This window comes from Spinacia oleracea, chromosome 2 (assembly GCF_020520425.1).
Source record: "Spinacia oleracea cultivar Varoflay chromosome 2, BTI_SOV_V1, whole genome shotgun sequence".
Classification (NCBI taxonomy): Eukaryota; Viridiplantae; Streptophyta; class Magnoliopsida; order Caryophyllales; family Amaranthaceae; genus Spinacia; species Spinacia oleracea.
Window position 1 is genome coordinate 60,076,334 of NC_079488.1, and position 72,089 is coordinate 60,148,422.

The window sequence follows — 72,089 nt, forward strand, 5'->3', positions numbered from 1 at the left end:
GGCCCGACACTTGAGATAGGTAAATATCTTCAGCATCATCATCCCACACACCGCACACTTCTCTCTCGATTCGATCCATAGGGACCACAGCGAGTGGTGCACCTTGAGGCGTGATGTACACCGTGGGATCGAAGTTCTCTGGTTGGTCGAGAGAGATGTGACAAGAGCCGAGTGGGCTCTTGTTGTTGTTGGGTTTGCCAACGTTAGGGAGAGGTATCACTTCATCCTCTATCATGTCCTGGATCGTATGTTTTAGATTCCAGCAGTTTTCAGTGTGATGCCCATTTCCTTGATGGAATTTGCAGTAAGTACCTTCGACCCAATATTTGCCCTTGACAGGAGGGTCACGGGTGGGGCCTATAGGTCTCAACTTTCCTTGATTGGTTAGTCTTTCAAAGGCTTGTACCAAAGTCGACCCGAGTGGGGCAAACTTTCGGTCTCGGACCCATCTTTTAGGGCTTCTTCGGGCGGGAGTCTCTTCTACAGCATGGACTTCTTGGGCTTGGGATGTGTTACCCCGATTATAGGTGTGGTTTTTATATGTGGGTTTGCTTTGTATGGTTTTGGCGAGGTCGTCCTCGATCTTTATTCCCACATCATAAACTCTTTTGAAAGTGTCAAGTCCCAGGTACCTAAGGTGTTGTCTGTAAGCCGGGTCAAGGTTGTCAATGAATTTTTGGACCAATTCTGTTTCGGGAGGCCTATTGATTAGCTGGGCCGCCTGGTCCCTCCATCTAGCAAAGTAGGTTGTGAAACCCTCATTTTTCTTTTGGAAGAGAACTTTCAGCTCGCGCATGGTGACTTGGAAATCCATGTTCGACGAGTATTGCTTGATGAAGATATTGACAAAGTCTTCCCAAGTGGGGAAGAGCTTAGGGTCCTGGTGATAGTACCATTTGAGCGGCACAGGTTCCAAGGACAAAGGAAAGGCAGGTAAATACATGGACTTGTCCACGCCTTTCAAGTTCATGGCATTCACAAAGCTCAGTAGATGATCACGGGGATTGTCCGTGGCCTTGAACTTTGGTAAGTCAGATGAACTGAACTTTTCTGGTAGTTTGCCAGGAAAAGGTTCAGGATCGAGGGAGAAGTATTTGCTCCCCATGGTTTGCTGTAGGACCATTTTTTCAATCCTCTTCTCGTTATCGAGGTCATTTTTGGCTTGTGCATCCGTTAAAGCTTCATTTTCCATTTTCAATTGGCCCATAAGTTGGGTCATTTGGACCATCTGGTCTCGCAAATCTTCGATGGACATGTTTGAAGGTGCGAATCGAGGTTGGGGAAGCGGAGATCCTTGAAATGAGGGATGACGGACGGAGCTTGGAGTCACTAAACCTGATGTTGGCGATATATCATCGAGACGCACTAACCGTTGATTCCCTGATCGGCACCAAGTGGCAGGACCAGTCCTAGGCATAAGATAAGCTAAAGTTTAGGTTCCCAAAGTTTCAAGCATTACTTAGTCTAGACTTCGACTCTCTCTATTGGTTTTTCACTCTTTCTTTTGTTGGTACACTTTTTAGTTTTTTTCTTTTGGTCATTCTTTGGATTTTCGAAACACTTGCCCATGTGACATTCATAATTGTTAGCATGTTCGGTTTTTTAGTGCCGAGCATTGTCGTCGTAGGAGGCCTAACAACGACGCAAAGAGTTATTAATTTTTTTTTTTTTACGAGTCGCTTTTGAAATCGAGTGCTTTTCTTACTCCCTCGTAGCAATTCTTTTTACGAACATTTTTTGTGCTACGTATTTTCCTTTTGCGCGGGCACCGAGGCTGCTGCGCCTGACCAGAAGGCCAAGCAGCAACTTCAGCGCCCAGCGTGGGGCGTGAGAAATTCTGGCGCCCAGTCAGGGGCGTTGAAAATGCGTCCCTGGCTGGTTCTCGTTTTCTGTTTGCGTCTACTTCTGTTTATGCGACTTCGATTTGCGTGCTTGCCTAATAACGTCCTTTACGCGTTGCAGCGTTTGTGGGATTCGTTACAGGCCATCCCGAGCGTCGCTTATTTTTGTGGTGATCATTCGGGTTTGCGGAACACGTATTTCGGTATAACTCTTTGGCAAATTAGTCTATGAATGTTTGGGCAATTTTTAAGGTCGTTGGTTTTCTAGGATTGTTTGTCACACACAATCACATATTTCGCTACACATAACTAATATTCATCATGAGGCGATAATAACATGTCATGTAGTTTATGATAGGCTTCTATAGGTAGTTATTTGCGCCTGGCTTGGTACCGCTTCTATCGTAGATCCAACACATGCCCCGGTTGAGGTAGTGTCTTCAACAGACGAATTTCGCTCAAGAGGCCAACCCGCAAGTGCAAGCCAAGGGGGCATGCAGGCGAAAGGGACCTAATGAGCGAGCGATTGGGTTCGGGATAGGTGTACTACCTGCACACGTACCGAGTGGGCAACATGCGCGGCGTATGCACCCCCCTATTGGCGAAGAAAGGTATCCTTAGTCCCAACTCCCGAGGGAGCCGAGATTCGTTCTGCGGTTCTGTCCGTTCACATTAATATGCTGATTTTCAGGTCGTCCCAACTTGATGGGGAAATAAACGCGGGGTAGGATCGTTTCACCCTTCGGCTATTTTGATTACCTACAAGCTCGAGTATTTCCTTCACTATCCCCGGTGGAGTCGCCACTGTGAGGGGGTCGAAAAAGCACGAGTCTAATGCGTGACCTCGTCCCTCGTGGGTGTGACGATTCTTTTTATTCAATCAAGTGTAATTGGATTTCCTGTGAGTTTACACCCAATCGACTAGTAATATAGGAGTCGCCATTCAGTTTTTAACGACAATGAGAAAAACTGACAAAACCCGGTTATCGTGACATAAAGGGAGTGCAATTATGTTTGACCACGACGGCCGTAGGTTCCCTTGTGATCCCTGGTGTGGGGATCTCTCAACATACACCCGCAAGGTAGAGATTAAGGGTTCGGGGGACTGTAACTACCGAGAGGAGTACTCGCTCTTCGATAACTCCAGAGGCAGGATATCCTTACTAGCTCAACATAAATAATTGAAGGGACATGCGTTAACTATTAAACTAATCTGAGTTGATTTTAGCAATATGCAACATATAATACTAGATCGATCGCGATTATCTGATTTAAATAGCATTAAGGGACCTAGCATGATAATCCAATTTCCCAAAGATATTATATTTGTTAGGCGTGGAAGAACAATCAGATTTAGTTAGTTTAACAGTTCATAAAAAGGGCGAGGAAAGCAATTAAATCATCGAGAAGGGACACATTACGACGCACCCTTGAGAGGTGCGTCACGGTTCTCAGAAAACTAACCACTTTGACTTTGCTATTTCTCCTTTTTATTTAACGAATCTCAAATTATGGGACAGGATACGTTCTGTTCGATTTATGGATCGCTTGCGACAGAACGCGTGAACAATGTCGCAGCGTGAGGCTTAGGCTAAGGGTTGGAGTCAATACTCAGAATATGAATTGTGTGTTTTTCTTCACGTCAAATTTGGGGCTGTATTTATAGGGAAGAGTTCGTGGAAAGATAGAATTGCAGAGTTCTAATCCACAAAGAATTAGGAAAAAACACGTACCCAGGTAATTCCAGCGCCCAGGCCTGGGCGCCGAAGATTTCGGCGCCCAGAGCCAGGCGTTGAAAATAGGGTCTGGGCTGTTTTCTTGGTCATATTCGGATTCCTGAAATCCGTAGTGTTTAAGACTTAATCGAGTCTTTTAGTGCGTATCAATTTCATGACGGAATGCGTCTGGGCCCGTTACGAACTCTAGGCTCGTTAGGATTTTAATTAATACGTAACTCTTATTTCCGAATCATATTAGGAATAGGATTCTCGCAGTTTTCTATCTCATTTAGGATTTATGTTGGAGTGCAACACCTAATTCTGACAGGTTTCTATCTTTTATGACTTACCACTTTTAATAACTGCCCATTACGGCAGTTACTATTTTTAGCAGGTTTCCATAAATAGCAGGTTTCTATTGAAATGAAAAGGGGAATTGAGATTCGTTATTTTATAGGAGATGCGTTGTCAAGTGGAGATTTATGCTTTCATCATCGAACCTTTCCCTTTCGGGAATGGGGACAAAAGTAGGTGTCTACACTCACCCATTTTTTTGTGGTATACCGACACAAGAAGAGAAAAACAAATTTCCGGTTGCGGAAAAAGTATCACGTAAACAACTAAATTATGTGTCGTTATCACTTTGGACAATTTAAATTTTTTGAGAAAAATTGTCTATCAACCATGGCGATAAAATTCATAAAAATGCAAAAAACCTATGTTTATTATCTAGTAAATTGACCAACACAACATGAGTGAAATCGTCAACTATAGTTAAGAAATAATGAGCTCCACATGAAAAAGAATGTCTATATAAATCCCATAAATCACAATGAACTTTCTCAAAATACTACTAGCTTTATAATCACTAATAGGAAATTTACCTCTAAGATGCTCAGCACGAAAGCAAACTTCAAGTGACCCACCATGTTTTTCGGAAAAAAATACTGAATATAAAAAAAATCACTCGATTCAACTCTAAATCGCCTGACTCTGACTCAATGTGTTACATCTTGCATATTTATAGACATTTTTGAGAATTTTTGTTTGATTCATCGAAGGACACCATTCTGTTTTTTCACCTACATGGATGATTGGAGAAGGATCATGAAGAAAGAGAGAGACAAAGAAAGAAAAGTATGTGGGTTTTGCTTTTATTTTTAAAATGACTAGTGGGGCAGGTGTGATGTCCAACAAGCCCGCAAGTTGCATTTATTTAATTATAATTGAGAAACATGAAGTATCCAACTCTATCATGTGACCGTGGGAAAAAATTCAAATAACATAAGTATACAAATACTACTCTATTCTTTTAGAAAAAATTTAACTACGAGAATATTTTCTTGAAAAGTTATTTAACGAAAATATGGTATGTACTCTGTAATTAGTATGTTGTATAACTATTAAAAACTCTTAACTACTCATAGTTTTTTATTATATTTTTTTTATAACCATTTAGTTGTAATGTGGATATTTACTCCGCCATATTGTTGAATGAAACTTTTCCTAAAGTACTTCGTATAATATTGTATTATTGGTTATTTTATTTTATTTTGGCAATTAAAGTGATTTTATTACCAAAAGGGAAGAAATAAGGCAAAGCCTTACAGGACTGAACTCAAAGCCAAGAAAACCAAAACAGCTAAAGCTAACCAGCAACCCCTGCCTACAGCTTAACTTAGTTAACAGATCACTAAGGTCAGTAGGAGCTCTAGCAGCAACTCTAAAAACAACCTCTCTAAACAAGACAGCAGCATCTTTACAATGATTGTTGAACAATTTATCATTTCTATTAAGCCACATAGTGTAAGTACATTCTCAGAAGAACATGAGCAGCAGTTTATGTCTTCCACTTCCCTTCTTGTTGCTTTTGATCATCCACTGTATCTCTTCTGTAAAACCAGCAGGAGGCCTACTAAAATGAAGAAGAGCTAGCACCTTCTGCCACACTTGACTAGAAACAGAACATTTAAGGAAAAGGTGATCTACAGTTTCCTCAGTTGAACCACACATCAGACAAGAGTTAACATGAACCATTTTCCACTGCAGCAACCTGTCAAGAGTGGGCATTCTATTCCACAAAGCCAGCCAAAGCACAAATAAACTCTTAGGTGTAGCTTTGTTATTGCACACAATTATTCTCCAGGCAACCTTGTTATGAACACCATTCAGTCTCTGATACATGAGCTTAATGGAGAAAGCTCCATTCTTGACAACTGCCTGCCATCCCCCAACCGACTCAATAAGGTGCCAACAGCCAAAGATTTTCTTAAGGGACCAAGACATGGTACTTGGACATTTGAAATCAGCAACTTCCCTTCCTTTCATATAATAGCTATCCACCCACCTCACCCATAGTTTGTCTTTTTTATTGGTGATGGCCCACAGCAACTTGCACACTGCTGCTTTATTCAACAATTCCATATTCTTAATGTTCCAACCACCAGCACACCTAGGGAGACACATATTATGCCAAGAAACAAGAGCTTTCTTGGAGGGTGAGATATCACCAGTCCAAAGGAAGATTCTGCAGTAAACCTGAATCTCTTTGATCACCCTTTTAGGCAACACAAACAACTGACACCAATAAGATTGCAAACTAAGCAAAATAGTCTTCACTAACTGCAGCCTGCCAGCATAAGAAAGGTATCTAGATGTCCAGGATTTAGCTCTAGCAAGCACCCTTTCAACAAGAGGCTTACATTGAGCATATGACAGCTTCTGTGTAGCCAAGGGCAACCCCAAGTATCTAAAAGGGAAACCACCAGCAGGAATACCCAGAGCATTAAGAATTTGCATATGAACTTCACTAGCAACACCCCCCATATAAATGTTGCTCTTATCTAAATTGGCCTCAAGACCAGAAGCTTTAGAAAAGAGTTGGAATTTTTGAAACATCATGGTTGCTGAAATTGTATCACCTCTGCAGAATAACAGAAGATCATCTGCAAACATCAGATGAGTTACATTTAGCCTCTCACACTTGGGATGGAAATTAAAATCTGGATCAAGCTTTAACTGTTACATATGTCTAGTCAGATATTCCATTCCAAGGGCAAATAAGAAAGGAGATAGAGGATCACCCTGTCTTAAGCCCTTTTTAGCAAGAAAAGGAGCACAAGGCTTGCCATTAAGTAGAACACTATAAGAGACAGAAGAGAGGCAAGCAAAGATCCAATCAAGGAACAAGGTAGGGAATCCCATTTCTGCCATAACACTTCTTAAAAAACTCCATTCAATGGAGTCATAAGCCTTCTTCAAGTCAACTTTAATCATGCATCTAGGAGAAAGGGATTTCCTAGTGTAACCTTTAATTAGCTCTGTAGCAAACAAAATATTATTAGTAATATGCCTTCCAGGGATAAACCTAGCCTGGCACTCATGGACCACACTACCAACCACTTTCTGAAGTCTGGCAGTTAAGAGCTTTGAAATAATCTTATACAGTACAGTGCAACAGGCAATAGGCCTAAAATCCTTGACCTTGGAGGGGTTAGGAATCTTAGGAACAAGAGTAATTGCTGTGCAGTTTACCTGTTTAAGCAAATTCTTCTGATTAAAAAACTCCTGAATAGCATGATAGATATCATGCTTTACCACTGACCAAGTTGACTTGAAAAATACAGAATTTAGCCCATCAATGCCAGGTGCCTTACTATCATCAATGCTGTGTAGGGCTAAATCAATTTCCTGAGTAGTGACTGGTTTGCAAAGGAAAGCTCTCTCTTCATAGCTAAGAACAGAACCACTTCTCATGACTGGTACATCAATCACTGGAAGTTGATCAGCACAAGAGCCAAGGAGCTCAGAGTAGAACCTAAGAACTTCATTCTGAATATCACTGGGTTTTACCAGTTTATTATCATTAACATCATACAGAACTGAAATTCTATTAATCCTGTACCTTTCTTTCACTGCTGCAAAAAAGAATTTGTTGTTGGAATCACCATTGTGCAACCACTGTAACCTTGCCTTCTGCTTCAGAGCTGTTTCTTCAATTGCTAACCATTTTCGAAGCTTAATAGAACAAGTCTGTTCCATAATCAAGAGAGGACCATCAGATGGTGACAACTTGAGCTGATCTTGTATACCAGAAAGCTCCAGTCTACTTTGTTCAATCTTCTCCTGTATACCCTTAAACTCCTTACAATGAAGGAGCTTAAGCTTGTGTCTAATCAGTTTGAGTCTATGCCAAACTGAGAACATGGCATTACCAGGGGGTTTCCTTCCAACACTGATCCACTATACCCATGAAATCTGGATGATCAACTAAGTAGTTGAAAAATTTAAAAGGCCTGCCACCCTTGTTATCATCAGCAAGACAATTAATGAGAACAGGACAATGATCAGAAATACCAGCATTCAAATATTCAGTGCAAACCATGTTCTTTTTATCCATCCACTCCACATTTCCAAGACATCTATCTATTCTACTTGCTGTCTTAGTGCCATCTCCACCTTTGTGCCAAGAGAAAACATGACCAGTGCTCCTTAGTTCAGTGAGAGCATACTTATCCACAAAATCCCCAAAATCCTTAATCTCAGCCAAAGTGACAGCTATCCCGTTAATTCTATCCTGAACTGCTAGGATAGTGTTAAAATCACCAGATAACAACCAAGGCCAACTACCAACTTTAGAGTTTACATTCCCCAATTCCCTCCAAAGAGCTCTCCTAGTATCTATGGTGTGAAGCCCATAGATTGCAGTAAAAAAGAACTCAAAGTCCCCATGAATATTATAAACTGAACAATGAATGAATTGCTCATCCACTTGCTCAATGGTAAGAGATACAGAGTCAGGATTCCACCCTAGCCAAATTCTTCCTTTGTCACTACAGTTGTAATTGTTAGCCCAACACCACTTCCTACCAAACTTATTCATTATTACTTGAGACTTCCTACTGTTAACCCTATTTTCCAGAATTGCCATAACTTTAATATTGTAAACATGAAGGAGTTTTTTTACCTCAGTGACTTTAGAGGGGTCATTGAGCAGGCACTACACCAGAAGGAGGTATACCAGAAGCATTAGATCCTCCCAATCCAGAATTCCTTCCTGCAACTTTTTCCTCCAATCTCCTAGATAGATCCTGAACCCTTGCATCCACATTCGCATTCGCAGATCTCATCCCAACTCCTTCAGTATTTGAGGATTGCTGCACCAGCAAACCCTCATTGTCATTTCTCTGAGTTTGGGGGATAGAGAGACCCAACACTCTATGATATTCGTCAATAGTGTTGTGAAGCTCCACTGAGATGGGGGCTGCACTATGATGGACTAATGGAGACTGAATCATCACCATTGACGGTTCCTGTAAGTTTGGAGTTGCCAACAAACCCTGAGCCTGAGATCTTGAATTCCCCTCTTTTATGCTATTAGAAGTACTACTAGTATTATTATCGTGCTTGGGAGTGTTTCCGCCACCAGCTGCCGGCGAAGTCGCCGCCGTTTTCTTCTTCCTGCCCATCAATGGAGGTGCCGTACGAAAGAAGCAACCCTAAACGTACGACATGGCCATGAGAGAGAAAGTTTTTTCCGAACGCAAAAGTTTGTTTTAAATTCATTATTGGTTATTTTTTTATGGTGTGAATATTACATTAGATATTAATTGGTATTGGCGTTTATGGATGGTCGTGACACACCATCGATAACATCCTGGCTCCGCCACTGTTCGGCGAGTTGGTTGGGCTAAGAAGAGAGGAAGAAGAAATGAGTTTTGATATTTAAAAAAAAAATTAACTTTTCATTTTTTATAAAATGATTTAAGGAAATTTTGGTATTTACTACCTTTAAAATACACCACTTTTGTATTTACTACCTTATGAAATTTTTATTTTAAATTACTACCTTAAACTTCCAATTTTTATTTATTTACTACCACTTTATAGTTTTCTCATTTTAAAATTAAGATATCTCTTTCATTTCTTAATCGTTTAAAGTGATTCAAAGTTCATTATTTTCCTTTTTCTATAGGGAATTCATTGAGAACGTCATTTCAAAAAAAAATTATTTCATAATTCATAAGTAGTTTAATATTTTACAAATAATATTAATTTATTTTACCTTTTACAAAATGTTAAATGAAAGATCCCTATGGAATCCTTACACATAAATAAGAAGAATGGGTTTTGAATCACTTAAAATGATTAAGAAACGAAAGAGATATCTCAATTTTAAAATGAGAAAACTGTAAAATGGTAGTGAATACAAAAAAAATGAAACTTTAAGGTAGTAATTTAAAATAAAATTTTCATAAGGTAGTAAATACAAAAGTGGTGTATTTTGAAGGTAGTAAATACCAAAAAATCCATGATTTAATTAAGTACAAATTGTTTTTTACCACCTAAAAGAATCAAAAAATTATTTTTTACCACCTAAAAAACTAAAACTTGTATTTTACCACCTAAAAAGAATTTTAAACTTGTTTTTTACCACCTAAAAATGGAAATAACAGATGAAACCGCTATGTGGAGGGTCACAATAAAGGTAATGTATGTAATATTTTCTCTTTTTCCACGATTTCATGTATTTAACTCTTCTCTTCTCGTACTTCATTCTTTTTATGAATTCACATGATTTTTCTCTCATTAATTCACAAAATTAACAAAAATCAATGCAAATGAAGAGAGGAGGGTGAAAGATTTAAAGAAGATCACAGAGGGAGTGTATAAACTTGGAGGGAAATTGAATTAGTAAGCCCCACATAACAATTTTATCTTTTTTCCGTTTCATGTGGTAAAAAACAAATTTTAATTTTTTTAGGTGGTAAAATACAAGTTTTAGTTTTGGTTAAATAGTTTTTTACCACCGAAAAAAATTGACAAATTATTTTTTACCACTTAAAAAAATAAACATTGTTTTTTACCACCTAAAAATAAAAATAAAAATTGTCTCTTATCACCTCTTAACTACAAAATGGATGAAAACATTATGTGAATTAATGGGAAGTAAGGGAACATGGTAGCTTGTATGCATGAAACTCGTGGGAGAAGAGAAGGAAACAAAAGATATAGTCGGTGAAATGGATCTGTATAATGTTTCCTTGCATTTTTTCGGTTTAGAGGTGGTAAAAAAACAATTTTTATTTCATTTTTAGGTAGTAAAAGACAACTTTTATTTTTTAAGGTTGTAAAAAATAATTTAACCTTTAGTTATTGGTGGTAAATTTTATTTTTTCGTTTTTTAGGTGGTAAAAAGTAATTTATCGTGTAATTAATTTTGGAATAAAAAATAAAGATAAAATAAACTATATATGATGATGAACAGAATTTTCACCGAGTAAAGAGAAGGTTAGAGTATGGCTAGCAATCAGTTGTTGCGTGGTGTGAGGAGTGAGAAAACAACAAAATATTATAAATAATAAATTTTGAGCTGAAATAGTGAGAGGGAGCTTGGTGACCAGGTCATCCCCACGACCCAATTAAATTTCATGGCATACTCTCTCAGTATGACACGTGGAAAGGAAGTGGGAATATAAAGCCAAAATTTTGATACATTCTGATATTTACTTTTGTTTTAGTGAATTAAAAAAGGTATTATTTGGTCATTTTCAAACCAAAACCAACATATCATCAAACCTAATCCAACGGCCAATATTTATGCAAATTATTAACGTTGCAATTATTTCCAACGGCAATATCTCAAAAACTACAAAGTAAGAAATTACAAAATTTATACCAACGGCTTTATTTTTTCTTCCTCTATAAAGTGAGACCAATATTGAGTTATTTTTATAAATTTTTTTTTACCCAAATCTTCCAATCTTTATAATTAAGTCTATTCCAATTCAAATAAGCAAAAAAAGTTGAAGATGAATCTAGTAGGAAAAAAATCCCCCAATCCAAAAATTCTTCACAAGTCCCAAATAATCCAAATTTTACACCTAGTTTGTCATGTTATCCAATTGATCTAAACTCTCAAGAGGTCTCAAACTCACAAAATTTTCCACAGTTTCCAAATTATGGATCACTATATCTCAATTTCTCCAATCCGAGCTCTTTCTCACCAATTGCTCCAAGATCACAACAAGAATTTTCAACTTATGGGAATTATCAAATTTCACAACATCAAGCAACATTTCCCATAACCACAGGAATATTACAGAACGATCTAAAGAGTCACAACATTTTCACATGTGACAAGGTGAAAATTAACATTCTTCCGAATTTCAATAATTCATACAGAGAAACCGCGATATCGGAAGACGACAATGACGACGATGATGATGATGATGATGATGATGATGATGATGATGATGATGAAGGAGGAGCCAATTCATCGTCCAGAAGATTTTGGTCGCATTCTGAAGACGAGGGCCTTGTGAACGCTTAGCTTGAGGTTGGTTGTAATAAGAAAACTAACACCAAAAGGGGGATGTATTTTGTGGTAAAATAGATAAAATGTTTGATAATGTTAGATTATATAAATAAAATTTATATAATAAAGGTGTTGAAGGGGTTACAAAGAGTGATTTGTTGAAGGTAAGAAATTTAGAGCAACTTAGAAGTTGATGGAAAAGGGTAGCAACTCCATGCACCAAATTTTCTAGAGCATATGCAAGTGCGGTACAAAGGAGGGCAAGTGGTGAATGTGATGATGATGAAATGAAGCTAGCACATAAACTATATAGGGAAGACAATACAAAAAAAATACCTCTAAGGTTTTCATGACAAGCATGCTTGGGATATTTTGAAAAATGCTTCAGGATGGGAGCTGGTGAATGTGATGATGATGAAATGAAGCTAGCACATAAAATATATAAGGGCTGACAATACAAAAAAAATACCTCTAAGGTTTTCATGACAAGCATGCTTGGGATATTTTGAAAAATGCTTCAAGGTGGGAGCCAGTTGAAAATATTGTCGATACATGTAAGAAAAATACATCAAACCAAGGAAACAACTTAAAGAGACAACGGATCAATGAAGCTGGTAACTACTCGTCTTCAACAAACCCAGATACACCAAACAGTGGTGATATTTGGTGTTTTGGGTTCCCCTTAAGTGACGGATCTAGCAAAAATAAAGGTAAGAACAAAGTGATGAATGTGCCTTCAGAGTCATTTCAACAACGGTTGGATGTTGTGCAAAACATGAACATTAAAAGACAATCTGAAACTAAGATGGAAAGAGAAAAATCGAAATATGAAAGAGAAAGAGAGGTTGAAAAGGCTCAATTGGAAAGAGAGAGAGAAGCACGAAAGCAACCAAAATTCAATATGGAGTTATTCAAGATACTTGAAGCCAAACCGTACTTGTCGGAAGAAGATCAAGAACGCCGTAACAATTTAGTGAGAATATTATTCCCATGAAATTAGTGTAATATTTACTTAAGGCTTAAGTTATTTATTCTTAACGTTTTAATGGTAGTTAGTTATTTATGTTTAATATTCTAATGTTATTCTCTAAATCCTGATGTTTAAATTAAATTATTATTAGTATTTGTTTTGAAATTCATAACATTCCAATAATGTAATTGTTTTTTGTTTGAAAAATTATTTCATAGCTCCATTATTGTTCCTGATAAAATTACTCCATTATTCTGAGTGACAAGACTTATCACTATGACTTATTGCTATGACAATGTTGGGTAATAATGACATTGATGAAGTGAAGTATCACTACACCTTCATTACATGACCCATATGAAGTGAAGTATCATTGCTACCATTTATCACATCAATCAATTTTGCAAGTAAATTGTTGTATTCATAATTCTCATTGTTGAATTAGATACCTTCAATATTGTTCTATAAATTGAGTGAAAACATTTCAGTTTCACTCCACTCATCCTTAGTATCTTTTTATATCTTCAATCTCCTACGTAGTATCCTTTAATTTGAATCTAAAATTTTTCACTTCAATTGGCTTGCTTGAAGTGAAAGATGTCCTCAAACTAAAGTACCAATTCTTCAAATTCTTCTTCCACCTCTTCCAATAATTCTGATAATAGTAACCAACAATCTATTAATGATCATAACCGACGCTATGAAAGACGCAGACAAGCGAATCGTGTAGTTGATCGGATGATGGATGAGTTCATGGTGGCGAATAATTCATTTGAATTTTTTCAAATGGCTAATCAAGTTCCAAGAGAACCAAGGGTCCTTGTCCAGAGGAATCGTGGTGATGAAAATGACCATTTGTGAAATGACTACTTAGCTGACCAACCGGTATTCCCCCCATCTTTATTTCGTCGGATATTTCGCATGAAAAAACATGTGTTTCTCCGTATAACGTAAACTTTGGAAGAACACCATGAGTTCTTTCAACAACGTCCTGATGCTACCGGTAGACCCTGTGCATCATCATTGCAAAAATGCACTGCGGTTATGAGGTTGCTAGCGTATGGTACCGCTGCTGATAGTGTTGAAGACTACTTACGGATCAGCGCATCTCTTGCGCAAGATTCCTTACAACATTTTGTTGAAGGGATTGTGTCTTACTTTAGTGATGAATATCACAGAAGGCCAACGGAAGCGGATATAGCAAGACTTTTACAAATTGGAGAAGCAAGAGGATTTCCAGGCATGATGGGTTCCATTGATTGTATGCATTGACGATGGAAAAATTATCCTCTTAGATTGAAAGGGTTGTTCTCTGGAAGAGCTAATAAGCCAACATTGATTTTAGAAGATGTAGCATCGCAAGACGTTTGGATCTAACATGCTTTCTTTGGAACTCCAGGTAAGTGTAATGATATCAATTTTCTTGATAGATCTCCATTATTTACAGATTTTTTGAAGGTCGTGCACCACCTATTAACTATGTCGTGAATGGCCACCAATATAGTATGGGATATTATCTCATTGATGGTATATACCCAAATGGGAAGCATTCATTCCCACAATATCCCTCCCCCAAAATGAAAAGAAAGGCCTTTTTGCCAAATTACAAGAAAATCGACGAAAGGATGTGGAACGTGCATTTGGGGTACTTCAAGCTCGTTTTGCAATAATTCGTCAACCTGCTCTAGCTCGTAATACATCAATGCTTGGAAAAATTTTGATAGCTTGTGTTCTTATACATAACATGATTGTTAAGGATGAATGAGATACATACTTAAATTATAAGGACCCAAGTGAGTATGACCAAGCCATGGAACAACCTTCATCCTCGAATAGAAGAAATAATGGAGAACCATTTTAATTTCACAACGGTGCTGAGAAGATAGCAAATTTGGATACTTACATGTCTAATAGAGTTCGAGTTCGTGACGAAGTTATGCATAGATCCTCAAGTCAGTTCTGGTAGAACATTTGTGGCTCAAATATGGGGGTAATAATGAAGGAATTATGTCCTTAGACATTTCCGGCAATTACTAAATATAAATAGGAATTAATTATGAAGATAATAAATTAATTATTTTAGTAATCATATTTGCTTGCTAGAGAATAAATGTGATTAGTAGGAAAATATTGATTGGACCTACAACTAAAATATATTAATCCTATAAGGTCACACATATAAGCACTAATTGGAATGGGCCCAAAAGGTCTTGTGGCAACCGGCCTTCTAAGAGAAATAAGGTTGGGCTTTGTGTTAACTTAAAAGCCCTAAACATTATAATAGTTATAATGTCAGGGATTCAGGAACTACGTTGATTGAATATCTGACACAAAAAACAAACACAAAAACCCTAACTGTCATTCTCTAAACGCCGTACATCCCAAACAAAGCAAGAGACAGATTGTGATCGTTCTCTTCCGTACTAGCATACGTGGGATTCAATTCGTGCTTGTGGACTGAGTAGAGGAGCAACAAGTGGGGCTCTAAGATCTTCGAAGCTTGCATACGAACGGGAGAACACGCTTCAAAGGTGATTAATCTTTCGACTTAATCTGATCTATACTATTGTTATGCATGAGATCCTGTGATAGATGTTAGGAAATTGTTTCCTGAAATTCCGCTTTATGCATCTATATGTTCCTACAGTGGTATCAGTTTTAGCCTCTTGCATAATATTTTATGATCATGATTGTATGCAACATTATTATTTTTGATTCAATTAAGGGAAGATTTATTTATGGCTTGAATTTGCAAAATTAATATATGATATTAATTGATTGGAATCATTAAATCGTGATTTAATTAATTTTTGCTCAAAATAAATTTATAAAATTCCGAAATTTTTATCACAGGGTCGAAATTAACAGTTAATATCACATAAAAATTTTCGGATTATCACACCTAATTAAAATTTGTTAATCATTAAACAAAAGTTGGATAAAGATTAATTAAATTTGGGTAATTGTTGCACAAATTTACAAATAAAACAACCCACCATGGCTGGGTGGCCCCACCTGCAACGGTGAAGCCACGATGGAGGGCTATTAAGGTGGCAGAAGGGGCGGCGTTCCCGGAGTCAGGGGTGGTGTGGCAGTCGCAGCACAGGAGGCTGCTGTCTCGCTGCAACCACCACCGCGACTGGCGCTGGTTGGCCTTGCTGCCGGCTTCGTCTGGTGGCTGGGTAGACCAGCGTGGCTGGGATTATTGGTGGCTGGCCGGCGGTCCTGGTGGCTGCTGGCCGGCGTGTGGGTTCGGTTTTCTGTGCTTCACGGCGAGGCAGGGGGTTGGTATGGGTGCCTGCTGCTTGTTCTCATTATTTTAAAAAAAAAAAAAAAAAAAAAAGGAAATTATCATACCTCTGTTTCACGTGCACTTAAAAGGAGAAACTGATTTCCTAAACAAGTCCAAATTGGAAGAGTTTATTTTAATTTAGTTTTTCTAAAGTTAAAATAATTTTATTTTGGTAATTTTGGAAAATAAGATTTTCTAAGTTGAGCATTATTAATAAGTTTCTATTAAATGCAAATTCTTGAATAATGAGATTATTGCCATATTTAAATAGTAATTGAATTAAAATAATAAGGTTTCTTAAATAATGTTAAACTTAAATGGTTTAAGTTTTTATAATTATTTTGAAAATGTTATTTACTTATTAATAGTTAATAAGTAAATAATTTGTGTCTAATATATTTTAATATTATATGCGTGTATGGAATATTATGATATTTTGTTACAGGCAAGTGACTAGTATGGCCCAAAATAGGATAGTAAATACGATCTGTGTGTCGTTTTGTATTCTTGTAAATTTTGAAATACGATCTGTGCATCGTTCTGTATTGTTGTAATTTAATTTAAAAGTTTAAATTGATTATAAAGTTCGTATTATGAGCTCGATGAAGTAAGAAGGTTCAATCAAAAATTCAAGGATGGAGATCCAAGAAAGATGAACAGGAACCCAAGAAGATTTGAGCTTATTTTTTAGGGGCCATACTAGGATCACATTTAATTTTTATGTATTTTATATTGCCTTAAAATGCTTATTGAGTTTATGTATGTGGTTATTTAAAGCGCTGTGTTCACTTTTAATTAACCAACATAGTAAACTTAGGTCCCAAAAATAATATTGAGTTTAAGTGTTTTTCCATACAACACTTATAAAGCCTTAGATCATGAGTAATAGGTTCTGCCAAAGCAGGGTGTTGCTTATAATTCCGGGGATAGTAGGGTAGGTTTTTTGAAACTTACATGTTAATATTTGGTTTAACTCAACAAAACTATCAAAAGACAAAGTTTTGGGTTTTGAAGCTAAGAGATAGGAAAATACAAAGAGTTGTTAACTTGTCTACCAAGAGTTATAATTAGTTATAATTAGTAAAATGTTTACTTACCTCGAATACTATAAATTAAAGTAGCAGGGCCAAAGTCCGTTTGATTGTAGTGGGAGGGGATCTTGGTTAATTCTTTATTCAATGGGGACTTCTAATTTTGAATAAAGGGTAGTAGTGAATTGAATTTGTTTAATTTCTACTTTTGATAAATATTATATTGAATCTTGCTTTACTTTTTATTGTAGTTATCATGTCTGGTGCAAACAACTCTACTTTTAACTTGCGCCCTCTAATTGAAAAAGAGAAACTGAATGCTACCAACTTCCTACAATGGCAAATGGCTGTGAGAATTGTTCTCAGAGCGGAAGGAAAAGAAAGTGTTCTTGACAATCCTCTCCCTGAACCCCTGCCAGAAAATGCTACTGCAGCTCAAAGGCGAGCTAGACAAACTCTAGAAGATAACTCCTTGCAAGTAACATGCTTGATGCTTGCTTGCATGGAACCAGAGTATCAAAAACGTTTTGATGGTCTGGATGCCTACAGCATAATCCAGCAACTGAAAACTTTGTTTCAGAAAAACGCTAGATTGGAGAGATTTGAAGCAAACTGCAAACTTCTGGATTCCAAGTTGGAAGAAGGGAAGCCCGTTGGTCCGCATGTGTTCGATTTGATTGGACATTTTCAGACCATGGAGAAATTGGGCTTCCCTTATCCTAAGGACCTGGCAACTGACATAATCATCAGATCCTTGCCTGAAGATTTTCATAACTTTAAGTTGAACTTCTACATACAAGGAGGGGAGGCTACCCTGCAAGAGTTGCATGGTTCACTAATTCAGGCTGAGAGAAACTTACCAAGTAAACCTAAACATAAGGATGTTCTAATGGTTAGTAAAGGTAAGCAGTTCAAGAAGAAAGGGGCTCCCATGAAGAAGAACAAGGGCAAGGTAGTTGCCAATGAGAACTCTTCAACCAAGCCAAAGGCCACTCCAAAGGCTAAGGTAGCTGCTCAACATGAGTGCTACCACTGCCACAAGATTTGTCATTGGAAGAGGAACTGCCCCAAGTATCTGGAGGAAAAGAAGACTGGTGCTTCAATTTCAGGTATCTATGTCATAGAAGTTAATTTAGCTACAACTGCTTCTTGGGTATTTGATACCGCTTGTGGATCTCACATTATTGGTAATGTGCAGGGACTAAAAAGAAGTAGGAGCTTGAGCAAAGGCGAAGTGGATCTCCGAGTTGGCAATGGAGCAAGAGTTGCTGCTTTAGCTGTAGGAGATTATAGTTTACGCTTGCCTTCTGGTTTAATATTAGAACTTTATAATTGTTATTACGTTCCAGTTATTACCAAGAACATAATTTCTATTCCGATTTTGGATTCGGAAGGTTTTTCATTTCAAATTATGAATAATTGTTGTTCAGCATATTTGAATGGTATGTTCTATGTCTCTGCTAAATTATCAAATGATTTGTATGTACTAGACTTACAAAACCATATCTATCACATAGAAAACAAGAAACACAAACCAAATGATTTGAACCCTACTTACCTATGGCATTGTCGATTAGGCCACATAAGCTCAAAGCGCATAGAGAAACTTCATAAGGATGGAATTCTCAAATCATTTGATTTTGAATCATTTGAAGTATGTGAGTTTTGCTTCATGGGGAAAATGACAAAGTCTCCTTTCACAGGCTCAAGTGAAAGGGCCAATGATCTTTTAGCCCTCATACATACTGATGTGTGCGGACCTATGAGTACTTTGTCTAGGGGAGGGTACGGGTATTTCATTACTTTTACTGATGATGTGAGCAGATTTGGATATGTTTACCTCATGCGGCATAAGTCGGAATCCTTTGAAAAGTTCAAGGAATTCCAAAATGAAGTACAAAACCAACTTGGAAAGAAAATTAAAGCATTGCGATCCGATCGTGGTGGTGAATATTTATCTCAAGATTTTGGTGATCATTTGAAAGATTGTGGAATACTTTCGCAATTGACTCCACCAGGGACACCACAATTGAATGGGGTTTCCGAAAGAAGGAACCGAACTCTATTAGATATGGTTCGGTCCATGATGAGTCTTGCTAACCTTCCTGCCTCATTTTGGGGATTTGCGCTTGAAACGACGACATTCACACTCAACAGAGCTCCGTCCAAAGCAGTAAAAAAGACACCATATGAGATGTGGACTGGAAAAGTTCCAAAATTGTCTTTTCTAAGGACATGGGGTTGTGAAGTTTATGTAAAACGTTTACTTTCTGATAAGCTTTCACCCAAGTCCGATAAGTGTCTTTTTGTGGGTTACCCAAAACAGACTAAGGGATACTACTTCTACAACCAAAGCGAAAACAAAGTGTTTGTTGCTCGCGATGGTGTCTTTCTGGAAAAGGAGTTTATTTCCAGAAAAACAAGTGGGAGTAATGTATATCTCGAAGAAATTCGAGATGAGCAACAAATGGATGAGGTTCACACCTCGTCAGAGACGACCCAGCATGAAAATGCTCAGGAGGCGGTGCATTCCATTCATGCACCTTCTACCGTCCCACTTGGAGATAATCCATGCGAAGTCCCTCAACCTAATGAGGTGGAAACTTCTCCTGTTGTTCCCCAACGTAGGTCTAGTAGGACCGTCATTCCGTCAAAGAGATATATTGATTTCCTTTTGGCTGAAAGTTCTGAAATAGAGATTTTAGAACATGAGGAACCTACTAGCTACACAAATGCTTTGACGAGTCAAGACTCCGAAAAATGGCTTGAAGCCATGAGATCCAAATGGATTCGATGTTTGAAAATCAAGTATGGGACTTGGTTGCTTTGCCTGATGGGGTTAAACCCATAGGTTGCAAATGGATTTTCAAACTGAAAAAGGACAAAGATGGAAACATTGATGTCTTTAAGGCAAGACTAGTGGCAAAAGGTTTTAGACAAATTCATGGTATTGACTATGATGAAACCTTCTCACCAGTAGCCATGCTGAAATCCATTAGGATAATTCTTGCGATTGCTGCCTTTCATGACTATGAGATCTGGCAGATGGACGTCAAAACCGCTTTCTTGAATGGGTTCTTGAAAGAGGATGTGTACATGACACAACCACAAGGTTTTGAAGATCCAAACAGTCCAAGAAAAGTTTGCAAGCTTAAGAAGTCCATTTATGGGCTTAAGCAAGCATCCCAGAGTTGGAACCTCAGATTTGATGAGGCAGTCAAATCTTTTGGCTTCCTCAGAAATGAAGAGGAATCTTGTATATACAAGAAGTTGAGTGGGAGTAGTATTGCTTTCCTAGTCTTGTATGTGGATGACATACTTCTCATAGGAAACGACAAGACCATGCTTGAGTCAGTCAAGGAATGGCTTAAAAGTTGTTTTTCCATGAAAGACCTAGGAGTAGATGAATACATCTTGGGAATAAGGATCCATAGAGATAGATCCAAAAGGCTGATTGGACTTAGCCAAGAGACTTATATTGATAAGGTTCTTGCAAGGTTCAAGCTGGAAAACTCCAAAAGAGGTTTCATTCCCATGCAACATGGCATTTCACTTGGCAAGACTCAGTGTCCTTCGACACCTGATGAGGTCAAGCGCATGAGTAATGTTCCTTATGCCTCTGCAGTAGGGTCCATTATGTATGCCATGGTATGCACTCGACCGGATGTTGCATATGCTTTGAGTATGTGCAGCAGATACCAGTCAAACCCAGGAGAGGCGCACTGGATGGCAGCAAAGAATATCCTTAAGTACTTAAGAAGGACTAAGGATGATTTCTTGGTCTATGGTGGAGATAATGAGTTGGTTGCCACTGGATACACCGATGCAAGCTTCCAAAGTGACAAAGATGATTTCCGATCACAATCTGGTTTCATATTTTGTCTCAATGGAGGGGCTGTGAGCTGGAACAGTTCTAAGCAGAGTACCATCGCAGATTCTACAACAGAGGATGAGTATATTGCAGCAAGTGATGCAGCAAAAGAAGCTGTTTGGATCAAAAAGTTCATTAGTGAACTTGGTGTAGTTCCTAGCATTGAAAATGGCATTGAGTTGTATTGTGACAACAATGGTGCCATTTCCCAGTCCAAGGAACCCAGATCGCACCAAAAATCCAAACATGTGCTCAAGAGATTCCATCTTATTCGAGAGATCGTTGAAAGAGGGGATGTGAAAGTAAGCAAGGTTCATACTGAGGATAACGTGGCTGATCCTCTGACTAAACCGCTTGCTCAACCTAAGCATGAGAGTCATACTAGGTCTATGGGGCTTAGGCATATGGGAGAATGGCTTTAGTTTGTTTACTTTATGTTTACAATTGTAAAGACATTTATTATGCTTTGAATGTTTATCAATAAAAGTTCATTCTTATTTAATTGTTTGGTTTAGTATTAAGTAAAATGTCCAAATAACTTGTGTTTTCAAATAGGATTATCGAAAACGTTTTGATAATGGAACCCTATAAAGTGAACTGAAATCATAACTTATTAAGTCCCTAGTCTAAATCACTAAATTGGACATAAGTGATTTATGTGAAGACTAGCATGTAATTAATTGATAGTGCAGTTCCATGGGCTATGGAGACATAGGGATGTCTAATTGATTATATGGATGTATACTTGATGCATTGAGACTTGACCTAACTAGATTCTAAAAGGATAATCAAACTTCTATATTTAGTGGATTCCTTAGACATGAGTATGTCTTAATAACCACGAGACAATTAGTTTAACTTTGACGTTGTTAAACGCCGCGCCGTAAAAGGAGGTTATAAAGGCAGTGATCAGGTGGGCTAATAATTGAGTGGGAGTTATAGTCATACAAGAGTGAATAAGTCCTCCTATTTGATAGGAATGGTGTCTGGGCCTCTTGATGAGTGAAAACTGAAAATTGCATGGTCATGCGGAATGGGATTAAAAGTTAATCTTTATTTGAACAGTTCGAACTCGGCGATCAAGAAACTAGAATTTGAGAATAACAGTGTGTTATCAAATTTTGGCATTAAGAGACTTAAGGAATTTAGCATTGCGTTCTTGTCTTCGGACAAGTGGGAGATTGAAGGAATTATGTCCTTAGACATTTCCGGCAATTACTAAAAATAAATAGGAATTAATTATGAAGATAATAAATTAATTATTTTAGTAATCATATTTGCTTGCTAGAGAATAAATGTGATGAGTAGGACAATATTGATTGGACCTACAACTAAAATATATTAATCCTATAAGGTCACACATATAAGCACTAATTGGAATGGGCCCAAAAGGTCCTATGGCAACCGGCCTGCTAAGAGAAATAAGGTTGGGCTTTGTGTTAACTTAAAAGCCCTAAACATTATAATATTTATAATGTCAGGGATTCAGGAACTACGTTGATTGAATATCTGACACAAAAAGCAAACACAAAAACCCTAACTGTCATTCTCTAAACGTCGTACATCCCAAACAAAGCAAGAGACAGATTGTGATCGTTCTCTTCCGTACTAGCATACGTGGGATTCAATTCATGCTTGTGGACTGAGTAGAGGAGCAACAAGTGGGGCTCTAAGATCTTCGAAGCTTGCATACGAACGGGAGAACACGCTTCAAAGGTGATTATTCTTTCGACTTAATCTGATCTATAATATTGTTATGCATGAGATCCTGTGATAGATGTTAGGAAATTGTTTCCTGAAATTCCTCTTTATGCATCTATATGTTCCTACAAATAATAGGAAAGAGGGTAATAATAAGGAGTAATGGACTTGATATCATAACTATAATCATATTTGTCTTTAGTCATTATGCTTTATTTCTATAAATTATGTTATGTTTATTGTATTGTCGTATCCTTTTAAGATGTGTTCTTGTATTATTGTATCCGTATGTTATTATAATGTAATTTCGTTTTAAACTATATTTTCTTTGTTAACTTTTAATTAAATATTTATCAAATGTTGATTAGTGTTTAATTATAAGTCATAATCTATGCTTAGTATTTAAAAAGCGAAACCACACTTAATAGATGACACTTGTCATCCATTCTCTCCTCCATCAATTTGGTTATTTTATTTTATTTTTTCTTTTGTTGTTTGCTATATTATACAATTCCAACCACCTCTTTCACCATCTTCCTCGTATAATATCAACACCAATCTATTCATTCTACATCTTTCACTTCGTCTCCCCTATTAACAATCAATATTAATGCACCATTTATTTTATGTATTATTTTAACCTTCAAATTCTACCTCTATTTAAATCATATATTCTCTCTTAAGTCATACTATAAAAGATAGACTAAATAACCACTTTAAAATCGCTCGTTCTTTGAACGGACTCAAAAAGCTAGTTTAATTAAGAATAAGGTTTAATGCATTTATTAATAATTATTTTTAAGTTATATGATGCAATAGAAGAGAGAGAATTGTGGTGGGGTAGGATAAAAGTAAGAGAGATAAAATGGTGACCAAAATAAATTGGGCAACCATTGAGATATTTGGGCATTGTTGGTCATAAGCTTTGGTCATGATTGAGTTGGAAGAGTAGAAAATACTCCCTCCGTCTCTTTTTGTTCTTTAGAGTGTAACCAATGGATGACCCAGATTCTTTGGTCATCAAATAAACAACTAGTGTCTACTCTTCCAACTCAACCATGACCAATAATGTCCAAACCTCCCCAATGGTTGCCCAATCTATTTTGGTCACCATTTTATCTCTCTTACTTTTAGCCTTTTCCATCATAAGTTTCATCTCCTATATTTCATCATATAACTTAAAATAATTATTAATAAACGTATAAAATATCTTAAACCTTATTCGTTAGTTAAATTAACGACTTATATTAAACACTAATTGATATTAAATACTCCCTCCGTCCCGGAATACTCGACCCGGTTTGACCGGCACATAGTTTAAGGGACTTAAATTGACTTATTTAATTTAATGGGTAGTAGTTGATAGTGGGGTATTATTTTAATGTAGTTAGTGGAAAATGTGTAAAGGGGTGGGGTTGGGGGAGAGTAGGGGTTGAATTTTTAATTATTTTTTGTATGGAGTAGGGGGTAGGTGGGTTAATAGGGGTGGAGTGAGAAATAATATAATATTGTTAGAATATTTCCATTTTTAGAAACAGGTCAAGTATTAAGGGACGGCCCGATAAGGAAAACAGGTCAAGTATTCCGGGACGGAGGGAGTACATATTTAATTAAAAGTTAACAATTTTTTTTAAAAGTATCTCAATATTGGTCTCATTGTATACAGGAAGAAAAAATCAATCCGTGGACTATGGACCATGGTGCACAGTGGGCATGGTGCACCATGTGCACCAAAAGAACACATGTGCATAAACAAAAGAACATGACACTACGACAAAAGAACATGCAATATAATGTTTTATTTTTTTGTTATAAAAAATAACATATTATTTCACTATTTATTAAAAATATAAAAAAATATATATTCATGTTCTTTTCACGTAACCAGATGTTCTTTTAATTATATACTAGTGTTCTTCAGGTGCACCATATTCTGTGTGCACCATGGTCCACCTTCTAAATTGCGAGAAAAAAATAAAGTCGTTAGTATAAATTTCGTAATTTTTTACTTAGTATTTTTTGAGATATTAATGTTTGAAATATATCTAACCTTAATATTATTCAAATAATCAAATGAATTTAGAGTCATTGATGTTTTGAGATCATAGTCGTTGGTATGTGCAAAAGTTTGGGAGTAGTGTCAGCTTTTTGGTTTTTTCTCCATTATCAATTACACGTGTCTTGTTGAAGTGATAAGCCACAAATGTTGTTTTGGTCGTGAGCACGACCTGGTCATATCTTTTTTTCTCCCTATTTTACCTCTCTCTTCGGTCTTAATTAATTTTTCCCCCTTTTTCTCACCTCACGTAGCGCCCTAAGCAAACGCTGGGTACACTCTTACATTTTCTTTTTTGGGTGTTTCAAAATGTTATTTACATTTCCTTTTATATAATCACCTAAATGATTTAATATTTTATCAAAATTTGTGTCCAATGATTATTTTAAACAATTTAATTTATTGGGTCATTTAATTTCTCACACTTTTCCATTGAGACATTAATTTTTGGGAAATTCTCTTTGGTAGCAATGAACTCTTGCAAATTCTCAATGGTAGCAAAATATTTGCCAAATTCTCCCAATAGCATTACTTTTTAAAATTTTCTCTATGGTAGCATTAGATTTGTGACCAATTAAAAAAAATAAACACCTAATTGGAAAAAAAACGCTACTTTTACCGGGTCCCTTTCTGGATTACTAGTTGAAAAATATGCAGATTGATGCATTCAACTATACTACACCATCTGTTGTAAGTAGAATTTCAATCCATTGTCAAGAATTTTATTTTTTGTGGCGGAGGAGGATTTTCCCAATGTTGGTGGCCTGGTTTGGGATACTAATTGCACTAGTCTTACTATCCGTGTCTAAGGGTTGCCTAAGGCAGTATGCCCCGAATGGAAGTGGGTAAGAGTTTACTTGTAATCTCACTTACTTTATTTGTTGTGTATCTGATTTCATCTTTGCAAAGATATGATTGATAGTTTAGTTGGAAGAGTGCGTTATGCTTATTGAATTTAGACAACTAGAAGCCCCTTTCCAATGTCTTATGTGGCTCTTGATATCTGAAAACTTCATTGAGTACTTTTTTCTGTTGATTTTGTACATTTTTACTTGCATTTCTGTATTGTATAACTGCTCTTTTTCTTTCTGGAATCCAACGACATCACTTAGAGTCTTTAGACTCTGGTGAACAATGTTTAAAAGGTATTACTATTGACAGTGTCGGGGCTATAATTACGCTATAACAATAGGGCCCTGTGCGATTTCTCAAAATGGGGCCCTCAATTCATTACTCTAATAAAAAAATCCGATTTTTATCAAACCAAAAACCATCCTTGCATAAATTTGTTAATATGATAAAAATAACCCAAAAAACAATCAGATTAATCGTCTGAGGTATGACTATATGTTTGATTGTTGATCGACTTGTTGATTCCCGGGATCTCTAAGCATAATCCATTTATCTACCTTTATACCAAAAAAATCAAAATTTTAAACACTCAAACAGTTAATTAAAATTTCATTATCGCAAATCAAAATCCAATAATTTTGCAAATCAAAATCGAATAATTTGATTAAAATAATTGGAAAAATTAAATTGAAAATCCAATGAATGAGAGTATCAAAACTTACCAGAAATTAAAGGATCATGTTGATGTGAATGATTTTGTACTCTGTAGCAGTGCATATATAGGGAAATTAGGGTGAGAAATTATAAATAACAGGTTGATTATCAATTTCAACATGATTTATTGATTTTTCCATTGAGATTTGATAAGGATGGGAGTAAGTTGAAGGATATGAACAAAATTTGGGGAGGAATGGATGAATTTTTGTTTCCCAGAGACCCAGTCAATTTCTCGTTCCCGTAATTAAAGGATGGTAATTTCCAAAAAAAAAAAAAAAAAGGAAAGTACAGCTGTCACTTGACAAAGTCAAACAAAAGATAATTTCTTTGTGACGGGAATCGATCCTAGTATCTCTGGTGTATCGTCACAATGCCTTAACTAATGCTCCAGCTCATTTTTTGTGTATGATATGCAAACTATTTACACTATGTAAAATTTTAAAATTTGGGGGTCCTGTTCCATCGCTCACCCCGCGCCGCCCCAAAACCGGCCCTGACTATTGAAGACAAGTGAACGTCTATTCTTATTGTTGCGTCTAGCTAACTGGATTAGTTGATTTGTACGTTTTGGTTTATTATGATTTATGAGTTTTAAATTAATCTTGTAGAAATTTTATTTATTTATTAAGTTAAGTTTCTATTAGTTAGGTGCTATTTTTATTTTTAGTAAGTGCTAATTACAAAAATAATGCTACTACAGAGAAAAAATATAAAAGTAATGCCACATGGGAGGATTTGGTAAATTGTTTGCTACCATTGAGAATTTGCCAGAGTTCATATTGCTACCAAAGAGAATTTCCCTTAAATTTTTTTTTTCTTCTCATTTTCCCAATATCAGAATTTTGATAAAAGTGAAAACATTATAAATAAACGTAATTTGCCTTGTTTAAATAAAAAATAGAGAGATCTCAATCTATATTAAATAGTCGTTAAAACGCGTGCAAAATAGCAAACGTAAAGAACAAAAAGAGACGAAATAAGTAATTCTTATTTATTTGATGACCCAAAAATTTGAGTCATCCATCGGCTATAGGATAGTGAGCCTATAACGTGCTGTCCAAGTCTAGAAAAAAGTCTACATAAGTCAATCCCAGTCACGCACGACCAATACAGAACTCAATTCCGGTGATAACGACTACGCCTACATTTTATGCCTTCTCCTAAACTCAAAAACCACACAAACTCCCCTTTCTTCATTTCAATTTTCCAGAAAATTTCACTCTCCTTTTCTCTCTCCTCCCTTATTCTTCCTCTCCCCCTCAACATTTATTTCAAATTCGTACAACAAACTACATTCTCTTGTGAGTATTACTGTTCCTATTCATTGTTTCCTCTATTCTTTCATTGATCATGAAATTCTAAATTATTTTATCAATTTTAATCATACTTTATATGTTCATCAATTTGTAATTCACTGCCTTTTGCTCTGTTTATGCTCCTTGTACTTCATTTCTAGCTTATTGGATTCCCGATCTGGTCACATTATTTGTTCAAATTACATTATCACTACATTATCTACGTTCTCTGTTTTTCATATTTTTCAAATTCGAACAAGGATTTTTGGTTGAACTTTTTTTTTTCCTTCCTCCATAGCACATCAAATATATTGTTATTCTAATTGCAATTTATGAGTTCAATCACGTTTGTGCAAAATTTACTAAAAAAAAAAATGATGAGGATGTTTTTAATAGCGTCATGGGAAGAAAATGGGGATTAGAGCAAACAGTTGGTAGTATTGGATTCACTGGTGTATTAAATGGTCCTGTTTCCTCGAGATATACAGTTTAACTCGATGTTCTTTCTCTCGCCTAAATTCAAGTCATCAATTTATTGCTTTTTATTTTTGCCATTTGCTTTGAATTTTCAACCAAATATTTTGTGGTCATCTGTCTATCATGTTATGTGACTTGTACAAGTTGTACTCGTGGTTCAATATTGCTAAAGTAGTAAACTTGTTAAGTTGATGGAGACATGGAGTGAACAAGGGTACGCCTAGCCAGCTTGTCACCTAAACAATTTTTACTTCCTAGAATATTTAGGATAACAATAATTATCCTAGATGATATAATATCGCATGTAATTATATGTGAATTATATGATATAAGATAAAAGTCTATTTAATTTGGAAAATCTACACAGAGTAGGATATTTATTTTGTAATATAAATAAAGGCATATGATCACAATTAATACTCAATCAATAATATTTTGTTATACTAACTTCTTCTTGAAGAGGCCGATAATGAAGCGATGGAAAACAGTTGACGAAAGTGGAGGTTTGTCAATTCAGATGGATTTGCGGCGGCCATCGTGTTGTAGTAAGCCGGCGTGGTTAATGACCACTCTTTCTGGTAATTGCCATTAAGTTTTCCTACTTTTTTTTATTTTTTTTTATTTTGGTAGTGTATAGTAGGAACTAGGAAGGTTCTTAAATTAGACAAATGTTGAGTTAACAGTTAATTATGGGCAGTAATAGTATCAAATTGACAATCTAGTCATCTACTCCCGTTTTAGATGTGGCTTCTATTTTTGTGGATCTACTTTGTTGTGTCATGTGCCTCTTCGAGTAGTAGGCAAAGTATTTTTTTTGGCTTTTGGCTTGTTCGCTTCAAAATTAAATTTTGATTTGGACCTATTTTTTTGTTTTTTTTATCAACTACCGAGTTTGGTTTTTTTCTTTTAGTTTTACCATCGTAATAAAACACCCCGAGTGAGAATAATCTTGTTTAAGTTATTTACGGAGTAGTAATTTATCACCTATACACATTCCATGATTTGTCTAGACTTTATCAACATACTTCGTGTTATTGTTAGAAGAGTATGGTAACTAGGATTACAAATAGCCTTTTCCCCAAAGTTTTGCAAAAGATGTGAAATTAACGTATACATATGCAAATGTGCTAGCTTCCTAAGATGTCCATAGAGTACACACATTCTAGAATGAGCTTAGAATTACACTGTTCAATTTTGACTGGAACAAAAACAATACTCCTTATATTCTAAAACTTGTATGAATTATCATATAATGAATCATGATAGTCTAAACTTGTATGGATTATCATATAATGAATCATGATAGTCTAAACTTGTATGGATAGGCAAAAATAGATTCAAACGTAAACCGCTTGTAATTGAGCTGACCATATCGCCATGTTTAGTTGTCCCCGATATGGCAATATTGGTGCAGAACTTGCATCAAATTAAGTAATTAACTCAACTTTTGTTGTCATTTGGCAAATTGTCCTTGGAATAAGACCTCTCTATTCTTTGTGCTTTTATCTGTATTTTTCCCTTTAAAGCATTCTTTTGTCAGATCAGTTTGAATTTTTAAACTCCTTTTCTTGACTAAGTGCCTTGCAACGGCGGGAAAAGGAACCTGCAAGCTTTAAAGAGCTTCAAACAAAACACATCATTTTCAAACCCTTTCTTTCTTTAAGTATAATTTTCTTTACTTTTTTTACATTTATTTTAGAAAAGAAATTTACAACTTTTCATCAAAAAAAAAAAAAAAATTTACTACTCCTTCTGTCCTTTTTTATTATTTAAGTTTGTATTATGCATGCCATTTAACCACTTTTTTTTTATAAAAAAAAAAAAGCAAATTACATTTATTTACAATGTTCACTTTTATTAAAAATCTGACATTGGAAAAATGAAAAATATTTAATGTTTCAATGAAAAAGTGTGAGAGATTAAATGTCGCAATGAATGAATTTAATTGGTTAAAAAACCTTTGGCATAAATTTTGACAAAATATTAAGGTATTTATGTGAAAATATAAAGAGGAAAGACTTTCAAAATAAAGAACAAAATAAATACCCAAGGGAATACGCATGGAAGAAAAAGGGACGGAGTGAGTTATAATCACATTAATACATAGTAGTAATCCGTATTATTTCCCCTTTTATTTTGGAATTGTGTATACCTGAATAGAGGATGAAAGTAGCGATTAGAGTGGAGTCATGCGAACTTTGTTTGGAAAATAAATGAGTTTTAAAAGAATAACAGCACAAAATTGTCAAGTTTGTGAATAGAGTGTAGGGTTAATAATTGTGATAAAGTATCCTATATTGTGTTGGTTGCAGATATGGAGCAGAAGATAAGAATGTTAGTCCATAGGTCTAGTAATGAAAATGATGAAGGCAAAGGAGACACATTTGGTGAAAGAGCAGAGTGTTATTACCAGGAACGACCCCAATTGTTATCTCTCCTCTTAGATCTCTACAACGCCTACATTTCGTTGGCGGAACGTTACTGTCAATCTCTACACAAGCATCACAATTATCAATCTCATTCTTCCTCTGACAATACCACAACTGTTTCATCAGAAGATTTCCAATCTGATGCTGAAAGCTCACTTTCATACCAATTACCATCAACTACAGCTATTTCTCATGATGAGATGATATCAGAGTTAGTCATTAAAAATGTGCAGTATGATCTAATAGTTGATGAGCTATTGGTAATGGAGAAACAAGTCAATGATTCTTCAAGAAAGATAGAGTTGCAGAGGAGTCTACTGGAGGTACTAGAATCCGAAAGGTTGATTCTTCTGAATGAAAATGCAGGTTTAAGGTATAAAGTATGTGTTCTGATCGACGAGAACAAAAGGTTAGCCTTAGATTCAATGTATGTGTTAAAGATGAGGGAGGATCATCGAGTCTGCATGCTTAGCCGTAAAATCGAGGACCTGCAGGGGAAGATTTACTCTTTAGAGAAGAGGAACAGAGACTATTATCAGCAGCTTATGCATAAACAAGACAACAAACAAGAAGATAAAGAAATAAACATTCCTAGAAAAGGTGTGAGAATTTCTAGGTTTTGGGATAAACTTAAGAATTCTCAACTCTTATTCCTTTGCAAACCACACCCATCAAGGTCTGTTGTTAATTAAGGATATTATTAACTAGGCTACTACGGAGTAAGAGATGCTGGTAATTTCATATCGTTTATTCTCAATCATTAATTTTTACTTTCATCATAAAAATATAATACAATTCCAGTACGGAGTATTAATTAGTTTACGTAGGCACCACGCCACTACCCAAGTTCATTTCACAATTAATTTTAAATAAGTTCGTCAGACAATAAATTTCAGATCAAAGGCAAACGATAAATTCACGAGACACTAAGTTTCAAAGAAATATAATCCATTACTAGTACTACTAAGCTACAGAGTACTATGTTGTACTGGTAGACAAATCTACCTGACTCTCATCAATTCTTGGTAAAGTTCCATTATGTAAGACCGCCTCACAGAAATGCTAAGGAAAAAACCCCGCGCATCATGCTGACATCATCCTTTAAATTTGTTAACTAAAACTAAAAACTCAAAAAATATTAACTAAAACTCAGAAATTTGTTACTTTTAGTATTAATTAAACTAATGTAAAACATAACTAAAAGTAATAAAATCGTAACTGTAGGGAGCTACCGATTTCTCCCTTCTTTCGGACTTGGAGCTTCTCGTGAAATCGGTTTAGCAAAATTCGTTTGAAAATCGCTAAATGCATCAAACTTGGACCGATTTGTCAAAAGTCATTGACAAGAGATGAATTGATGTTTTTACAATCCAACCCTTGAGGGGAGCCAACCACAAGAATCATATTTAATAACGTTAATTGGTTTTGAACATTGAAAAATCAAAATTCAAGAAGGATGCTATTGATATCTCCTTGATATACTATCCTTAATAGATGCCCTTATGGCTTAGAACATTGAACTTCGACGAAGTCGCCACCAAATATATAAGGATCGGTTTAGAAAGATCATGACTCATGGATAAGGCTTGGAATCGAAAACCGAATAGAGTTCCGGATTTGGGAAAATTGCACTTATTTAAATTGATTTTAGCTTTAGAAAATATTCAATACAAGGATCATTTTCGTATAGAAAATCATAGCATGATCCAACTTTGGCGGATTTTCATACATATTAGAACATTAAATTTGCTAGAAACTGGTGATCGATTCGCTTTAGTCAAGTTAATGAGAACCTAGGCTGGTATGTCCAAATATTATCTTGTTAAGCGTGATTTTGTTAAACTCACCTATAATTAATATCAAATATTTCGATGGAAATCGGCTTTTCTAGGCTCGTTTCATACTTTCCAACCACTACACATCCCCGAGCGAGAATATTGAGATAAACTACAACATATATTTAACTGTTAATTGTATTACTTGATGTGGTTGCCCCTTACAAATTAAGTACTACTAAATCATTGACTCTGCTCTCGTTTAATCCCAATATTTTGATTCAGCCATTTCTTTGAGTTTACCTTTCAACAAACTACCTGCATTGCCAACCTCATTTTCTGAATATGTTACATATACACCTTCATTCAAACATAATTACTGTATCGAAGTTTTTCTGGATAAGGTGTGTTATTTCAAAGCCACGTAAGGAGAAAACTCCCCAAAAAATAGCAGGAAGCAGAATTACATTCACAACAGGAAAGATGTTTCTGTTTGGAGCTAAACATCAATGTGAGTGACGCAGCGAGAAAACAAACAGTTCAAAATAAACAAACAAACAAACAATAACAGATGGACAGAGCGCAAAACAGTCTATTATGTTGGCAAAGATTGATAAACAAAGTGTACTTATCTTTATATACAGATTACAGAACCAAATTCTATAGACAGTTAAATTAAATTAACAAGAAATCAAACCTGAACAACATTGTAAGATCTTCATCCTTAGTCACTTGAGAAATATCTTAGCAAGTCAAGACATAGCTACACAAGTGTTATCTCTTGAAGCCTCTGAACTCGAGCCTGTACAAGAAAAATGTAGCTCTTGTCAGTTGACACTTTTAAAGAGCAGTAAATATGAAACACCAGAAAGCTAATCCTTGGTACACTTTTGATGAGTCAAGAGGCAAGGCCAATGTAATTAAGGTCATAAGAGCAGAGATGTAGTTACCAGTCACAACACATTTCAACATACAGCAGCTGCATCATCATCAAAATACCCATTTCCAGCATTCATTATGTTATGGATTTCGTTTGCATATCATCTTCTATCGGTCAAAAACTAGAGTCCGTTTAGAATTGTGGCTGTGACTGTTAGCCTTGTAAGAGGCTTTGTGCTAAATTGTGCAAAAAATGTGGAGATAGAATTGGAGAGAAAATATTAAAGAACAAAAATGTGTTATGTTTTTATTCTCTCTTAAGACATATATGGGCTTGTTCGGTTGACATTTCATTCCCATAGGAAGTTATAATTCAAGGGACAATAGTTCCCATGTTCAATTCATGGGAATTTCTTAAAATTGTTTGGTTGACAACATGGGAATTAGAAATTCCCATGAACTTTGATTAATCAAGGGGGGACTAGGTAATTTACTTCCCATGTTTTGTAAGAACTCAAAATTCCCATGAATTTCAACTTACTCCATTTTTACTTTTTTATGTCAACCAAACAAGTAGCCAATTTATGAATTCCCATGAATTTTCACTTCCACCATTTTTAGATGTCAACCAAACAACCCCTATATATACTACATCAATTACTTAAAGAAATAAAGGAGAGATCTTCTCTCTACACCTCTTTTAAATGAGAGATAATTTAACACTAATAATAGAGTTTGAATTATATAGTAAATTAATATGAACCTATGTTTATTAAGTGAGAGGAGAGGCCATTATTTTAACACTCCTCCTTGGAACTCTTCTCTCTCATCCCAAGCATGTTTCTTAGTATCTCGAATCTACCCTTTGGAAGAGGTTTGGTGAAAATGTCTGCAACTTGATCATCTCCGATCTCCCTTGCAATGAACAAGTTTAACTTCACCTTCATTCTCTACTTCTCTTATGAAGTGATACTTTACTTTTATATGCTTGGTTTTTCGATGAAAAACTGGATTTTTAGCAATGTCTATTGCTGACTTATTATAACAATGAATGATAGTAGCTCCTCCTTGAATTTCACTGAGGTCCGACATAATCTTTCTTAGCCATATTGCTTGATTCACAGCTGCACAAGCTGCAATATATTTTGCTCCGGCTGTAGTTGGGCAATTGTGTCTTGTTTCTGAGACGAAAACACACCATTTCCTAGTGTAAATGTGTAACCTGAGGTGCTTCTCATATCATCTTGAGAACCTGCCCAATCACTGTCGGTATAACCAACTACTCTTGGATTGTTAGAGGTCTGAAATTGAATGCCATAGCCTGTGGTTCCCTTCACGTATCTTAAGAGTCTTTTAGCAGCTCCTAAGTGAAGTTGGCTTGTATTCTGCATAAATCTAGAGAGGAAACTTGCTGCAAACATAATATCAGGTCTAGTTGCAGTAAGATAGAGTAAGCTTCCAATTATGCTTCTGTAGATTCTCTCATCTGCCTTCTTGTGCCCATCATCCTTGGACAACTTCTCATTAACTTGAAGTGGAGTTGTCACAGGATTGCAATTCTCCAACATGAATTTCTTTAGTAAATCTATGAAAATTCCTTCTGAACTATTCTTATGTTTCTTAACATAAAGGGTATGCTCACTTATACTTTTTTCAAAACCCTTCCTGAGTGAAATAATCATCAATTCTGCTGTACCAAGCTCTTGGAGCTTGCTTTAGACCATATAAGGGCCTTTTTGAGCTTCAAGACTTGTCAAATTGCTCGTTCACTTCGAATCCAAGCGGTTGTTGACCATCTATCTCCTCTTTCAAATACCCACTGAGGAATGTTGATTTGACATCCATTTGATGTACCTTCCATCCCTTGAGGCAGCTAGGGCTAAAACAGCTCGAATAGTGTCATGTCTTGAAACAGGCGCGAATGTCTTATTATAATCGATGCCGAATTGTTGAGAATAACCCTTGACGACAAGTCTTGCTTTATACTTTAATATGGTGTCATCGGGATTGAATTTGATCTTGTAAATCCACTTGACTCCAATGGCTTTCTTATGAGGGGGTTTCTCAACTAGTTCCCAAGTTTCATGTTTTTTAATCATTCGAATTTTTTCTTTCATGGCCGCCCTCCATTCTGAAAATTGAACAACTTCATTATAATGAGTGGGCTCAATGATTGCTACATGACAAGATTCTGAATCTTCAATATCATTAATCTCCGGAAATCTTTCATACAACTCTGTGATGGACTTCTTTCCTCTAGGACCAGTGCCATTCATATTATCTGGTGTAATCTGAGAAGAGGGTGGTGCTCGAGGTGAACTTAATGGTGTATGAGGTAAATCAACTTCGCTTTCATTTTGTAAGGAAGTTGTTCCTATTATTGGAATATTTATGTGTCTTTTTTCTTCTTTCTTTGTTTCCCAATTCCACAATGCATCCTCGTCAAAAGTAACATCTCGACTTATGACAACTTTCTCATTTTCTAGATTGAGAATTATGTAACCTTTTGATTGAGAACTATAACCAATAAATATTCCTTTCTTAGCTTTAGCATCTAGCTTGTTCCGTTTCTGATCTTGAACGTGAAAATAACATATGCTCCCGAACACACGGAAATGTTTTATTGATGGCTTATACCCAGACCAAGATTCTAGAGGTATCATGCTTTTCACAGCCTTGGTCATTCCTTGATTTTGTATATAAACCGAGGTGTATACTGCTTCTGCCCATAACTTCTTTGGAAGTCCTTTCTCTTCAAGAAAACATCTAGCCATTTCCATTACAGTCCTATTTTTCCTTTTGGAAACACCATTTTGTTGGGGGTGTATATGTAACTGTAAGTTGATGCTCAACTTCTTCATCGTGACAAAATTTATCAAAATTTTTAGAGGTATACTCCGTGCCATTATCGCTTCTTATGGATTTTAGCGAATATCCACTTTGATTCTCCACAAGATTTTTCCATTTAAGGAAGAGAAGACTTGTGACTTTTCTCTCATAAAGTATACCCAAGTCATTCTCGTCAAATCGTCTATAAAAATAATAAAATACTTACTTCCATCCATTGAAAGGGTCTTCATAGGGCCACAAACATCTGTGTGCACAAGTTCAAATTTTCTGGTCGCTCTCATGCTCCATCCTTAGGAAATGGAAATTTGTGCATCTTCCCAAGCTGGCATGTTCCAGAAAGATCTTTACACTCATATAGTATTGGAATATCTTTGACAAACTGGTTTTTGGATAACAGACGGAGAGATTATGTATTGCTATGACCTAACCTTCGATGCCATAACCAATATGTCTCATTGCTTTCAGCTTTGTACGCATAATATGTTGAATATGACCATTTCACGGGAAAACTCTTGCTTGTCATTGGCACTTTTGCAATCTCCTTATCGGAAGGATCAAGAATCTTGCAAGTGTTACCTACAAAGTGAACGAAATATCCATTCTTCATCATCTAAGGAACACTGAGCAGGTTCTTGCCTAATTTGGGAACATATAAAACATCTTTAATTAATCTTCTTCCTTTAGTAGTTTCTATGGCAATAGTACCTTTACCGTCTGATTGGACAATTGCTCCATTACCCATCCTAATAGGGATTCGTACTGAATTATCTAGACTAATGAAGCAAGATGAATTCTTTGTCATATGATTACTACATCCACTATCAACCAACCACACATCATCATTAAAGGTTTGTGTTGCGTGGACGCGTGGTATGCACATAATAGATGATATTCATCATCACACTCAGAAATTTGGGCTTGAGCTTGTTTTGCCTTCTTTCTACAATCCTTCTCGATATGCCCAAACATCTTACAAAAGTTGCATTGAGGTTTTCCTTTCCATCTACAATCTTTTTCCAGATTGTTAGTTCTCTTGCAAATCCTACATGGAGGGTATTTTCCTTTATTCCCTCCTCCAGAATTGTTAGAACTATATTTTTCATCAAATTTTTTGCTATGTCCTTTTTGGTTTGCTTGAAAGCTTTTCCGGATGAACAATGATCCGGTCTACTTTTATCCCTTTGTTCTTGGGCTTTAATAAACCAATCATTTCCAATGCAGTCAACGTTGATAAATCTTTTGTACTTTGGATAACACTAACAGGACTACATGAGTGTCATACTTCTTCGTTACGGTGCTGAGCATTTTGGAAACAATTCTTTCCTCTCTAACATCTTCTCCATATATCCTCATTTGATTGGCAATGCCTGTAACTCGTGAGAAGTATCGATTAATATTCTCATCATTAGACATTACCAAGTTTTCGAACTCTGCTCTCAAGGTTTGAAGTTTTATGCCTCTAACTTGGGCACTTCCTTGAAATTCGGTGTTAAGCGTATCCCAAGCCTCTTTTGCCGTTTTAGCAGTGACTATTCTCGAAAATATAGGATCTGTCATAGCATTTTGCAGAATTTGCAATGCATTTTGATCCTTGATGATTTCCTCCTTAGAAGGTTCACCACCGGTTGCGGAAGTTTCTGAGGTTGTGGGAGCACTTTTTGCGGGGCCATTCTCTACAATGTCCCAAAGATCTCTTGACTTAAGTATTGTTTTCATTTTTACAACCCAAAATTCATAGTTTTCACCATTGAAAATAGGGACGAGTTGATGATTAATACTTTGAGTTGCCATGCGGAAGCGGGTGGAAAATGTTGCTCAAAGTTTTTTTTTTTTAATTTATTAAAATGGAGGATCAATGGCTCTGGTACCAATTGTTAGCCTTGTAAGAGGCTTTGTGCTAAATTGTGCAAAAAATGTGGAGATAGAATTGGAGAGAAAATATTAAAGAACAAAATTGTGTTATGTTTATATTCTCTCTTACGACATATATATATACTACATCAATTACTTAAAGAAATAAAGGTAGAGAGAGATTTTCTCTCTACACCTCTTTTAAATGAGAGATAATTTAACACTAATAATAGAATTTGAATTATATAGTAAATTAATATGAACCTATGTTTATTAAGTGAGAGGAGAGGCCATTATTTTAACAGTGATGCCTAAGAAATTAAGTTAGTAGTAATTGTGTAAATTGGTTTCATTCGTTCTAAGGCTCTGTTTTCTTCACCTTATTTTCACTTATTTCAGGTCTAATAAAATAAGATAAGATAAAATAAGGAACAATAAGTTCAGATAAGATAAGATAAGTCCAGGGCATAGATTGAAAACTCGGTCGCGGTTGCGGAAACGGTCGCGGTGTCACGGTAACGGAACTGATGCGTTGATCGCGGACCGTGTTGCGGTTGTCGCGGTAGGAATTTGATTTAATGATTTTATAGGTAATAAAGATTAATAGAATAATAGTATTCCCTTTGGTTGCCTAATGAAAATATATACAGACTACTAGACTACTAGACTACTAGACTACTAGACTACAGTAGTACCTTTATTTGGTACATGGAAAAAGTTACATGTCATGATTTTAAAAGTTTAGAAAAAAAAAAAATTCCTTGCACAAGCACCATCACGTGATTCTGGAGAAAAGAGTTCCATTTTTTAATTCTATGGTGGGGTCAGTCAGAGGTTAAAAGTTAAATAAAAGACATTAAATTATATTACCTTATATTTTATAGAGTAAATAATGCAGGAATAACATATGAGTGCCATACAGCTGTCCTGTCCTACTCCTACAACCAGTAAGTCAATTAGTAAAGCTAGCCAGCTGTCCTACAGGCTACAGCCCACCACCCAAAAAAATTTACCCCTTGAAAAAATGCAAAACCAACACAGATCTGAATGCAGTCACTTTCATGGAGAACTCAAAACTCAAAATCGACTTTCATGGAGAACTCAGAAGCCTCGCCGGAAAGCAGTTAAACTCGGGCGATTTTTTTGTGGGAACGGTTGAATCGGCCGATTTTTGCACGTAACGGTCGAATCGGGCTAAATATCGCCGTATTTGAAAACAACGAGATAACTCGGCAAATATCGTATCGCCAACTTTGAAATCCGAGTTAACTCGGGCGATCCGAGTTAACTCGGCCGAGTTTTTATACCATGGTCCAGGGTCAATAAGATAAGATAAGTTCAAGGCCAACAAAATAAGATAAGATGAGGTAATGTAAATATTAGATAAGATAAGATAAGATAAGATAAGGGTCAATAAGTTCAAATAAGATAAGATAAGGTAAGGGTGAATAAGATAAGAATAAAATAAGATAAATTCAGGGCCAAAAATTTAAGATAAGATAAGTGAAATTTAGGGGAAGAGAACACTACCTAAGTATTTCAAGGCTTGAATACCTAATTTGTGGTTCTGTCTTGTAGTCCTTGGGGAAGCCCTTCCTAGAAGGTATGCTCCTTCCCAAAGCCCTTAATAGTAGTACAAGGTATCCTACTTATGTCGCATGCAACACTAGCTAGCTGAAAAAACATAGGACACTGACTGACTAAAACATACAAAATGTTCTTATTGAACTTACCTTAAAAGCTTTAGAACGACGGAGAGAAGGATCTTTCTCCAGAGCTATGGCATACGATTCCGAAGCAGCTTCTAGTTGATCCATTGCTAGAAAAATATCACCTTGGCAAATATAAGCCTAAGATTTTGAAAACTATCAGATTTCTCCAACAGAATGCCATAAAAAAGATGTATGATTGCAGGGAATTTCACACAAAATTTCAAAAAATCATGCTTTTAAAGTGTTCAAGTCTCCATTATATTGATTCCTCCCCACAACAATTTGGAATAAGTCAAAGTGTTAATACAACCACGAGGTCGAAATGTTATACTCTCAAATTTCACTAGGTCCAATATACAGAAATATACGCATACAAGACACACATTACCCATATCCAAAGCCAAGGAGCTTTCTAGAATACACATTTAAACCGATGAAACCTGAAATGTATTTAAGTTCCGTTTCATAGTAGCTTACTTTTTTCAAAAAAAAAAAAGAAGAAGAAGAAGAAAGATTTGCAATATTCTCCTAATTTGGATATGATTAGAACTAAACTAACATCATTCAAAATCTAGAACTGGGCAGGTGTGGTTAGCCAGTGTAAAATTTGCACTGTGCGCTCTCCTCACAGTGACATGCAGAAAAGCAAGATGCCTCGTAGAGTCATAGTTGCTTAATGAACACAAATTTTTAATGAGTTTGGGAATTTCCTTTTATTTTTATTTTTTATTTTATTTTTAAAATTCTTTAAATTTTTTTTAATTTTACATGCTATTATGAAATATACTTATTTTACTTATTCATTTATTTTAAACTTTGCTTATTTTTTATTATCTCTTACAATATTCTTCTATAATATGTATATACATTTTCCTCTTATCTTACTTTCATTAATTCCACTTTCTCTTCCTTGTTTTTTCTTTTTTTACTTCCTGCTCCTTTCTGGTTTGATTGGTGACGATGACGATCTCCTACGACGATTCATATTAGCCGACCCCAAATCATTTTGGGACTAAGGCGTTGTTGTTGTTGTTGTATTTGAATTGTTAATCTATAGATCCCTTGTTGTCCTAGGTGCTTTCCTGATAAACAGTACCCAAACGCAACTAAATACCGTTTCTCATCGTTATCCTCAGGAAAAACATGAATCTTTGCATTTCCATTTCCATAAGCCAGATATCCATCCTCCATTTGCATTTCCCGGTTTTCTTTCCGCTGGAAATAGTGTTGCCTTGTTAGGCTAATTTAGTTCTTATTTTTTCATTATCCACTCTGAACCTACATTCTGTGAATACAAAAATTAGGGATGACAGGGATGGCATCACAGTCAACAATTAGGGATGAAAAGCTTCTGAAGCTCCACTTTGTTTAAAACCTACACTCAAGTGCAGCATGACCAAAAATTTGTGCACAAGCAGACACGCTTTAAGCGTTAATTTTACTATATAAGTACCTTAAGACGATATTCAACAAGCACAAACAAAGTGGTATTTCAAAGGCCCAATAAGATATTCTACAGACGCCCAATGATTTTATCAAAATAACCAAACAATGCAATGACACCCAATTATTTAAGTCAAATTCAGTGGTCAATTTATCAAAACTCCCTACAGAAGCTTTATCTCCTTTTGAAGTCCACCAGTTAATCTTTTCCAAAAACATGTCTTAAATCCCAGTATTATCTCACTGACACACTGATAAACTAACTTCCACCAGCCACTCAAAACTCCAGTCTAGGTAAGCCAAAAAAACACTTTCAAGAGCCACATAAATCAATACTGAAACAGCACAAAATAACCACACACAATAACCACAAAATATAGTTTACAGTTTTGTTGTCAGTTTTCAAAATCAACATGATTACTATAGGTATGGTTATTTTTTAATTTATGATTCAATCTGAACATTAAAATCGCCAAAAGTTGGTTTCAATCCAAAGAACTTTTAAAAAACACAAGTTTCCAGGAAACTACCTACAGTTAGAACCACAAGTTAACACCCACCTCAGCATAATGTGGGGCATAAACTAGAGCTTCCCTAACATCGTCAAGAGCCCCACTGAAGTTGTCTGTTGCCAACCTTACAGCAGACCTGAGTAGGAGACAGGATGCCCACTTATTCAGCGAAGACAGCTTCTACACTGAAAGGTGAATGTGACGATCTATGGTAGAAGTCAAATGCAAAACTAAAAAGCATGCTGAACTAGCACAGAATACTGAAGCTATCTTACTCACAAGTCATGTAGCATAATTCATTCGTTATTACCTCTCCCTAAGAGGATATGTTTTCACAAAATGAAACTGGTGATCTTATCTTCTGCATGCAATAAGCCAAGTACACATTCACTTTCACAAACCTGCCCTTGTACGCAATATGAATTCCACCGATTGGTTTAGCCTCGATAGCCTGAAATAACAAACAGGCTAGTGTTAGCTCTTCTACCAACTTATATTCATAAAAATATACTATGTCCTGAAGTATATCACTGTATCAACAATTTTGCTTGAAGAGAAAATTAATATTTGCTCGAATCTATAACCTCGGTAGATGATTCGTTTCAGAGAGAAAAATATTGCAAGCCACATGCAGTACATATTACCAAAATAATTACGAAAGAAGCTTCAAGGGCTTTTAGTTTTTGCACGCACCTATAATTAACAAACAATTTTCTTTTTCATGTAACGTGTTTCTTTGCTGATATAAACTACTAAGAAATATGTCAATGAACAGGCGGAAAAGGTTTGGATCAGCTTCCCAAAATGCATGTAATGTTCCCCAGCAAAAGATTTTACAAACATAATACCTCTTGATCAATGAACTAGATCGACTATGGTAGAAATACCACTACCAGTCATATATAAAATGAACCTCTTCCCCCCTGCATTCTGCAGATGCTTCAAACATAATCCCACTTACAAATACGGTCTTGTACTAAAATACTCCCTCCTTTTCGTGATGTTCTACTCAGTTTCTGTTTTGGGGTGTTTCATAAAGTTCTACAAACTTCTACTTTATTCTTTTTTGGGTAACACCTTACTTTATAAACTTTTTTCTTACAATCACTCACCTCGTCGGTCGTCACACTCTCTCTCTCTCTCACTTTATCCACCTGTTTCCTACACTCACGTTTCTCAAACTTTCCTAGAAACAAGAGTCTACAATAAGTGAGTAGAACATTAAGTGGGTGACTAGAATTGACTAGAAACAAGAGTCTACAATAAGTGAGTAGAACATTAAGTAAGTGAGTAGAACAAGAGTCTACAATAAGTGGGTGACTAGAATCAATGTTCTCCTATGAACCTTAAAGAACAACCACCAAGGTATCTTTCTATTAGTTTTACAGTTACATAATTTAAAGAAAATTGGTTAGAAAGAACCTTTTATGTGATCACTTTTGTGAGAAATGACCTTTTGAAAGGTGGCAAATTAGGACCTTATCTCACATTTAGTTTGTTGACTAGGACCTAGTCAGATTCCGAGCATTGACTTGGTGGCTGCGTCTAATTGGTTTTGTCATGGGTGGCGCTGCCGCGCTGGCAGGTGGCAACGGAGGTTTGCAATAGGTGAGAACTGAGAAGGAGGCTGCAAGGGGTGGATGGCGGTGGGTTAAGACGAGGAGGGGTCCGAGGGGAGAGAATGAAGCAGAGAAAGAGAGATATGGGTGAAGGGAAGGGAAGGGGGGGTGGGGGGTGTAGGGGGTGGTGGCGGGATAGTGATAGTGATGGGATGATGGTGGGATGATGGACATGGTGGTTGGGGAGGAGAAAGGGAGAAAACTGAGGCACATACTTTGCACGTGGAGGTCAACGCCCGAAAAAAAAGTCAATGCTCTCTGATGAAATGTCTAGTCAACAACCGAAATGTAATATAAGGTCATTTTTAGCCACCTTTTTTTCAAAAAGTCCTTTCCCAAGAAAATGACCAAATAAAATGTTCTTTCTAACAAATTTCCCATAATTTAATTACCACATTTCAACCATTCAAAAGACAAAAAATGACCAAATAAAATGTTCTTTCTGCTTACTATATCCCAAAACAGCTACTGTCGCATTTTTGTGTTCATGAGAGACAAAATGGCAAACATGATAGCTTGGTGTTTGGTTATTAATCCCTGTTTCCTTTAATAGTTTAACGTCAACATTTTATACAAAATCTCCCATCTTGTCATTTGTTTCATATCCGATCCAATCCGTGGACTATGGACCGTGGTGCACATAGAGCATGGTGCACCAAAAGAACATATGTGCATAAGCAAAAGAACATGACACTATGACAAAAGAACATGCGATATAATATTTCACTTTTTTGTTATAAAAATAATATATTATTTTACTACTTATTAAAAACCTAAATAAAAAAAAATACTCATGTTCTTTTCTCGTAACCAGATGTTCTTTCAATTATATACCAGTGTTCTTAAGGTGCACCATGATCTATGAGCACCATGGTCCACCTTCTAAATTGCGATATCCGATATTGATCATCATCTAGCACCAAATCCTATGTTTTGCACAAAGCTAATTCTTACTCCGTAAAATATTAGAACTTACAATAATCTAAACACTTAAACTAGATTTGAGCATTGAGTACTCCACACTAAGTTAAACCAGCCAAGCCAACATAAGTACACAACATCAATTGTTTGTTACAGAATATTCAATAATACTTAAACCATTGCATATTAACCATTTTGTATTAAAAAGAATTAAAAAATAAAAAACCACCATCTAATTTTTTGCAATCCACCCAATTTCAATTACATTTAGTACATGGGTAACACAAAACATATTGGATAATCACAAATTTTAAATTTAACCTGAGAAAATAAAGTCTCTGCTTCAGAAAAATTGTGCTTCTCAAACTCAATTTCAGCCCTCTTCCTAATAGCAAGAGCATCCAAACTCCTCCTAGCAAGATCAGCATCATTATTATCAGCTCCTCCAGAACTACATACATCAACAATAAGCTCGGCCGCACGAGCCGCTGTCCCACAGTGGCTGATCATGGCAGCAGGAGGCAAGACGACGAGGTTAGGACCGCTGCCGCAGCGGCCGAGACAACCGCAGGAATTGATAGAGACATGGGTTGGTGAAATTCCCAAAAGGGTTTCAAGAACTTGCAGTGATCCTTGCCTCCTGCAAGTCCTATTTGTACACACCCTTATCTCAATTTTGGAGTAATTTGAAGGTGGGTCTGTGGGTTTAGTTGTGGTACTGGAAAATGTGAAATTAGGTTTTGTTTTGATTGGTTTTGAATTGGGAGGGAAACAGAAAGGAGAGAGAAAGGAGATGGATTTGAGGTGCATGTTGGAAATTATGCTCATGCCCATCCTCTCATCCATTACCTGAATGTCGCAGGTGTATCGATGGACATTCATATCCAGTAAATGTTAGCTTAAAAATAATAATTGGAACAACTTAGCTAGATATATGGGTGTGTTTTGTTCACCTTAAAAAAATAAGTTTAAGTTCCAATAAGTTCAGATAAGTTCATATAAGTTTCAATAAGTTCTAACAAGTTTTAATAAGTTCCAATAAGTTTCAATAATAATAATAATAATAATAATAATAATAATAATAATAATAATGGCGGTCTAGATGTGTGTGTTGACTTGACTGGGTCTTCTCCTATGACGCAATCTGGGTTGTCAGGCTTCGTTCCGGGTCGGGTTGTGGCGGTTGCAGCGCAGCGGAAGCTGGATAAGTATGCGGCACGTTGTAGGGCTTTGGGTTACGGTTTCTTTCCTTTTTCCTTCTCTTCTTTTGGGGAATTAGAGAAAGGGGCAGTTTCTTTGCTGAAGCGGGTCCAGGCGTACTCCAGGGCTCAAGACATTGGGGCGCGGGCTGCTGCCCACATTTTCAGCAGGATCGGGTTCGCCATAGCTAGAGGAGTGGGGGCCCAGATTGTATCTCGGCTCCCCTCCAACTTCTTGTAGTCCACTTGATCTTTGTAGCTTGTTAAGCATGTAACGTTTTGGTGTTTTCTTATAATAATAATAATAATAAATAATAATAATAATAACAAATAATAATAAATAATAATAATAATAATAATAATAATAATAATAAATAATAATAACAAATAATAATAAATAATAATAATAATAATAATAATAATAATAATTAAATAATTATTCTTATATTATTATTATTCTTCTTCTTAATATTATTATTATTATTATTATATAGGTTATGATTCATATGACAAAACATAAATCATGCGAAAAAACCATAAAGCCAGGAAAACATATTATTTACACATAATCATTTAGCATAGTTTAGATGCATACACTTTGTTGCGTGCCCTCCCTAGCTGCGCCCGAACCGAACAAGAACAAGTCTTTAGGACTCCAAGTGCCGTCCCTCCGTAGATAGTCCACAGCACGTCCGGATCCGCCTTAAGTTTGACCAACTAGAATCGCCCTTAAGGTTGCTTAGGAATTTCGGCTATTAGGTGCAAGTGTATGGCTGATTTTTTTTCTTCAAAATCTTACCTTTTGAATACTTCAATTGTATCTATAAATTATGACCCTAGGCACCTATTTATAGAGGTATGGAAAAGGAACTGGAATCCTACTAGGATACGAATTAATTAAACTAGAATCCTATTAGAACTCTTATTTAATTAATTTATCCTTTTAGGATTAGGAATTTAATCATATATCGAATCCTGATAGCTTTAGGATTCGTATATGAACACAAACACTCACACGCACGCACAGAAGCCCACGAGGGGCGCCATGCGCGCGCGCGCAGCTCGCGAGCACTCGCAGCCCATTGCCACGAGGCCCACTGTAACACCCTAATAATTCCTTGCTTTTATAAAACCATTTTCCAACTTAAAATAAAGGAATTACTAAAGCATTACCGCCACCGTGATAACGGTTAAGGCTATTACCAGAATTACGCAGCGGAATTAAATGTCAACTAACTTTTAAAAACCATAATTAATAAAATATCGAGGCCTCCTACAATTTGGAACCATAATGGCCCAAAACCCAAAATATAAATAATCCAAACATTTCAAACATAATTAAAATATTAAATAAAATAGTTTCAAAAGACGAAAACATGCAACTCTCTCAATCATCCCAAGCCACATGATTTCGATCGTACTTGATCTACCAACCTGCTATATTATTCTACTCCCCAACAATGCAAGTGCAAATGATGGATCATCATAGGGTCATTAAGGCAAAGGTCATGACCGGAAACACATAAAGCACGTAGTCAGCAAAAGCTGAGTACTTACAAGAATAGAGTGAAATGAAACTAAAACATGCATCACTCACTAAGTACTAATCAACATGCAAAAGCCATATAATAACAAATCAAACAATCATGAGATACAAGACTCGACTCTTGACTCGACTCTTGACTCGACTCTTGACTCGACTCTTGACTCACAATTTAATTAGAATAAGCTTCGAACGGGCCAAAAGAATAATCCACAAAGGGAAAAGGTGATGGGAGCCAACCATACACCAAATATAATAATAATAAAATCGGGCCATACCGAGTGTCGGGCCATACCGACGGAATTCCTGCGCATAATATAAATGAAACAACGTCTTGTATCATTAGTAGGAGTACGAGCTTTCCGGCAAGACTCCCCCCATTGTTCTTACTCAAGGTATATATGTTCCAAGAGTTTTGAAGCTTGTTCCGGTTGCACTTTACGTTTATTAATATTTTAATAAAGGCGAACTCAAGACTCGACAACATGCATACATACAATTAATAAACGACAACCAAAATAATCTTATTTTAATGCTTTAAAACTTGTGATCAACCAAGCAAGACACTTGTGATATTACTACCATGTTCCTCCTCACCAAAGTGAGACTCCACATCATGCATATTAACATGAGGGTTGTGCCCTTGCACGACAAATCCTAATTCATTTCATACATAATATTCCCAACTGAACCCTACATGTGCGGTGGCTTACGTGAGCTAACCCTTCACATGTGGTAAAATAAATAGTACAACGAGGTACAAATAAATGGCTCAAAGTATGCTAGACATCCCGTACAATAGCATACAAATAATTAATCCATCCCTTGCATGTGAATTGAACCATACATGCATAAATATTGAACAACATGATTGACAATGAAATCCATACTCATAATAATTTCAACATGCTTGTTCAACAATTAATTCAATAAATCCAACATCACAAAACACATGCTCGTTCACCAAAATAAACATAATTTCACATAATGTAATTCACATCATCAACAATCATGTAATGTCATTGACAAAAATGTGTAGTCGCCCTAGACTTGTACGTACCTTGAATACCTAAGCGTAGGGGCCACTTTTCAATAACGAGCACTCAACTAGAAATCACCTCCTATCATCAAAATAATGAAACTTAAATTATTTCCATGTTCATTAAATTTCCAGCAACTTTATAAAAATTAAAACTTCCTTTAGACTTTAGAATTCAATCGTTTTTCAATAATAAAGTCGTCTCAATTTGCAAAATCAATCCCTAGTACAAAAATATACTTTTTCCGCATTTAAAATCAATAAAAATCAACACTTTAAACCTTTATTCAAATCTGAAAATATAATTGATTATCATAATTAAAATCATCACCTAATTATGCTAATCAATTGACTCATTAGGTCTAGGTTAAAACCCTAACTTGAAAATCCCAATAACACTAGTTTAATATCATAAAAATCAATGCTTTATTAAATAAACAAATCTGAAAATTCATCCTTTAATAATTAAAACAACCCTAATGAATCACAACACACAAATCCTCAAACCACGGTATTCATAACCGGTTCCCAGCATTTTAATTACTCAAACAATATTAATATAATAATTTAAAATACGGAAGTTAAATAGAATAGGTAAGGAAGAAGAGAATTATACCAATCCGGCCTATAGCACGGAACAACCACGAATTAATTGTGATTGGGCGAAAAAGAAATCGAATACGAACACACACACACACACACAAACGTGTGTGTGCGCAGCAAGGGCGACGAGCGCGAGCGAGGAGAGGGGGCGCGCGTGCTCTGGGCGCGAAGGAGAGCGAGAGGGCGAGAGGGCAGCGCTGCGCGCGAGGGCACGAGCGAGGGAGAGAGGGCGAGCGGTGCAGTGCTGTGCGGGAGGGCACGAGCGAGAGGGAGGCAGCAGGTGCAGCGCTGTGCGCGAGGGCACGAGCGAGAGAGAGGCAGCAGGGGTGCACGAGTGCACGAGCGAGAGAGGAGAGGCGAGGGCGAGGGCAGGCACGAGGCCGTGCGGGCGTGCCGGCGCAGCACGAGGGCACGAGCCTTGAGGGCGTGCGGGTGCCGAGCAAAAGAGAGAGGAGAGATGGAGTGAGGGGCAAGCAAAGCAAAAAGGGGCTTTATGAAATTTTAGGGGTTCATTTAATGATGGGGGAGTCTATTTATAGGCTCCCTAATCCCTTGATGGGCTAGGATTAGGATATTTGAGTTGGGCTTAGGAATTAAATGAATTGGGCTAGCTTAGGATTTAAATTAAACTGTTTGGATTGGGCTTGATTAATAAAACGAACTGGACTTTTTATTTAAAACCCGAAGCTTTAAAAATCATTTTCAACTCATTTAATTTCCCGACTCAAGAATTAAATTCGTTTCGTAATTAATTAAAATAATAAATATTCTAATTAATTAAAATACATTAAATACTTTTAAATATTATTTAAATGCTAATAAATCGTAAAATGCTTTATAAATATAATAAAATATATTTATAAATATTATAAAAATACGAGGTATTACAGTCTACCCTCTGTGAGAGGGTCGAAAAAGCACGAGGCTAATGCGTGACCTCGTCCCTCGTGGGTGTGACGATTCTTTTATTCAATCAAGTGTAATTGGATTTCCTGTGAGTATACACCCAATTGACTAGTAATATAGGAGTCGCCATTCAGTTTTTAACGACAATGAGAAAAACTGACAAAACCCGGTTATCGTGACATAAAGGGAGTGCAATTATGTTTGACTACGACGGCCGTAGGTTCCCTTGTGATCCCTGGTGTGGGGATCTCTCAACATACACCCGCAAGGTAGAGATTGAGGGTTCGGGAGACTGTAACTACCGAGAGGAGTACTTCGCTCGTCGATAACTCCAGAGACAGGATATCCTTACTAGCTCAGCATAAATAATTGAAGGGACATGCGTTAACTATTAAACTAATCTGAGTTGATTTTAGCAATATGCAACATATAATACTAGATCGATCGTGATTATCTGATTTAAATAGTATTAAGGGACCTAGCATGATAATCCAATTTCCCAAAAATATTATATTTGTTAGGCGTGATAGAACAATCAGATTTAGTTAGTTGAACAGTTCATAAAAAGGGCGAGGAAAGCAATTAAATCACCGAAAAGAGACACATTACGACGCACCCTTGAGAGGTGCGTCACGGTTCTCAGAAAACTAACCACTTTGACTTTGCTATTTCTCCTTTTTATTTAACGAATCTCAAATTATGGGACATGATACGTTCTGTTCGATTTATGGATCGATTGCGACAGAACGCGTGAACAATTTCGCAGCGTGAGGCTTAGGCTAAGGGTCGGAGTCAATACTCAGAATATGAATTGTGTGTTCCTTTCACGTCGAATTTAAAGCTGTATTTATAGGGAAGAGTTCGTGGAAAGATAGAATTGCAGAGTTCTAATCCACAAAGAATTAGGAAAAAACACGTACCCAGGTATTTTCAGCGCCCAGGCCTGGGCGCCGAAGATTTCGGCGCCCAGAGCCAGGCGTTGAAAATAGGGTCTGGGCTGTTTTCTTAGTCAGATTCGGATTCCTGAAATCCGTAGTGTTTGAGACTTAATCGAGTCTTTTAGTGCGTATCAATTTTATGACGGAATGCGTCTGGGCCCGTTACGAACTCTAGGCTCGTTAGGATTTTAATTAATACGTAACTCTTATTTCCGAATCATATTAGGAATAGGATTCTCACAGTTTTCTATCTCATTTAGGATTTACGTTGGAGTGCAACACCTAATTCTGACAGGTTTCTATCTTTCATGACTTGCCACTTTTAGAAGCTACCCTTTACGGCAGTTACTATTTTTAGCAGGTTTCCGTAAATAGCAGGTTTTGGGTGAAATGAAAAGCGGAATTGAGATTCGTTTGTTTTATAGGAGATGCGTTGTCAAGTGGAGATTTATGTTTTCATCATCGAACCTTTCCCTTTCGGGAATGGGGACAAAAGTAGGTGTCTACAGTTAGCCCCCACTTTGACTGAGTCTCGGGATGAGACGATGGTCAAAGTATTAGACGGAGTGCGTCACACAAGCCATGGTGTATGTGACCTGTTTTGTGAGGGTCTTGCGAGCCCCCGAGTGATAACATTTGACTTAAGGGTCATCACTTGAAATGTCGACATATCCCTCACGTGTCATTGGGATTTGTCAACGGATAGTATAGAATACTCCCTCACTTTGTCATTGGAAGTATCTAAAGAGGCGTAGAAACTCCCTCACTTTGTCATTGGGAGTAGCTACGGATGTTTTCGAAATCAAAGCTATAAAGTGTAATTGGGCCTGGCCAAGCCCAATCACGAGGTAAAAATGTTTTTAAAGATTCTCATTTTCAGGGCTAGCTAAACGAGAAAACCCCCTTGTTTTTATGGGACGTAAAACGAAGGAAAATCCAGCACATCGCTCTTTTTTGGAAAAAACGGAAAACCAATCCTTTTAATTTTTGGAAAAGGGAAAACCAGAAAAAGTTATCGCTGCAGCGACTAAGGACCTGCGCGGTTAGTGACGCAGACCCCGCCGACTAAAGATGGCGAGCCTGTCTGCTAAGGGTGGACACCCCGTCCGATAGAAGTGGACGAATCTGTTTTTGATATTTTGAAAATAAGGACCTACGCAGTTTGTGACGTAGACCCCGCCGGCTAAAGATGGCGAACCTGTCCGCTAAGGGTGGACACCCCGTCCGATAGAAGTGGACGAATCTATTTTGTAATTTGTTTTGTGTTTTTTTTTTTTGAAAATAAGGACCTACGTGGTTTGCGCCGTAGACCCCGTCGGCTGAAGATGACGAGCCTGTTTCATTTTGTTTTTGAAGACTTCATTTTTGGAAAACTGAGGACCTGCGCCGCTAGTGACGCAGACCCCGCCCGCTGAAGGTGGGCAAGCCCTGTCCGCTAAGGGTGGACGTCCTTGAATTCGTTTTTTTCGATTTGGGAACTCGCGCGGTTTGTGACGCGATCTTGCCAACTGAAGATGGGCAAGTTCCTATTTCTTTGGTTCTTTGTGATTTCTTTTGAGAATTTCTTTTTATTCATTCTTGCAAGAGCGAATTCTTTCGAGGGATGCTCGAATTTAGTTGTAACCTGAACGTGGGCTGACAACGTGTTCAGACGGACCTTTGTCTTGCGACCGTCTGCTTTCGTGATTTTGAGCTAGTCTTTACGGCTCGACTTGGTCTTCGATCAGAGGACCGTGCACAAGTGTCAATGACGACCTTTCCCTGAGGTCGAACCTGTTGTTTTTTCCTTGAGATATCCAAATATGATACGGTGTATGGCGCAGTCCGGGAATGTGATTTTGATCGTGCGCTCCTTGTTGGAGTCTATTTTTTGCGAGCCCCCAAGCACTGAGGTTCGTCGGTTGCTTTTCGCATCTTGTAACCATGTTTGGGGTCATGCTCGTACGTGCGAGTGACCTTTTATAGTAGTGTGCTACTTTAGCGAAGCCGTGGAGTGCGACTTTAGTTTTCAGGCGACATCCGATTTTAGCTTGGCCTGGATTAATCCTTTGACAGACAAACATTTTTTATTTGGAAAACCAATGACTTAACGACACTTATCTTTGGTGTTTCGAAGAATGACCATGATATTTATTTTGATTTGAAAAGTGTACATAAGCATTTTCTGAGACGAGTCTAAGTTTCGACCAAGTTTTAATGTTTATTACTTTTTTTTGCTTATTTGGGAGCTAAAGGTGCTTTGGGCTTGATCCTACTTGCAATAGGGCCTCGTGTTTAGCAACACGGTTTCAAGTCCTTTCCTGTTCCGCGTTTTGTGAAATCTGGGCCTTGGGCTGCATTTTCAGCGCCCAAGGCCAGGCGTTAAACATTTCGGCACCCAGCCGTGGGCGCTGAAAGTCTTTTCCTGGTGATATTTGACTTTCGGATTTCCTAACACGTTTCCGAATGGGATCAGGATGTCACTGGGTGGGTCCAGCTATATATAGGGGCTAGATACGTCCCTATTTTCCACCACTCTCAAATTCTTTCTCTCTTTTTTGCTATGTTTTAATTACTCATTGCTTTTGCCATGTCGATCCCTACTTTCTCACTCCAACGGACTGTTAGGCGTTGGCTACGGGCCCTTACTCCCACAGAAATGTTAGGTTATGATACATCTGACAATTCATAAATCATGCGGAAAAACCATAAAGCCAGGAAAACATATTATTTACACATAATCATTTAGCATAGTTTAGATGCATACACTTTGTTGCGTGCCTTCCCTAGCTGCGCCCGAACCGAACAAGAACAAGTCTTTAGGACTCCAAGTGTCGTCCCTCCGTAGATAGTCCACAGCACGTCCGGATCCGCCTTAAGCTTGACCAACTAGGATCGCCCTTAAGGTACTTAGAATTTTCGGTTAGTATAGGCAATTGTATGACTGAATTTTTGCTCTCAAAAATCACTTTGAATACTTGAATACTCTATGCAAAATAATTACCCTAGGCCTTTATTTATAGAGGTATGGAAAGGGAATCGTAATCCTATTAGGATACGAATTAATTAAACTAGAATCCTAATAGAATTCTTATTTAATTAATTCATCCTTTTAGGTTTAGGAATTTAATCATATGTCGAAACCTGATTGCTTTAGGATTCGTATAGCACACAAACACACACGCACGGACAGCAGCCCACGAGGGGCGCCATGCGCGCGCGCGCAGCCCGCGAGCTGGCAGCCCACTGCCACAAGCGCACACGCTGCCGCAGCCTTGGCGCGCGCTGGGCCTGCCTTGCGGTGGGCCTGGCGCAGCCTTGGCTGGTGCGTTTGTGGCGCGCTGGCTTGCTGGGCGATGGCCCGGCTTCGTGCTGGGCCTTCGTCTGGCAGGCCTCGTCCGATGCTAATTCGTACGATACGCTTCCGATTAATTTCCCGATTCCGGAATTCATTTCCGATACGAACAATATTCAATATTTCCGATTCCGGAATTAATTTCCATTTCGAACAAATATTTAATATTTCCGTTTCCGGAATTATTTTCCGATTCCGATAATATTTCCGATTCTGACAATATTTCCGTTTCCGGCAATATTTCCGATTCCGGCAATATTTCCATTTCCGATAATATTTTCCGATACGTACCATGTTTCCGTTTCCGGCAACATCTACGACTTGGATAATATTTATATTTCCGATACGATCCATATTTCCGTTTCCGGCAATATCATCGTTTCCGGAGCATTCATTTCTTGCCTGTGACGATCTCAGCTCCCACTGAAACCAAGATCCGTCGATTCCGAATATCCATAGATGGAGTATTTAATGCCATTAAATACTTGATCCGTTTACGTACTATTTGTGTGACCCTACGGGTTCAGTCAAGAGTAAGCTGTGGATTAATATCATTAATTCCACTTGAACTGAAGCGGCCTCTAGCTAGGCATTCAGCTCACTTGATCTCACTGAATTATTAACTTGTTAATTAATACTGAACCGCACTTATTAGACTTAACATAGAATGCATACTTGGACCAAGGGCATTATTTCCTTCAGTCTCCCACTTGTCCTTAGGGACAAGTGTGCATTTCCTAATTCCTTTGTCGCTCGATGCTTGCTCTTGAACATAAGGTAAGAGTTGTCATCCTTATTATGTCCAGAGGTGTTCCTCGGTTTCAGAGTTCAACTGATCAAATAAACAGATAATCATAGCCTATGATTCATCCGAGCACGGCCATGCATTTCACAGTTTCTAGCTCTCCGAGTGGCCTTGTACAACTTTTAAGCATCTCATCCCGATTTATGGGAGGACAATCCCAATCTTGCGATCTTGAGATTAGATCGACTTCGTTTGATAGGTGATTACCTGAGCGTTGCCTTTATAGCCTCCTTTTACGGTGCGACGGTTGGTCAACGTCAAAGCAACCAGTTCTCAAACAAGTAATCTCAAATCACTCAGGTATTGAGGATTTAGTGTCTAATAATTTTAATGAAATTTACTTATGACAGATTTTCATCTCTTACAGTAAAGTTTCATAGGTCTTGTCCGATACTAGTCTTCCCAAAGTAAGTATCTATGCAAGTGATTATGACATTGCCATGTCCACATAGTTCAAGAAACAGAACTACTAGTCATCTTGCATTCTAATCGTCTAACGTTTTCTATGCGTCCAATTTTATAGAAAACTCCGACTAGGGACCATTTTCAACCTTTGACATTCAAGTTCACTTGATAGACATTTCTTAGTCACAAGACTGGTCCTGACAGTCTATCTTGAATATATCGTCAAATTGAAGGGACTCATCATTTAATAAACCACAAATTAAATGGAAAAATGAATTCTTTTCATTTGTTGTGAATGATTAACCAATAATGTTTTACAAAGATTTAAACTCTAAAACTTTAAAATATTAAACAGGGATATCAAAGCCATTCTCCAATATGCTTGATTCCCATAGCTGCAGTGTGCGAGTTGTGCTTCGCCTGCGGTAGAGGTTTAGTTAATGGATCTGATATGTTGTCATCAGTTCCAATCTTGTTTATCTCGACTTCTTTTCTTTCAACGAACTCTCGTAGAAGGTGAAATCTACGAAGTACATGCTTGACTCTCTGGTGGTGTCTAGGCTCCTTTGCCTGTGCAATAGCTCCGTTATTATCACAATACAGGGCTATTGGTCCTTTAATGGAGGGGACTACACCAAGTTCACCTATGAACTTCCTTAGCCATATAGCTTCCTTTGCTGCTTCATGTGCAGCAATGTACTCCGCTTCAGTTGTAGAATCCGCAATGGTGCTTTGCTTAGCACTTTTCCAGCTTACTGCACCTCCGTTGAGGCAGAAGACAAACCCAGACTGTGATCTGAAATCATCTTTGTCGGTTTGGAAACTTGCGTCTGTATAGCCTTTAACAATTAATTCATCATCTCCACCATAGACCAGGAAGTCATCTTTGTGCCTTTTCAGGTACTTCAGAATATTCTTGGCAGCAGTCCAATGCGCCTCTCCTGGGTCTGACTGGTATCTGCTCGTAGCACTGAGTGCGTACGCAACATCCGGGCGTGTACATATCATAGCATACATTATTGAACCAATCAATGATGCATATGGAATCCCATTCATTCGTCTACGCTCATCAAGTGTTTTTGGGCACTGAGTCTTGCTTAGAGTTATTCCATGAGACATGGGTAGGTAGCCTCGCTTGGAGTCCGCCATCTTAAACCTATCAAGCACCTTATTGATATAAGTGCTTTGACTAAGTCCAATCATCTTTTTAGATCTATCTCTGTAAATCTTGATGCCCAATATGTACTGTGCTTCTCCTAGATCTTTCATCGAAAAACATTTCCCAAGCCAAATCTTGACAGAGTTCAACATAGGAATGTCATTTCCGATAAGTAATATGTCGTCGACATATAATACTAGGAAAGCAATTTTGCTCCCACTGACCTTCTTGTATACACAAGATTCGTCTGCGTTCTTGATGAAACCAAAGTCACTTACTGCTTCATCAAAACGTATATTCCAGCTCCTGGATGCCTGCTTCAATCCGTAGATTGACTTCTTTAGCTTGCATACCTTTTTAGCATTCTTTGGATCCTCAAAACCTTCAGGCTGTGTCATAAACACAGTTTCTATTAAAACGCCGTTTAAGAAAGCAGTTTTGACATCCATCTGCCATATTTCGTAATCGTAATATGCAGCGATTGCTAACATTATCCGAATAGACTTTAGCATTGCAACTGGTGAAAAGGTTTCATCGTAATCCACACCGTGGACTTGCCTGTAACCTTTTGCAACCAATCTAACTTTGAAAACTTCAAGTTTCCCATCCTTGTCCTTTTTCAGTTTGAAAACCCATTTGCTTCCAATGGCTTGGTAGCCATCTGGCAAATCGACCAAATCCCATACTTGGTTTTCAGACATGGAGTCTAATTCAGATTGCATGGCTTCTTGCCATTGCTTGGAGCTAGGGCTCGTCATAGCTTGTTTGTAAGTCGCAGGTTCATCACTTTCAAGTAATAGAACGTCATAGCTCTCGTTCGTCAAAATACCTAAGTACCTTTCCGATTGAGATCTATATCTTTGCGATCTACGCAGGGTAACATTTCTAGATTGACCATGATTCTCACCAGATTCTTCTAAAGATCTCTGAGTTTCATCCTGAATGTCATCTTGAGCATTCTCTAGAGTTTGTTGTTCGACTCGAATTTCTTCGAGGTCTACTTTTCTCCCACTTGTCATTTTGGAAATGTGATCTTTCTCCAAAAAGACACCATCTCGAGCAACAAACACCTTGTTCTCAGATGTATTGTAGAAGTAATACCCCTTTGTTTCCTTTGGATAGCCCACAAGGATACATTTGTCAGATTTTGGATGAAGTTTGTCTGAAATTAATCGTTTGACGTATACTTCACATCCCCAAATCTTAAGAAAAGACACATTTGGAGGTTTTCCAAACCATAACTCATATGGAGTCTTTTCAACAGCTTTAGACGGAGCTCTATTTATAGTGAGTGCAGCTGTATTTAGTGCATGTCCCCAAAATTCTAATGGAAGTTTGGCCTGACCCATCATTGACCTGACCATGTCTAGCAAGGTTCTGTTCCTCCGTTCCGACGCACCGTTCCATTGTGGTGTTCCAGGAGGAGTCAATTCTGATAGAATTCCACATTCTTTCAGATGGTCATCAAATTCATAGCTCAGATATTCACCGCCTCTGTCAGACCGCAGTGCCTTAATCTTCTTCTCTAATTGATTCTCTACTTCACTCTGAAATTCCTTGAATTTGTCAAAGGATTCAGACTTATGCTTCATTAGGTAGACATAACCATATCTACTGAAGTCATCAGTGAAAGTGATAAAGTAGCTGAAACCACCTCTAGCATTTGTACTCATTGGTCCACATACATCTGTATGGATTAAACCCAATAGTTCATTTGCTCTTTCTCCAACTTTAGAGAAAGGTTGCTTTGTCATTTTGCCAAGTAAACATGATTCGCATTTACCATAATCCTCTAAGTCAAATGGTTCTAGAATTCCTTCCTTTTGAAGTCTTTCTAAGCGTTTCAAGTTTATATGGCCTAATCGACAATGCCACAGATAGGTGAGATCTGAATCATCCTTTTTGGCCTTTTTGGTATTTATGTTATATACTTGTTTGTCGTGATCTAATAAATAAAGTCCATTGACTAATCTAGCAGATCCATAAAACATCTCTTTAAAATAAAACGAACAACTATTGTCTTTTATTAAAAAGGAAAATCCCTTAGCATCTAAGCAAGAAACTGAAATGATGTTTTTAGTAAGACTTGGAACATGGAAACACTCTTCCAGTTCCAAAACTAGCCCGGAGGGCAACGACAAATAATAAGTTCCTACAGCTAATGCAGCAATCCGTGCTCCATTTCCCACTCGTAGGTCGACTTCTCCCTTGCTTAACTTTCTACTTCTTCTTAGTCCCTGTGGATTGGAACATAAGTGTGAGCCACAACATGTATCTAATACCCAAGAAGTTGAATTAGCAAGTATACAGTCTATAACGAAAATACCTGAAGATGGAACGACTGTTCCGTTCTTCTGATCTTCCTTTAGCTTCAAGCAATCTCTCTTCCAATGCCCCTTCTTCTTGCAGTAGAAGCATTCGGATTCAGAAGTGGGTTGACTGACCTTCCTCTTTACAGATTTGGCGCCAGTTTGCTTAGTTGGGCTGGCCTTGTTGCCACCTTTCTTAGCATTCCTCTTCTTTCCAGATTTCTTGAACTTGCCCCCACGCACCATAAGCACATCCTACTTATCACTTTTGAGCGTCTTTTCAGCGGTCTTCAGCATACCGTGAAGCTCAGTGAGCGTTTTGTCCAGACTATTCATACTGTAGTTCAGTTTGAACTGATCATACCCGCTATGAAGAGAATGGAGGATGGTGTCTATAGCCATTTCCTGAGAAAATTGCTGATCCAGCCGACTCATATTCTCAATGAGTCCAATCATTTTGAGAACATGTGGACTTACGGACTCGCCTTTCTTAAGCTTGGTCTCAAGAATTTGCCTATGAGTCTCGAATCTTTCGACTCAAGCCAGATCTTGGAACATGTTGTTGTTCCTAAGTTTTGGTTGATGACACACACATATTGCAAACTTCCTGATTATGGTTGCTAAATGACTTTGAACAGGTAAATGCCCAAGTTTCTATTAGGATAGGAACTTGAATCAGATGGTGAAGTTCCTGGTGTACACTTGGAACAGTCACTGGAGTTCCAGAGCTGGAAGTTGTATGTGTTCCAGTTTGAAGTCACAAGAGGAGCAACACAGTTACATATCAAGAGTTCCGAATATTCACAAGAACTATTACAGACTCATGGAAACGAGTTCCTATTTAAACATAAGAGGAACTCATTATTGTTCCTGAGCTGGAACAAGTGAAGCTTCAGAGTTGAATGCCTCACCAAAGGAAAGACATATATGTCTAGGTAGTTTATCTTGCTTAGATTATATGTAATATATTAATATGTTAAGTAGTATATAAGGAACTAGAGGAACTTGGATTACTCGTGTGTTTTTGTCATAATATCAAGCAACACAGTTTTAAGGAAAATACTTTAAATAAAATATCTTTTCATGTTTAATAAAAATAAGATTTTCATCACATTCTGTTACTTAAATAAAAACAGTTTTTATCTTCCTAAAACTTCTCCTAAATATTTTGACAAAATAAATAAACATTTTTTAGAAAACAACAGTGATTGACATAGTCTTAAACACGTCCAGCAGTTGAGGAAGTTGTGTGGGAAGTGGTCTCCCCTTGTTCCTCAAGTCTAGGGACGTGAAAATCAAAGTGTCAGTTGTTGGCAGTTGAGTTTTTGAAGGGAACAAACCCTAAGGACAAAACTCTATATAAGGCCAAGAAGTTTTCTGAAAAAAAATACACAAACTTTCTAAGAGTTCTTGCTTTCCTAAAAACGCATTGTCAAAGATTTTTCTAAAAACAGTTTGTGTCCTAGTTAATTCTAAGTTCCTAAGTGCCATATATACACCAAAGCATCATTAATATCTAGAGTTATCCAAACACGAATTGTATTTTGTATTAGTAAGGATAGAGTTATCTTGTTGAGACTTAGAGTTTAAGTCTGAGAGAGAGGAGTGAAAGAGCTGTAATCAGAGTAGATTACTGTGAGGAACACAAGTTTGAGAGGAACTTGTGTTGGAGAGATTATTGTAATCGAGGCATTACTATAATAAAAGGAATTCTCTTCTTGATTAGTGTCAAGAAGTTTTCACAATTATTGTTATTGTCTTCTCTATTCTCAGTTCCTTGATTGTTTCTTAAGTTCCGCAAGAAACTTTACCAAAGTTCCAATTACAATTCACCCCCCCCCTCTTGTGCGTGTTCCTACTGGAATAACAGTTGGTATCAGAGCCAGTACTCACTAAAACACAGGAAACCCTGTTTGAGTCAAGTTCCTGAAAGTATGAACTCACAAGAGAAACTGGAAGAAGGTTACTCGACACAAAGGCCACCTATGTTCAATGGCAAGTTCTACTCATACTGGAAGAATAGAATGGAGATATTCATCAAAGCTGAAAATTACCAAGTTTGGCGTGTAATTGAAGTTGGAGACTTCGAGGTAACAAAGACCAATGCTGAAAACGAGGTAGTTCCTAAACCAATGTCTGAATTTCCTAAAGAAGACTTTGATAAATATGAGATGAATGCCATGGCTGTCAAAATCTTGCATTGTGGGCTTGGACCTCATGAACACAACAGAGTCATGGGGTGCAAGAACGCAAAACAGATTTGGGAACTACTTCAAGTAACCCACGAAGGAACTAATGAAGTTAAGCGTTCCAAAATTGACCTTTTGATGTCTAAATATGAAAGATTTGAAATGCTTCCAAAAGAAACTATTCAAGAAATGTTCACTAGATTTACTAACATAACCAATGAATTAGTTTCTCTTGGTAGAATCATTCCCACAGATGAACAGGTAAGAAAAATACTAAGAAGCATGCCACAAGATGATCGTTGGAGAACAAAGGTCACTGCACTGTTTGAGACCAAGGACTTTACCAAGTTCAACATTGAACAACTTGCTGGTTCCTTGATGACACACGAATTGCATCTTGGAGCTGCTGTTCCTGAGAGCTCAAGAAATCGAGGACTTGCTCTAAAGGCTGAGGAACTCGATGAATCTGAACCAGATGAAGAAGAGGCTGCCATGCTGGTCAGAAGAATGAGAAAGCTCTATAGGAACTTCAAACCAGGAAACCAGAAAGGAAGGAACTTTGCCAAGAAAATCACTAGTTCCAAAACTGAGCAAGGTTGCTTCAAATGTGGAGAAACTGATCATCAAATTCGTGAATGCCCTCTGTGGGAGAACGACAAGACCAGAGGAAAAGGGAAGGAACAGGTCAAAGATCGCTTTAACAAGTCTACCTTCAACAGACCAAACTTCAAGAAGGCCATGATAGCTGCATGGGGCGAAGCAACAGACTCAGAAGACGATGAGGAACAACCAAATGAAGAAACTGCAAATCTCTGCCTTATGGCTAGAACAGAAGGAACTGATCAAGTTCCATCAGAAGAAGTAAGTTCCTCCACTCTTCAGTGTCTCTCAAAGTCAAAACTAATTGAACTGTTGCTAGAAACTCTAGATGATTACAAAAAGCTAAGTATATTAAAAGCACAAAGTGATAGAGCCTTGGAACTCAGTAAAGACCATATAAATTATCTGAACAATATTAGATCTGATGTCCAAGGCAGGTTCTTTGAATTACTAGATAGAAATACCTCTATTAATGAGTCATTCGAAAAAATTAGAAATGAAAACATCCTTCTACAAGTACAACTCAGTCAACATAAGATGTTTAATCTAAGTTTAGATCCTACAAAATCCTTGGAGATCAACATGGGAGTTTTTAACATCGACTTAGAAAATTTAAACAAAGATCTGATCACCACTAAGGAACAAAAAGAGAAACTAGAAAGGGAACTATCCATGGCCAGGGCACAGAGACAACTACCTAAAGTTCCTCCCAAATGGATTGAGAATGCTCAATCTAAGAAAACAGAAGGATTGGGCTTTAACCATAAAACTAGTCATAAGAAAAAATATGTGGATCTTCCTAGTGTAAAAGTCTGTTTCTCATGTGGAAGTGGAAGTCATGTAAGTACTGAGTGTTCCAAGATGAAGGAACAGGATCAAAGAAACATAAATTATGTAAAGCAAAAATGGGTCAAGAAGTCTGAAGTTATAGTTGAAAAGGAACTCGAGGAAACCCGAGTTCCTGTAACTAACCTTTGATCTCTTTACAGATTCTAGTGAAGGGGAACAGCTCGTGGTATCTCGACAGCGGGTGTTCCAAACACATGACAGGAGACAAATCTAAATTCCTCTCACTAGAAGCCTACAATGGAGGAACTGTGACCTTTGGAGACAACATGAAAGGAGAAATTGTTGGAATTGGAAAAGTTGGAAGGTCAAGTTCCTACGCCATTAAAAATGTATTTTTAGTCGAGGGTTTGATGCACAGTCTACTAAGCATCTCTCAATTCTGTGACAAAGGAAACTCTGTAAGTTTTACTTCTGAAAATTGTCAAATCATAAACAATAACACTGGGAAGGTTATTTTGGAAGGAACTCGTAAAGGGAACACATATTCTGTGGATCTCAATACAGTTCCCAGGAACAATCTAACCTGCCTCAGTGCCCTTGAAGAAAATTCCCTACTATGGCACAGGAGGTTTGGACATGCTAGTTTCTCTCTGCTTGACAAACTAAGATCAAAGGAACTGGTTCGAGGACTCCCCTCAATCAAGTTCCTAACTGATAAAGTGTGTGATGCATGTGCAAAAGGCAAGCATGTCCGAAGTTCCTTTAAATCTAAGAAATTGGTAAGCACCACAAAACCATTGGAACTCATCCATATGGACTTATGTGGACCAATGAGAATTCAAAGCAGAAGTGGAAAAAAATATGTATTAGTTATTGTTGATGATTACTCTCGCTTTACTTGGGTCATATTTCTAACAAGAAAGGATGAAACGTTTGATGAGTTTGTTACATTTTCAAAGAAAATTCAGAAAACCACAGGTCATCAACTGATCCATATAAGATCAGATCATGGAACAGAATTTGAAAATTACAAATTCGATGAATACTGCAAGGAACAAGGTATGGACCACAATTTCTCAGCTCCCAGAACTCCACAACAAAATGGAGTTGTTGAGAGGAAAAATAGAACCTTAGAGGACATGGCAAGAACCATATTAATAGCCAGTTCCCTGCCTAGGAACTTCTGGGCTGAAGCAGTCAATACTGCTTGTTATATTATAAATAGAGTTATGATTCGAGCAATCCTAAACAAAACCCCCTATGAGCTACTAAAAGGTATAAAACCCAACATCTCTTACTTTAGAGCCTTTGGTAGCAAATGTTTTGTCCACAACAATGGAAAAAGGAACTTGGGGAAGTTTGATGAAAGAAGCGATGAGGCAGTGTTCCTAGGATATGCCTTAAATAGCAAGGCTTATAGAGTTTATAACAAAAGATCTATGTGTGTTGAGGAAAGTGTACATATAATATTTGATGAATCTAACAAAACTGATATAGTACAGGAACAAGAATTTTTCGAGATTGGTTTATCTCGTGCTGCAGAAAATGATGAGGAGTTCCAACCAAGCAAACACACAGCCAGAGGAACTGCTCAACAAAATCAAGAAGTTCCCGTACTAGAGGAACAAGCAGAAAACCAAGAAGATCCAGAAACAACACCAGAGGAACCCCACAATGACCAACAGGAAACTCAGGTCATAGAAGGAACTGACGAAAATGCCACAACACCAGTAGCTCAATTTCAACCTAAACCTTGGAAGCATCAAAAGTCCCACCCAATGGAACTCATTGTGAGTGACATCAGAAAAGGAACTCAGACAAGGGCACAACTAAGGAACTTTTGCGCATTCCACGCGTTCCTCTCCATATTTGAGCCAAGAAATCACACTGAGGCTCTGGAGGATGCTGACTGGATCATAGCCATGCAAGAAGAATTAAATGAATTCAAAAGAAACAAGGTATGGCACTTGGAACCCAAACCAAAGCACCAGAAGGTGATAGGGCTGAAATGGGTGTTCCGGAACAAGAAAGATGAACATGCAACAATCATAAGGAACAAAGCAAGGTTAGTGGTCAAAGGTTATAACCAACAGGAAGGTATTGACTTTGAAGAAACATTTGCACCTGTTGCTAGATTAGAAGCCATTAGAATCTTAATTGCTTTTGCTGCTTTCATGGGTTTTAAACTTTATCAAATGGATGTTAAATGTGCTTTCTTAAACGGTTTCTTAGAGGAAGATGTTTATGTGGAACAGCCCCCTGGATTTGAAAATCCCGAATTTCCAAATCATATTTACAAATTAGATAAGGCTCTCTATGGACTAAAACAAGCCCCTAGATCTTGGTACGAGAGATTATCAAAGTTCCTCCTTCAAAATGATTTTAAAAGAGGTAGAATAGACAAAACCTTATTCTTAAAATCTAGAGGAACTGACTTGTTAGTAGTTCAAATTTATGTTGATGATATATTATTTGGAGCAACTAATGAAAATTTGTGCAAGGATTTTGCAAGCTTGATGAGCAGTGAATTTGAAATGAGTATGATGGGGGAACTCAATTTCTTCCTTGGTTTACAAATCAAGCAAACCGAGGAAGGAATCATGATACACCAACAAAAGTATGTGAAGGAACTCCTAAAGAAATATGAGCTAGAATCAGCCAAAGTAAATCACACTCCCATGGGAACTGCTACCAGATTAGACACTGATCCAAATGGGAAAAGTGTGAATCAAACGAAATACAGAGGTATGATTGGATCACTATTATATTTAACAGCCAGTAGACCTGACATTTCTTTTAGTGTAGGACTATGTGCAAGATTTCAATCAAATCCAAAGGAGTCCCATCTAACTGCGGTGAAAAGAATACTAAGATATCTCAAAGGAACTGATGACCTATGCCTATACTATCCAAGAAGTGGATCTTTCGAGCTAAGAGAATATGCGGATGCTGATTATGCAGGTGACTTAGTGAATAGAAAAAGCACATCAGGTATGGTACAGTTCCTAGGTCCATGCATGGTTTCTTGGGGTTCCAAGAAACAGAACACTGTTGCTCTATCCACAGCTGAAGCTGAGTATGTAGCTGCTGCAGCTTGTTGCTCACAAATTCTATGGATAAAACAACAGCTAAGAGATTTTGGTATTATCTATGATTGTGTTCCTATCTATTGTGATAACACTAGTGCTATTTGTATTTCAAAAGATCCGGTTCATCATTCCCGGGTCAAACACATCCACATTAGACACCATTTCCTTAAAGATAATGTTGAGAAAGGTTTGATCAAATTAGATTTTTGCCAAACTGATCACCAAATTGCTGATATTCTAACTAAGCCTTTGAACAGAGAGAAACATGAGAAAATGAGAATGGAACTCGGAATGATCAAGCTAAGGTAATTGCTAAATTGAAGTTCCTCTAAGGCAAAAGCAAAAATCATGGTACATATAGACTATTACAAACACAAAATCTTGTGTGCAAACATAGTTGAAGCTTACCATCGTGGCAAATTCACTCACACTCCAAATGAACAAGGTAAGCAGTTCCTTTCAAACTAGTTAAGTCAGAGATACGAAATTAAGCAAGTCAAAGTCAAACACAATTTTTTTTCTACATTTTCCTTTTATTTTTTATTTATTTTTTTTTTAAAATTCAAAACCGAATACCCATATTCAAAGAATGTTTGGAACGGTTCCATTGGCAATAAATAGGAGAAACTCTTCCCTTTCCACATTCAATCCATGCAACCCCCTTTCTCTCTCTCCCACACGCCTTCTCCACTGACATCACCTCTCCTTTTACCTATAAAAACCTTCACCATGGTTCTCACAAGCAACAACACTGATCTCACTTCCCTCAAACGAAAGAGAAACCCTTCATCTCCAGTTCCCATGGATACCTCACCCATTCAATCGCCAATTCCTCTTCGATCCCACAATCCAATGCTCGCAATCACTCAGGGGGAACAAACCGACACTGACATCGAAATGAAATCCCCAATCTCAAACCCTAGATCCTCCACAAGAAAATCCAAAAAACGACGAGTGGAAGCTTCTGGTGAAAACATCGAGGAAACAGAGGAGAATGCTCAAACTCAGGGGGAAGAAAAAGGGTCCAAGAAACTCACTGCAAAGGAAAATAACCTGGTCGAGGGGTTCGCAATCAACTCAACATGGTGTGAAGCCACGAAATTTAAAGAGTTGATGGAAATCCTTGAACAACAAAAATGGGTAAGTCTGTTGAGTACCTATGCCAAATCCCCCTTAATTCCTGAAGCTATGAAAGAATTCTGCAAGAACTTTGCATGTGTTGATAATGTATGTTCAAGTAAAGTGAATGGAACTCGCATCGAATTTGATGCCTCTTATCTGGAACAGCTGTTTGGTACACCCAATAGGGGTTTTGATATGTGGCTCAAAGGTCAAATCACAGTGACCATAGATAATGTAGATGAGAAAGATATAGTTGGTTCCATTGGAGGAGATTCTAAAGTCTCCACCTCCACCTCACACAACTGCCTTTCACCTCTTCAAAAATTACTGTTTAATATTGTGTGGAGAGGTGTAGTTCCTCGAACTCAGAAAAGGAACATAGCAAGTCTGTTTGATGCATGTCTCATGTATTGTCTTGAAAGGAAAATTCCCATAAACTTTCCTGCAATCATGATCAAACACTTATCCACCTGTATCCCCAAATTCAAAATTCCATACTCCTCCCTTCTCACAGAAATCTTCAAAAGCTTCTCAGTTGACCTTAGCCCATACTTTGTGATTCCCTTAAAATCAACCCAAATCCTTCAACTTGAAATGCTCCATCTATTAAATCTTAAAGTGGTTCAGGGTAAAGTCATTAGGGCTGGAAAGGAAGAGAAACAAGATGAGGAAGATCAGGAGGGAACTGTAGTTAAAGAAGAAGTGGAGGAGGAGGAGGAACTCGAACAAATAGAGGTCCCTTTATCTCGAGGGAACAGGAAGAGTGTAGGATCCCAAGGAAAAAGAAAGAGCTTGAGGGTGGCAATGAAGGAGAACAAGAAAAGAGGGCCTGTCTTCATGGAAATAAATGAGGAAGGGGATGTCAAGGAGATGCCCATAGAGGAGGATGCTGTTCCACTGAATCAAGAGGAACTGCCTGAAACTGTTGGGCCAAGGAAAAGGACACCCAGATCCTCCAAAAAGTCCAAAGCTCGTCGTGTTCCATCTGAACAGGAACATGTTCAAGATCATGGGGGTGCCTGGAACACAAAGGATGATCAGATATTGGAGCTGAAGGCAACAGTTGCTCGTCTGGTGGAACTGCAGGAGGGAACAGATCACAGGATCAGCTCAATGCAGGCCCACATAGGTGCATTGGTTACCAGTGTCAAGACTCTCCAAACCACTCTTCACCATTACTCAGAACAAGCTAATGCAACTCGTGCCACAATCCTCACCAAGATCAACAATCTGGAATCTTTTGAGGAGACTGTGATAGAAGAAACTGCTGGTTCTGGTTCCCCATCCCAAGCCTAATCACCCTATCCCATGTTTCTTTTATCTTTTGCCATGGAACAATCTTTTTAATTTGCTTTTGGTTTGTATAATTTTCAAACTTGGGTATTTGTTCCATCTTATTTTGACTTGCTTGGTTACACCTATCTGTGCTTTCCAGTTTTGATCATTACTGCTTACTTTCAATTTATTGTATGAGTTGGTTTAATACTTTGAGGCTAGCTTAACTTGCCAAACGTTGATCGTGGGGCACTGTGTTTGGAATGGCTATATTTCGTGCTATGCTTTTTGTTGATGTCAACAGGGGGAAGTCAAGGGTGCAAACTTCCAAGGTACACTCAATCCCAGTTCCTGCATCAATCTCTCTGAATCTCTCTGTAAGTTTATTTCTTTTTCTTTCTTTTTTTTTTCTTTCTCTTCTGTTTTTCAATTTTTGTGTTCTGTTTCACAATAGTCTGTATAAGTTCCTGTTTGTGCTTACTCTCTTTGTAAAAAGTTTGCAAGTGTTGTCATCACCAAAAAGGGGGAATATTGTTGTTCCTAAGTTTTGGTTGATGACACACACATATTGCAAACTTCCTGATTATGGTTGCTAAATGACTTTGAACAGGTAAATGCCCAAGTTTCTATTAGGATAGGAACTTGAATCAGATGGTGAAGTTCCTGGTGTACACTTGGAACAGTCACTGGAGTTCCAGAGCTGGAAGTTGTATGTGTTCCAGTTTGAAGTCACAAGAGGAGCAACACAGTTACATATCAAGAGTTCCGAATATTCACAAGAACTATTACAGACTCATGGCAACGAGTTCCTATTTAAACATAAGAGGAACTCATTATTGTTCCTGAGCTGGAACAAGTGAAGCTTCAGAGTTGAATGCCTCACCAAAGGAAAGACATATATGTCTAGGTAGTTTATCTTGCTTAGATTATATGTAATATATTAATATGTTAAGTAGTATATAAGGAACTAGAGGAACTTGGATTACTCGTGTGTTTTTGTCATAATATCAAGCAACACAGTTTTAAGGAAAATACTTTAAATAAAATATCTTTTCATGTTTAATAAAAATAAGATTTTCATCACATTCTGTTACTTAAATAAAAACAGTTTTTATCTTCCTAAAACTTCTCCTAAATATTTTGACAAAATAAATAAACATTTTTTAGAAAACAACAGTGATTAACATAGTCTTAAACACGTCCAGCAGTTGAGGAAGTTGTGTGGGAAGTGGTCTCCCCTTGTTCCTCAAGTCTAGGGACGTGAAAATCAAAGTGTCAGTTGTTGGCAGTTGAGTTTTTGAAGGGAACAAACCCTAAGGACAAAACTCTATATAAGGCCAAGAAGTTTTCTGAAAAAAAATACACAAACTTTCTAAGAGTTCTTGCTTTCCTAAAAACGCATTGTCAAAGATTTTTCTAAAAACAGTTTGTGTCCTAGTTAATTCTAAGTTCCTAAGTGCCATATATACACCAAAGCATCATTAATATCTAGAGTTATCCAAACACGAATTGTATTTTGTATTAGTAAGGATAGAGTTATCTTGTTGAGACTTAGAGTTTAAGTCTGAGAGAGAGGAGTGAAAGAGCTGTAATCAGAGTAGATTACTGTGAGGAACACAAGTTTGAGAGGAACTTGTGTTGGAGAGATTATTGTAATCGAGGCATTACTATAATAAAAGGAATTCTCTTCTTGATTAGTGTCAAGAAGTTTTCACAATTATTGTTATTGTCTTCTCTATTCTTAGTTCCTTGATTGTTTCTTAAGTTCCGCAAGAAACTTTACCAAAGCTCCAATTACAATTCACCCCCCCCCTCTTGTGCGTGTTCCTACTGGAATAACACATGTTCTTCAACTCACTGATGATTGTGAAAGCATCTGAGTTGATGAACGTTTTCTGCAGATCTGCACTCATGGTGGCGAGCATTAGACATTTCACATCCTTGTTGGCATCAATCCAACGATTGAGGGCTGCCTGAGTGACCCCGTCGCCTGCGGCTTCGGGCATCGCCTCTTCTAGGACATACTCCTTTTCTTCCTGCATAAGAACTATTTGCAAGTTCCTTTGCCAGTCAAGGAAGTTTTTCCCGTTCAACTTCTCCTTTTCGAGAATTGATCGAATGTTGAATGAATTGTTGTTTGCCATATTTAAAACTACAATTGAAAAGAATAAACAAATAAATAACCATTCACAGTTTCTCTTAATAAACTTAAATTCTAGCATACATGCATAATTCAATGTTCATTAAGCATTTTATTCAAGTTATGTGTTCCGGCAGGTGTGAATAAAATGATTCCAAGATCCTAAAATCATTGAAGAACTAAGCACAGTTTGTCGACTTAATCCTAAAACATCTTAGGTAAGCAAAAGCCTTTTGCTAATAGTCTAGAAACTATTCTTGGTTGATAGGTACGTCTAAGAACTTATTAGGTAAACCTATCGATTTTTCCACGACATAAAAGGACTCCTTACTTATATCGTTGAGTTTCACCAAAACTAACATGTACTCACAATTATTTGTGTACCTTTCCCCTTTAGGACCAATAAGTAACACCTCGCTGAGCGAAAACTATTACTAGATTGATGTAAAGGATATCCAAGCAAGTGTATATTTTGGCATGGCACCTTTTAACTCAATTTTTAAGTTTGGAACTTAAGGCTCTTACTATGTTGGTTAGATTTTAAGTGAACTAAAATCCTTAATCATGCAACATAATCAAGCTTTTGATCTCATGCATTTTAAGACATATTTAAAAGCAATAAATAACTTAAAATATGCATAAGATAAATGTGATCTAGTATGACCCGACTTCATCTTGAAGCTTTAACTTCAAAGTCCGTCTTGAAAATCTCCGTGGGAGGCACCATTTTCTTCAAATAGAATAAGCTATAATTAAAACTAATTACAACTATTTGATGGTACGCAGACCATATTTGAATTGAAAAACAACTTTGGTACTTTAGACCAATTACATTCAAATTAATGGTACGCAGACCATATATTCTATCCTATTTGGGCCATACTAGTCACTTCATAACCTGCAAAACAGTACATATACAATATATACCATTCACCCATTCATTATCATGAATGGCCCACATAGCTGGTTAGTAAAACACATTATGCATCACATAAACATTTGCATCAATTAATCAAGGGCACCAATAATCTACAAATTATTCAGTCCTTATTAATTCTAATCAAGTTGTTTTAACCTTAAGGATTTGTAGACCTAATCAAGAGTTTATGACTAAAAAGGGCTCCCACTTAAACCAATAAATTCATATGCTTTACTAATTTTAAACATAAAAATGTATTTCTAGTCTAACCGGAAACATACAAATTTAATTAAAATTTAAAGCTCATATAAATTTATAATTGAATCCATAAAGTTTAATTTAATTTCAGTCGTATTTAAATTAATTCATGATTTTAATTTTAGTAAAATAATTAGAATAAATAAAATTTATTATAATTACAATATTCAAAATTAAAATCCAAGAAAATAATTTAAATTATGAATTTTAAAATTAATTAAAATTACGTAAACTGAAAATTTCAAATTAAAAATTTCAAAACGATCTAATTGCAACGCAATAATCCCACGCATCGCACGCCCATGGGCCACACGCACACAGCCATCGCTGGCCATGTGCGCGCAGCCCATGCGCTGCCTCGCATCGCTGCTGCTCACCATCGCAAGGCATCACGCGAGCTGGTGCTCGCTGCGCGCGCCAGCGCTCGACGCACGAGCATGCTGCCGCAGCCCATCGCTGGGCGCAGCGCTCGTCGCACGTCGCAACACGCACCCGCACGCCATCGCTGGGCGCAGCACTCGTCGCACGCACAACAAGCACTCGCGCGCCATCGCTGGGCGCATCGCTCGTCGCACGCACAACAAGCACTCGCACGCCATCGCTGGGCGCAGCGCTCGTCGCACGCACAATAGCGCTCGCTGCGCGCGAGCGATCGATGCTTGGCGCAGAAATCGTGGCACGCGAGCTTACGCTCGCTGCGCGCGAGGCTCCGCACGCTTGCGCGAGGCAGTGCGCGCTGTGGCGCAGCTCGCTTGCTGCCCACACGCGACTGCCCGTGCCTTGCTCTCGCCCTCGCCCATTCGCCCATTGCACACAGCCCACGACACAAGGCAGGGCTGCTGCCTTGTGCTCGTGCACCATGGCCTTGCTCATTGCATTCGTACCGCATGGGCGACGAGCTCCCTTGCTCGTCGTCACATGCCTGCACTATACAACACCCCTTAAGGGTAACACGTAGCGTCCATTGCTTTGTGCGTGCAAGTTATATGAGCGAATCGCATAAAAATTTAAAATTTATATTCAAAATTAATGACAAATTAATAAATAATATTAATTTCATAATTTTAGGGCGAAAAAATCGAAAATTTATTATTCAATTGATTTCCGATTAACATGGATTCAAGTCTAGGTCATAAAAATTTAAAATTTAACATAAATTTACAATTTTTATGGTGGTTTTTAATCATAGGTATCTAATTAAATTATAATTAATTATGAAAATCAAATTAATTCTAAATTGTTCCAATTTTCAACAAATTAATCATAATTACAAATTAGATTGCATAATTAACAAGGCTAGGCATTCAAACTTGTTAAACATATACAGTAGGTCAATAAA

General features: G+C 37.3%; 2 protein-coding genes across 7 annotated transcripts; one reads left to right on the plus strand and one right to left on the minus strand.

The window, feature by feature from the left end:
- The first annotated feature begins 27,468 nt into the window (after positions 1-27,468).
- Positions 27,469-31,370, plus strand: LOC110806109 (kinase-interacting family protein-like). 2 transcript variants are annotated; one of them, XM_022011750.2, is made up of 3 exons: positions 27,470-27,667; positions 28,599-28,716; positions 30,451-31,370. In XM_022011750.2, exons 2-3 carry the CDS (start codon positions 28,608-28,610, stop codon positions 31,257-31,259), a joined length of 918 nt encoding a protein of 305 aa, XP_021867442.1. In that variant the 5' UTR covers positions 27,470-27,667; positions 28,599-28,607; the 3' UTR covers positions 31,260-31,370. The 2 variants fall into 2 exon arrangements, with proteins under 2 accessions (XP_021867441.1, XP_021867442.1); XM_022011749.2 differs by having other exon boundaries at positions 27,469-28,716.
- Positions 30,629-45,028, minus strand: LOC110806110 (uncharacterized). Of its 5 annotated transcripts, XR_008927852.1 has the most exons (6): positions 44,451-45,027; positions 41,991-42,040; positions 41,638-41,725; positions 39,656-39,772; positions 33,040-33,144; positions 30,629-31,055 (listed from the first exon to the last, which is right to left on the minus strand). XR_008927852.1 is itself a non-coding variant. In XM_056836853.1 (5 exons), exons 1-5 carry the CDS (start codon positions 45,009-45,011, stop codon positions 33,106-33,108), a joined length of 855 nt encoding a protein of 284 aa, XP_056692831.1. In that variant the 5' UTR covers positions 45,012-45,027; the 3' UTR covers positions 32,915-33,105. The 5 variants fall into 5 exon arrangements, 3 of the variants coding, with proteins under 3 accessions (XP_056692831.1, XP_056692833.1, XP_056692832.1); XM_056836853.1 differs by lacking the exon at positions 30,629-31,055 and having other exon boundaries at positions 32,915-33,144; XR_008927853.1 differs by lacking the exons at positions 30,629-31,055; positions 33,040-33,144 and having other exon boundaries at positions 39,721-39,772; positions 41,900-42,040; positions 44,451-45,028.
- Between the last annotated feature and the right edge of the window lie 27,061 nt (positions 45,029-72,089).

Coding starts and splice junctions, on each gene's coding strand:
- LOC110806110 (XM_056836853.1), bottom strand. CDS start 45,011: ATGAATGTCCATCGATACACCTGCGACATTCAGGTAATGGATGAGAGG. Junction 41,726..41,990: donor CATATTGCGTACAAGGGCAG/GTTTGTGAAAGT, acceptor TCTCCTACTCAG/GTCTGCTGTAAGGTTGGCAA. Junction 33,145..39,655: donor GTCGTTCTAAAGCTTTTAAG/GTAAGTTCAATA, acceptor TTTCTTGTACAG/GCTCGAGTTCAGAGGCTTCA.
- LOC110806109 (XM_022011749.2), top strand. CDS start 28,542: ATGATCACAATTAATACTCAATCAATAATATTTTGTTATACTAACTTC. Junction 28,717..30,450: donor GTTAATGACCACTCTTTCTG/GTAATTGCCATT, acceptor TGTTGGTTGCAG/ATATGGAGCAGAAGATAAGA.